This window comes from Dendrobates tinctorius, unplaced genomic scaffold (assembly GCF_039654945.1).
Source record: "Dendrobates tinctorius isolate UK_male_01 unplaced genomic scaffold, ASM3965494v1 ptg000056l, whole genome shotgun sequence".
NCBI classification, from domain to species: Eukaryota; Metazoa; Chordata; class Amphibia; order Anura; family Dendrobatidae; genus Dendrobates; species Dendrobates tinctorius.
In genome coordinates, this window is record NW_027361724.1 from 1,323,935 (window position 1) to 1,396,023 (window position 72,089).

Here is a 72,089-nt window from a genome sequence, read left to right on the forward strand (position 1 = left end):
AATTTAGTATTGTGGATTAGCCTTCAGAAAATCTAATATTAACTAAACTGTGATGTACCATAAACCATGTAATCTTGCCTTTCGGCGACCTCATGACTCCTTTATACCCGTCTTTTATTTTATGTCAAATATTTTTTAATCCCTTATCAATTATCATACCAGTAAGAAAGGCAAAATTGGCAATATCAATCTTTTAAGTTGACTCACTGGAAGTGACATTTCTATAAATTATTTCCCCAGCTAAGCGCATAAATAAAAGATCCCAGGGAAAGACATTGGAAAGTGGATATTGTCACAATGGAATACATCATTACTCCAGAAATTGTCATGCTCAAGCTCTCATATGTTCTGTCTATTTTGATAGCAGATAATGTTCCTGTTCAGAAATTGAGCCTAGCCTCTCTTTCCCAGCTGTGTAACTCTTGAAGCATACACTAGAAGTGATGAAAGCCAATTGGGATAGACTAAAATCATTCTCAATTGTTCCCTATGGACCTTTACAAGCCACATGCATACTGCTATTCATCACATTAATTTTTCCGGTGACAACCTGCAACATTCAGTAGAAGGCCTCTGCTTTGCCTTATGTAGCATATGTACTTACTTAGTGGCCAAGCTTTAAAATGCTATGGTACATCTGATTTTTTTTTCACCTTTTTAAATGGCCACGTTATTGATCTATAAAGCTGTAAATAAATTGTATTTTTGACCTACGTCACCTTATTTGCAAATAGCAATTAGAATGATATTTAGAATTCCCTTTATACAATACTTAATAAATCCAGCTGTTTGCATGATATTTATATTTCATGGGTAGTAGGTAGAGAAAATTTAAAATAGAAAGTCAACTTCCAGCAAAGGGCTGAAATATGTAGTAAGTCATTATAATGTATCTACCTAATATCTAAGAAAATGTGTATATACAGGGTGAAACAAAAGTAGATGGACAACATAGAGAAAAATATGCATAGGGTTTGTGTTAGTTACTGTCCACCTACCTTTGGTTTACCCTGTACTTGTATGTATGTACGTACCGTATTTTGCGGATTGATTATAATTATAAGATGCACTGGATTATAAGACGCACCCCAAATTTTGGAAAAAAGGTAAAAAATCTTAATAAAATGTTGGTGCATCTTGTAATCTGCTTTTATGGTAGGTTACCTGGGGGGCGGTGGCAGTGGAGTAGGGTCCCAGGTGGCTGGGTCGCGGCTCGGTAGCATCCTAGAACCCACAGCATCGCCCTACTCCTGTCGCCACCGCAGCCAGAAGCATCCTGCAGCAGCGACTATGGGCCACTGTTCCACTGCAGTTGGTAAGCTACATTTGGAGTATAAGATACACCCCCCTTTTCCTTCCAAATTTGGATGGAAAAAGTACGTCTTATAATTAAAAAAATACAATTGTTAATTTTTGTTAGTCATCAAAATGAGAAGTGGATGAAATCTAATTCAAATCTTTATTTTTGACGGCCCTTTGTTTTCAAAACGGCAGCAATTCTTCCCCGTACTTGCACACAGTTTTTGAAGGAACTCGGCAGGGAGGTTGTTCCAAAGATCTTGGAGAACTAACCACAGATCTGTGGATATAGACTTCCACACAAATTCTTCTGGCCCTTCATTTAGACAAACTCAGTTATGGAGCCATATCATCACTTCCAGGACTCCTTTTTCTCTACTCTGAAGATTGTTCTCAATGGTATTGTCTGCAGGTTTGGTGTCACTGTCCTGCTACAGAATAAAATTGGAATCAGGTGCCTCTCTAATAGTATTACATAATGAATAAGTATGTGCCTATATTTCTCAGCATTGAGTACACCATTAATCCTGCTCAAATCCCCAACTCCATTTGCAGAAATGCAGCCCCAAACTTGCCAGGAGTCTCCACCATGCTTCACTGTTCCTGCAGATGCTCATTATTGTACTGCTCTCCAGCCCTTCAGCAAATAAACTGACTTCTGTTACAGTGGGGAAAAAAAATATTTAGTCAGCTTTTGTTAATGACCAAATACTTATTTTCCACCATAATTTGAAAAGTAAATCTTGCCAAATCAGACAAGGTGATTTTCTGGATTTTTTTTCTCATTTTAACTTTCATAGTTGTGGTCTACCTATGATGTCAATTACAGGCCTCTCTCATCTTTTTAAGTGGGAGAACTTGCACAATTGGTGGCTGACTAAATAACTTTTTCTCCACTGTATAACCAAATATTTTACATTTTAACTCATTAGTCCAGAGCACCTGCAGCTATTTTTCTGCACCCCAGTTCCTTTTTTTCCATAATAAAGTTGCTTGTCCTTGTTTCCATGTCTAAAGTATGGCTTATTGGCCACAATTCTTCCATATAGACCACTTCTGACCAGACTTCTCCAAACAGCAGATAAATGTACCTCGGTCCCACTGGTTTCGGCCAACTCCTAGCTGATGACACTGCTGGACATCTTCCAGTTTAGAAGACAAGTAAACATGATGTGTGTTTCATCTGCTGCTATACGTTTCCTTGGCTGACCAATGCGTCTACTGTCCTCAGTGTTGCCCATTTTTTGATGCTTCTTCAAAAGAGCTTGATCAGCAGAACATGAAACATCTGTCACCTTTGAAATTGTTGCCTAAGAGAGGCCTAATGGATGTAATACCTTGTGTCTTGTTGCTTTTTTCATCTTGCCATGGTGTATGACTTGTGAAATGCAGCTGTCTTCACCAACCTCACCTTTGTAGAAAAGTTTGGCTGTTCCTCAGAAAGTTTTAAGCCTCCTGCACAGTTGTTTCTGCTTCAGTTAATAACTGTACTTCAATCTACATATGAAAATTATCATTATCACCTGTTTGATGTAATTGGTTACTCATCCATTGCGCTAAAATCCTACACAATCCTGGTCTTTTGTGGTGATTGCAGGTACGCAGGATGCAGTGACGAGTCGCGAGACAGTTAGGTGCTTTCTATATTAACGTTTATAAGACCAGAGGGAACTTTCCTCAGTCCCGGCCTGATCACCAAAAGGGGTAACACGGGTTGTCCTCACAGAGGGTTCTATACAAGCACACACAAACAGGTAGAACACGACTACTTCCGGCAACAGCCAGTCACTATAGGGCCGCGGTATGGCCGACTATGGGTCCTTAATTATAAAGTCAACATTGCCGTCCAGATGCCCCTCGCCATTCGGCTTGGTGATCTTTCGGCGTAGTAGTTGCTGGGCCCAGTTGCTGAGGCGATGACGAAGACTTTGCGCACTCCGGCGCGCTGATGACACTGGAGCCCCACAGGCTCCGGCTTAGTCCTTGGATGGTTGGGCCGCAGCCCCTGTCCTGGGGAAAGCGGCAGCAATGTATGGTGGCGAATGACAGGCCACCTGCGCAGCTAAAGGCTGCGACGGAGAGTCTGCGGTCAGCAGAGGCCCGGCCCCTGCTGCGGACCAGAGCGGGACAGTGGTGGCTGCCGGCAGTACTGTACTTGCTGCGGCCACTGGTGAGAACAAGGCTGCTGCAGGTGGTGGGGAACAGGCCGCAGTCGCGAGCTGGAGAGAGACCGCAGCAGCCGCGGGTGACCGCAGGTAGGCCGCAGCCGCAGGCTGAGGGGAGGCGGCAGCAGCCGCGGGTTGAACAGGGGCCGCAGTGGCCGCGGGCTGGAGTGGGGCGGCAACGGCCGCGAATGACCGTGGGCAGGCCGCAGCCGCGGGCTGGAAGAAGGCGACGGTGGCCGCTGGTCAACGCGGGGCAGCGGTTCTCAGACGGTCGTCTTGGTGCCATCCCACTGATGTCCAGGGGAAGTATCCCTCCTGTCTCTGGCCTCCTTTCTGGCTCTGGTGAGTTGCTCTGGCTCACAGTTGCTCCCACGATCTCCTGCTCCTTCTGTGTCGTTCTGCTGACTCAACAGTCCGTCCCCGAACTCTGTCCCCCGGAAACAGTTTCCCCCGGAACCCAGGTGACGGTCCCCTTGGTTCCGACCTGGACACTCGACGGGGACCCTCTCTCCCACACTCCCCCACCCTGTATGTTCGCCAGTCCTCACAACATATTTCGGTGCACAATACGAGTGAGAGGTGCACCGTCTCTTTCCAATTGTATTTCATACACAGGCCCATCGGGGCTTATCCGGCGCAACACTCGGTACGGGTTCTCCTCCCACCGTGGTTCTAACTTGTTTTGGGGGCGTTGATCTAGTACGAGGACCTGATCCCCAGCCTGGAAGTCAATTGGTGGGGGCAGCTCTCCCCCGGGTGTTCTAGATCCTGGAGCTTTGTATGGACGATTCGGAGGAGGGTCTGCAGCCGGTGCCGGTGGTTTCGGACCCACGAGGATACTCCGGTCCAGGGTAGAGGTTCCTCCGGGTTTAACTCCACTTCCGTGATTCCTTTGCCTTCCTGTCCAAACAGCAATGAGTAGGGGGTGTAGCCAGTCACCCGGTGCACCCGGTTATTATATACCCACACCAGCTCAGGGACGTATTCAGGCCAGCAGGCCTTTCGGTTGTTCTCCAGGGTACGCAGCATTTGGATTAGTGTCCGATTGAATCGTTCGCAAGCTCCGTTTCCCTGCGGGTGGTATGGTGTAGTCCGAGACTTATCGATACAGTAAAGATGGTGTAGTTTTTCCATGACTCTTCTTAGGAAGCACGCTCCTTGGTCTGAATGTATTCGTTGCGGGCAGCCGTATGCTTGGATAAAGATTTTACAAATCGCATAGGCGGCCAACTCCGCTGTCTGGTCTCGAGTGGGGGTGACCACGGTGAACTTGGTGAAATGGTCCACCATAACGAGACAATGTTCATACCCCTGATAGGCAGGACCGATGGTCAGATAGTCCACCGTAAGAAGCTCCAGAGGGGTTGATGTTATGATAGCTTGCACCGGGGCTCATTGCGTGGGGGGTTTAGCGAACTCACACGGGCGGCAGGTTCGACAAACTTCTTCTGCAGCAGCGTACAAGCGTGGGTGGTACACTATCTGCTGCAACCATTGTAAAGTCTTTTGAGCACCAAAATGAGCCCCCTTCTAATGGGCTTCCCGGGCCCGTTGGTTGAGATGGGCTCCAGGCACGATCACCTGCCATATCGTAGCTGACGTGGTTCGTGACATGGCTTTTTGATATAAAAGTCCCTTTTTGATGACTAGTTTTTCCCGCTGGCGCAACATCAGCAACATATCTTGGGTCAAAGTCTGTCTCTGTTAGCCCGTGGGCAATTTACCGGTGGCCACCTATCGGCGTAGGAGTCCAACTTCTGTATCTTCCTGTTGCTGCTGAATCCATTTGTCGCGGGGCTGTTCCAGCATCCCTCCTAGGAGTCCTGGATGAGGTGCTTCTTGCGTGTTGACTGTAAGCGCGGTGGTGGTGAGGGCGAATGGCGTCTCGTCTGCTTCTAATTCGTCGTCTCGACTTCTTCCTGGGGTGGTGTGTCGGATTCTGGAGAGCGCGTCGGCGTGCACGTTTTCAGCTCCCCGTTTGTAGATGATCTTATAGTTGAATTTGGCCATCCGAGCCACCCACCGCTGCTCTAGGGCCCCCTGCTTGGCATTCTCCAAATGGACTAATGGGTTGTTATCGCTCCACACTACTACTTCGGAGCCTGGCAGGTACTCTGCGAATCGCTCCGTCATTGCCCACACTACCGCGAGGAGCTCGAGCTTAAAGGAGCTGTAATTGTCCGAGTTGCGTTCTGAGTCATGCAGCAACCGGCTACTGTAGGCGATCACTTTCTCCCGGCCGTCCTGCACCTGTGACAACACAGCTCCTAATCCCTGGAGGCTCCCGTCGGTATTCAGGATGAACGGTTGCGAGAAATCCGCATATGCCAATACCGGGACGTCCAAGAGAGCAGCTTTGAGATCTTGAAACGCATCCTCTTGCGGTTTCTGCCACTGGATCTTCCGTCCATTCGCCCCAGCGGGAGCCCCCTTCAGCAGGTCTTGCAGAGCTCAATCTCGGCGTGCAAAATTCTTCACGAACCAACGGTAGTAGCCGGCCAACCCCAAGAAGGCCCGCACGTCCTTCACCGTCTCGGGGGTAGGCCTCCCCTGGATGGCAGCGACCTTTTCCAGGGATGGTCGGACACCCTATGCCGAGACGGTATGCCCCAGGTATTCAATCTTGGTGTGGAACAGGTGGCATTTCTGGGGCTTTACCTTCAACCCGTACTTCTTCAGCCGGCCGAGCACCTGCCCCAACCGCTTCAGGTGTTCCTCGAACGTGGCGGAATAGATGATAATATCGTCCAGGTATATCAATGTGGCTTCAAAGTTGACGTCTCCTAGACACCGCTTCATCAACCACTGAAAAGTTCCTGGGGCATTGGCCAGCCCAAACGGCATCCGATTGAACTCGAACAGTCCCATGGGAAGGATGAATGCTGTCTTGGCCCTGTCTTCCTCCGACATTGGAACTTGCCAGTACCCACTGGCCAGATCAAGGGTTGAAAAGTACGTCGCGTTCCCCAGGGCGGACAGAGACTCTTCTATGCGGGGCAGTGGATACGAATCCTTGATAGTGCAGGCGTTCAACTTCCGATAATCCACGCAAAAACGCAAAGTGTCATCTTTTTTCCAAACCAGGACAATAGGGGCCACCCAAGGGCTTTGGCTTTCTCGTATGACCCCCTTCCGGAGCATTTGGGCAACAGTTTTCACTTCCTGGTATAGATGCGGTGGTATTTGCAGATATCGCTCCCGGATGGGGGCCACTCCTGCCATGGGGATCCCATGTGTGATGGCCGTGGTAAATCCGAAGTCGTCCTGGTGGCTGGCAAAGACACTTGTAGAATTGTCCAAGAAGTGTCTCTACTTGGAGAAGCTGGGCTGGCATTAGGCCGAAAAGTTCAGCCCACATTCTATCCAGGATGACTCGACCTTTCTCCTGGGTCAAGGATATGGCAGTCTGTTGGGTTCGTACCGTTACTGCCCAAGGATCTTCAGGCTGCACCTTCAACTGGACCGCGGGGTCCGGCAGCATCTCCTCCAAAGGCCTCACTAGTTTGGCCATTTCGGCCCGGGGCTTCAGGGCGATATCTTGGTCTTCCAGGTTGACACAATGCACCAGGACGGTCCCCTCCTGCACTGTGGCCAGGGAGCGGGCTACCAGTATGCCAGGGTGCAGGCGCTCCGAGTAACATGGTTCCACCTGCACCTCCACGCCCTCCAGTGGCATCGGGGCGTGGATCGGCAGAGCTACCACCATCTGCCCTGGAAGAAGCATGAGCGGGGGTGCCCAGCGCCTCACCCTCCTGGCACTCCTGGAGCACTCGCGCCTCCCGCACCAACCGCTGGAAGAGCTGCCCTTGGGCCGTGCGAGAACCCCAGTGGCTCAGAGTCTCTTGTGTGGGTTAATTGAGGAGGAGGTGGCCGAACTCTCGTAGTATGCTCATACCCAGAATAACCGGATGTTTGCTGTTTGTGTCTCCCTGGGTCAGGACCCCTCCCCGGCGGCCAAGTGATTTGCCGCTTATCGAAATCTGCATCCAGGCTACTCCGACGACAGGGACTGGAAGCTGGTTGGCGGCTACCAACTTTATCACTGTCCCCCACTGAGGTCTCACTGCTTCGGGAAAATGCTGCCGAAAATAAGTCTCTGGCATGGTGGTAACCTGCGATCCCGTGTACACTAGCCATCGCACGGCATGGCCCTCGATCTCTGCCCATACCACTGGGCACCACGCGGCCAGGTCTTCGTGACTTCCTCCACCCCATGTGATGAGCTCCAGCTCCGGGCGGCATCTCCACGGCACAGGGTCCTCTGCTCTTTTTGACCAGCAGGGCAAGTTTCCCCTGGAACGTGGGTACTCTCGGGCGGAGCGTCCCAATTCTCCACAATCGTAACAGGTGAATGGTCATGGGGACTGACTTGGGTGGGGGCCGCGATGGTTCATGCCCCCTTTACCCGGCCCTGGCCAACTCCTTGTGGCCGCTTTCTTGGCTTTGGCCAGTTCACCTTTAATACTCTCTATCTCTCACTTCACCTCTTGTACCCAGTGGGGTTCGCTCAGGGTGCTTATGGATGCTTCGATACTCCAAGCCATCCCCAGGGGGACCGTCACCGCTTGCTCCTGTTCCTGAACCCGTGCCTCCTTCCCTATCCCTGAAAAGGTCAGATGTGGGTCCACTCACACCCGCTCTCGCAAAGCCTGTCTTGTCAGGGTGTCTCGTAACCCAGTCACTAACAGGTCACGTAATGTTACGTCCACAGTCCCCACGCCGACTCCATCCTTCCTTTCAATGGCTAAAAACAGTTCCTGCAAAACATTCATATACTGGGTCACTGTTTCCCCCTCTTTCTGCATACTTCCAAACATCTGGGTTCTCAGTTCCCCCACATCGGTCGGGTCCCCATAGGTCTCTTCTAAGATCTGTAACACCCTGACGAAGGTGTTTTGCTGCCCCCGGGGCCTCAACATTATGGTATCCCGGGCTTCCCCGTCCAACGCCATCAGGGCCACTTCTGCCTCTAAGTCAGGGGTGAGCGGATGCATCCTGAATAACCCACGCATTCGCTCCGTCCAATTCCACAGCATAGTTTTGCTGCCGGACAACCTGGGTACATTGCTTAGCATAGCCCCCACAGAAATGCTGGGCTGGGGGCCCCCGTTATCCGCGCTCAGAGACTGCATCCTGCCGACTACACCAAATGTGGTAGGGGCCGGGATTGGGGGGTGGACCACTGCTTACCCTGTCCGGATGACACAGACACCAGGCGATGTAAGGACGAGGCGGAAACAGATTTCACTAGTAACTGTTCCGGAGTTATTCGTCGTCCTCCTGATGACCACAACCACGCACCGCAGCTTCTTTACAGTTCTCTGTCTCCAGGCCCGGGTACCTGCACCTTTGCTCCAGTCGAAGTAATGTCCCTCGCGGATCTTTCGCTGGGGCTGTCCTAGACCAATCTACTGCCAGCGCTTCACCTGCCCGAGGTCGTCGTCCAATCGGTACCCCCGGGGCCTCGTCTGTCCTGCGGTCCGTCTGGTCAGGGCCACCCCCCTGACTGTCTCTTTGCTGTCCGTCCCCTGGTCGAGCTCTTTTCTCTTCACCGTCTTCTACCGAGCTCCTCCCTGGACTACACTGCCTGGAACCCTATCCTGTTCTATTTATCCCCTCTCTCACTGGGAATTCCCCTCTTGGGTTCCTATCTCCCGCCCCCCATGGCTAAGTGTTTCTCAAGCCATAAGCTGATGTTGAGTCCTAAGCTACTCCCCCTGCCATCTTGTGGTCATTTCTAGGTACTGCACTCTCCTATCCACCTTTCCCAGCTGTTACCCTTCTATCCTGTCAATCTCCGTCTCTAGTGCACAAACCGTCCCCTCCTACTACCAGTCACGTCTGTCCGTCAAGTCACCTTCCCCACATTTTGTGCAAATTTAGCTAGAAGAACTGGGAATCATTTGGCCCGCTGCACTACCATATTAGGGGTGATTGTTCCCCAATATTAGTTCCCATAGTTTATTACGCTTATAGTTTATCTACCTCTATATTTAATGCTCTATGGTTTTCCTTATAATGGCTTTCTGAGATGCAAAATGGAGTAACTGCATTATATATTGTATTTTCTTTATCTATAGCTCTTATTTATAGCCCTTATTTTTGCATCATATACTTACACTTTTTTGTGTGTGGGGAATCCTATGGTCTATGTTACCATTAGATCAAGAGGCTATATACTCTGCTTCCAGGCAAATATCTGCCAAATGGCTGTTTTAATTTTTTTGAATGTCTGATTTTTATTTGCCCTCAATAAAATTTTCAGTTTTTGGATGTCCAGCTATATATATGTGTAAGATTATCTTTTTTGTGATGTCATGATGTCGATAACCTTCCATGCACCTCTGCAGAACCCTCCTGAGCACCATGACACCCGTAAGTCTGGTACAATTCGAGAGGACTGAATATTCCAAAACAAGCAAAAGGGGATTGAAAGATGCGACAAGGACCAGATGGTTGGCAGTGAGTAGCAGAGGGGCCGGGGAGGTGAACATAGGGTGAGAATATTTGTTTTTTTAACATGATGTTTATTATGCTCTGTGTTCTGGAGAGACCCCAGAGCATAACAATAGACATTACATCCTGTCTTAACTTCTCCGCAAATCAAATTTTCCAAGAAAAAATGTATAAACAGGTGAATTCAAATTTTGTCTAATCCACCTATCTCTAAATATTACCACCATTGTAATACTCTCTGACATTCATATGTTGTTTCCAAAGTGCTTTTCTGTTTGCATGCATGCATATTGAAGTTAAGACTGGGTTAAAATTAAAGGGAACCTGTCTTCACATACATGTAGCCCGAGCCACATCCAGTGTGAATCAGAAGTAGGTTACATGATTGCAGTGAGGTGTGTTTTACTCTGAAACGCTATTTCAGAACTTAAGAGAAAATATACATTTAACACCAGGCAGGGAACTATAGCCGCTGCCGATTTTCTCACTGGTCTTGATGTTGGGATGTGGCGGAGTCAGATTGTCTTGATTCATTAAGAGGAGGACCCTTCTTAATGAATCAGGTGTGTGTGACAAGAGCCATGTGTCTCTGTATGCGCCTTGTCAAAAATCTTATTCTAGTCATGGACTGGAGTGAGAAGTCTGGTGTAAGGAATCCCACACAATGAATTAGTGAATTAGGCATCATGCCCACAACACACCCTAGCGCCATCAATTTTGACAGAACTGGGAGGAACTGGTATGAAAACACCAAAGGTTGCAAAATTTTTGCGACACTCCGAGTTGAGTAAAAATTTTGCAACTTTCAAAGCTTTTTATGCTAGTTTTGAGTCGTAAAAGCATAGATGAATCAGGGTTTATCGGTCTTAGATGACTAGTGCAAGGCAGATTCGCAACTGGCTTCTCTGAAATGCTAGTATGTTTTCTAGAGCATCCAGACTCTGATTCAAGATGTCCGTGGTCTCGTGCAACATGTGTCTGATGACAGATTCCTTTTCGTATGGAAGCTTTTATAGATGGCAAAGGGGGTACTATAAATAATTTTCAAGCACTATACGATTGTCATAGATTTCTATCAAATGCTACTTATTAGATGCTTATGGCTATGGTCACACAATCAGTATTTGGTCAGTATTTTACATCAGTATTTGTAAGCCAAAACCAGGAGTGGCCAGTCAGGGGAAAAGTATAATAGAAACACGTCACCACTTCTGAATTTTTGACCCACTCCTGATTTTGGCTTACAAATACTGATGTGAATTACTGACCACATACTGTACTGACAGTGTGACCGCAGCCCCATTTTGGTAACGTGAAATGCCTAATGTCACTTTAAAAGAAAAAATTACATTTTAAACACAAATAAAATCATAAACAACTTATATACAAATATGTTTTAAAAAATGATCAACTTAATGTAGAAATGACCCCGTAAAATATAAAATAGGTTAAATTAAAAGACAATGCCTTAACTGTCTCAGACGTCTCCTTTTAACATTGATATTATTTGGGGCATTATGTCCACATCGGTATTCTAGGAGCAGTGATTTATGACGTTAGCACCTTATTGATTTCTAGTAACAATGTTTTTAGGACACTCTATCATCTTTTACTTGAGCATCCATGGGAATCAATGTTATAATAGTAATCAATTGCACTTTGAGATATGTGGAATGATTTGCTACAACTTAAGTAAATATATTTAACACTTTTTTGGACATAAAGACCACAAATAGGGATACCTGTAATGATAAACAACATTTTTGAAAATTAAACAGAGTAAAAAAAAACTAAGCAGATGAATAAATGAACTGCAAAATAATGAGACTTTATCTATTAACCTTATACAGTATATGTATGAAGATTTTTTTTTTCATTTTGCAAATTAGTGATTGGACATTTCTTTTTAGGTCATGTTCACACGTTCAGTATTTGGTCAGTTTTTTATATCAGTATTTGTAAGCCAAAATCAGGAGTGGAACAATCAGAGGAAAAGTCTAATAGAATCACGCCACCACTTCTGTATTTATCACCCACTCCTGGTTTTGGCTTATAAATACTGATGTAAAATACTGACCAAATGCTGAACATGTGAGCATATCCTAAGTCATTGTTTTGTTTCATATGACGAACTTCATTAAAAGGGTTTTCAACCCAATATATTTTAATGATATTTAAAAAAAAAAAAAAACTTAATCCTCCATATCTCTAGTACCAACACTTTTCATGTCCCCACTGGCTATTACTTCTTGGTCCTTCTTGACGCTCACAAAGTGACTGATTGCAGCGGTGATTGGCTGAGAGGTAATTTCCTTTCTGTAGAGAGGAGCAAGGAAGTAAAAGTTAATGGTCAATTTAGAAGATTTTGAAAAAGGGTTGATGGTGATTCACGCTTACTGTTTTTCCTGTTTTATTTTTACAAAAGAAAATAAGCGGGACAATCCCTTTTATTATCAAGAGCTAAAGTGAAACGAAATAGAAAAAGTATTTTTAATGTGTTTTTGGCTGGGGTTTTTCAGAGTAAATATGCAAAAAAAAAAAACACATTCTTGTACTACAACTCATGTTTTAGTTAAAAAAAAAACAACAGGCTGATTTCCTCTCCAGGAATTTCTACTGAAAATACACTACTACTAAACTCGTTTCTATTATATTATATAGTGTAGTGATTGCTTATCATCCATGTGTTCCATTATCCCTCCGGTGATGTCGCCATTTTTGTGTACATATTTTTAACCTTTATCTGGTTAATAAAATATATTTATTTTGATATCATTTTTCCTTATTTTTAGATTTGCGTTAGCCTTCCTATTGTAAGCATATATTGTTTATTCTTTATGCTTGGCATAGAATATTTATTTTTTATGGATTATATATTATTTTTTAATACCTTTCATGAATTTGCTTTGTTATGTCCTTCTGATGCTGAATTTTTGGTTCATTGATATAAACAGGCTGGAGGACTTCAAGATTCAGTCATTAATGCTGAGCTCATCTTTAGAAGAAAAATTTACACTTATAAGAGATGTTCAGGTTGTACAATCTAAAGAGACATCAGGATGTTACCAGAAGTCGGAGGCAGGCTCGGACTGGCCCATAGGGTAACAGGGGAATCCCCCGGTGGGCCACTGTGCAGATCTGGGCCCCCAACCCCACTGTATGAGAAGTACTTGGCATAATTCAATTGATTCTGTTATGAAAAGGCAACAACTCATCATTCATTAATCAAACTACCCAGTTTATTATTATATAGAGATATAGATACATTTGTGAAGGAGGGTAGTGTAATATTTGCATGCAAGTGGGCCCACAAACTCACTGTTACTGGTGAGCCCTTGGCACCCCAGTCCAACACTGGTTGGAGGCAGCACAAAATTCAAAATCTAGATTAACAAGGGCAGAATTGTTTCTGGTTCACGATCAGCTGGAAATATACATGGTAATAACATATGGCTGGAGATGCAAACTTTGCCCTGAAGTCTACACTGCAGAGAAAGATTTGCTTGGTCACTGTGATGACACTGGCATTTTAGGAATTTGTTGAGAAGATATGGCTGACATTTCTGTCCAGATTTTTTTTGGTCAATAAAAAAATTGGAGATGGTGCAAATCAGAATATTTCCCAGAAGGTCAGGTTTTCGGGACATTTTGGATATAGCACAGAGACCTTTGCATGATTACTGTCTTGCTTCTGGATTCGAACCCATGATTCTGTGGTCAGCCACAACAGATACACTTTTTCCTTGGGTATTTTAGTTCTGTTATCTTAGTTTCTGTCAGTTTTCGGTAACAGGTGTTTTTCATTTACTCTATTTGTCAATCCTATCACCATTCGGGTGCAGCTGTAAATACCTTCTTATTGGAGTTTCATGCTGGTGATAGACTTTGTTGGATTCATTCACTTTGCTGTAGTTTGTGTTGGTTGCAGTTTTTTTTGTATGTGATTACTTTATTCCTTAGGGAACTTCTATTCTAGTGATCCTAGGAGCTGCTAAGGACATTCAGCGTAAGCTGCCGACGAGTGGAGGATTAACTTAGGGTGCCAACCTTGGCAGTCAGGCAGCGACAGACCACAGACAAAAAAGAGCTTTACCTAGTCTGTACAGGGACCTGTCAGGTTCAGGTATTTGTCTCCCTGGATTGTATTTTACCCGCGTGAATGTGATTTGGTAGTCATATCAATATTACCCTAAATAATACTAACACTACTGACCACTGTATCAGCTTTATAGTGGTCCCAATAGTGCTGGTCTCTCTGTAGTCTGCCACAGACTCAGACCTGGTTACTTTTGGCATATGATATGCCAAGTACATTTAAAAGAACATTTGTGGACACTTTTCAACAAGCGTTTCATATAGTCTCGTCTGTTCTGTGGTGGACTGTTGTGACTGATCACATTCTGTACATATCACTGCAGAAGATCTTAGTGCTATATCAATAACAGAAATGCACTACATATATAAACGATCATTGTTCTTTCAATTTGATCTCATTTGATTGATAACAGGCTAAGGCTGGTTTCACATTTGCGTTTTTTAGCGCTGGAAAAAAACGCTAACCTGCGCATGCGTTTTTTCCCCTATATTTAACATGGGTGCGCATACCTGCGCGCTTGTAAGCGCATGTATGCGATTTTCATGCGCTGCGTTTTTTTGGGGTGTGCGATTGGATTTTCCAGACGCATCATGTTGCATTTTTTGGCCCTGCAAAAAAGCGCATGCGCACATATGCGCACATTTTGCGCTAAAAATGGCCATTATAGCCTATGGATGCGCATATGTGCGCACTGGCATGCTCATGTAAGCGTTTTTTTGCATATGCGGTTTTTTTTTTTAACCATGGAATTTAGGGGTTTGAGTTAGAGTTAGGGTTAGTTAAGGGGGTTTAGGGTTAGGTTTAGGGTCAGGGTCAGGGTTAGGGTTGGGTTTTGGGTCAGGGTTAGGGTTTAGTATGGTTTGGTTAAGGGTTAGGGTCAGGGTTAGGGTCAGGATTAGGGTTAAGTATGGTTTTGTTAAGGGTTAGGGTCAGGGTTAGGGTTAGGGTTAGGGTCAGGGTTAGGGTTAGGGTTAGGGTCAGGGTTAGGGTTAGGGTCAGGGTTAGGGTTAAGTATGGTTTTGTTAAGGATTAGGGTCAGGGTTAGGGTCAGGATTAGGGTTAAGTATGGTTTGGTTAAGGGTTAGGGTCAGGGTTAGGGTTAGGGTTAGGGTTAGGGTCAGGGTTAGGGTTAGGGTTAGGGTCAGGGTTAGGGTTAGGGTCAGGGTTAGGGTTAAGTATGGTTTTGTTAAGGATTAGGGTCAGGGTTAGGGTCAGGATTAGGGTTAAGTATGGTTTGGTTAAGGGTTAGGGTCAGGGTTAGGGTTAGGGTTAGGGTCAGGGTTAGGGTTAGGGTTAGGGTCAGGGTTAGGGTTAAGTATGGTTTTGTTAAGGATTAGGGTCAGGGTTAGGGTCAGGATTAGGGTTAAGTATGGTTTGGTTAAGGGTTAGGGTCAGGGTTAGGGTTAGGGTTAGGGTTAGGGTCAGGGTTAGGGTTAGGGTTAGGGTCAGGGTTAGGGTTAGGGTCAGGGTTAGGGTTAAGTATGGTTTTGTTAAGGATTAGGGTCAGGGTTAGGGTCAGGATTAGGGTTAAGTATGATTTGGTTAAGGGTTAGGGTCAGGGTTAGGGTTAGGGTTAGGGTCAGGGTTAGGGTTAGGGTTAGGGTCAGGGTTAGGGTTAGTAAAGTCATGGTTTGGGTAGTGTGAGGGGCCACCTAAAAATGTTGGAAAAAAACGCAAACGCGGTAAAAACGCGCTAAAAACGCATACAAACGCATAAAAACGCTGCGTTTTTTTCATGCATGCTCATAAAAATGCTTGAAAAAAACGCAGCAGTTGTATGCTTATGTATGCGTTTTTTCAATGCGTTTTTTTGCGGGAAAAACGCGCTGCAAAAAAAAGCAAGTGTGAAACTAGCCTAAGTCTCCAAAACATGTCATTAAAAAGTTATGTTGTTACCCCCACGAAAATTCCATTTCAAAATGCCATTCACAGTGTTTCCATTCTGCAAAGTGCTAAAATGTAATGGGATAATACAGTCAATGCTGTGATAGAGTGTAAGGCAGAACAGATGGTTGTGGAATTATTGATATACCATATTATTTCTCTTGGTAATAGCAAAAGCAGGTCCAGCATTGCAATGTGTTACACCTTCTTTTTAAAAAAAAATAATAATTTCATAACAATCTGGTGATTTTTTCATTATTTTTTAGCCACAATGCTTATCAAATTATCCCATCTACATATGTAATACTTTGCATGACTTCATGAACGCTCCTGGGCACCATTTGGGAATTCAGCAGCCTTGGACACCAATACCACTATCACTAATCTCACCAATAGATGTTATTTACTGAACATAACTGTTATGATTGTGTGGAAACTCACTCAGTAAAATAGGTAGCAAACTAAAAACTGCAACTTACCCTGCTAGTTCCTGTACAGACTAGACATCCTGACCAGCTGTTACTAAAGGTTCCTGCATGAGCAGAGATAACGCTAACCACAGAGTAGAAGATGGTAGCTCAGACCTAAAGTACCTGAAAGGCTGCTGAGCGCTTCACATTCAACCTAAAGAACCGGAGGGCAGAGCAGAGAGTAAATTACCTACAAAAGGGAAAGTGTGCCGGAAAAATGAAAGATCCCAGAGTGAGTAAATTTAACCATGAAATACAAAATTATGTATAAAGTACGTACTGTTAGATTATGTGCTGCATACTTCCTAAAAAAAACAAGAGGTAGATGCAAAGTAAAAACAGAAACAGTAAGGAGATAAACCATAGCTGGAATTTCACTGGCTGGTTTTAAGCTGTAGCATAATGGATGGACAACCAAAAGATAATCGCCAACAGGAAGTGCCAGTAGGGGGGCAGATTATATAGCCGCACCTGAAAGGTGATAGGACAGACAAATGAAAACACCTGTATTATGCTAAACAGACTGCAGCCAGAATAAGAGAAATTAAACACCTGGAGAAAAGGTATGTCTGCTGTGGCTCAGCGGACACAGAACCCAACCACAAATCACAGGCTCTAGGGTTTGAACCTAGGAGCATGACAACAACCCAGAAAGGTGAGCCGCTAACCCCAAGGAGAGCATTTGTCACACAATCATCACTGCTTTTTCCTTTGCCTATTGTCTGTCTTCTCATCTTTCAAGCACCTGGTCACTTTTGTATTATAGATTACATTAATGGAGTTGCAGTATAAGGCTGTGTGCACACGTCCGTAATTCCCGCTGATTTTATGCATTTTTGCCGCTTTTTTTCGCTGCAAAAGCGTGGCAAAAACGCTGCAAAAACGCATAAAATAAGCAAGTCATTGTATTCAATGACTTTTCGCATATGCTGTGCTAATGCTGCTTATTTTTCCGCGGCAAAATCGCATCGCGGAAAAATAAGCAACATGCTCATTCTTTGTGCGGAATCGCGGGAATTCCGCACACATAGTAAAGCTTTGTTCCGCTTACTTTCGGCATGTAGCTATGGCCACCATACGCAAAGTAAGCGGAAAATGTGCGGATGGTGCCCAGGGTCTGAAGGAGAGGAGATTCTCCTCCAAGCCCTGGGTACCATAGCCCTGTAAAAAAAGAATTAAAATAAAAAAGTGTTATTCTCATCTTCCGGCGTCCCTCGCAGGGTTCCCGGGCCTCAGCGATGCTCCCGCCAACTCTCGTTCCCAGTGATGCCTTGCAACCATCACCTTTGATGAAGTTGCGGTCTCGCGAGACCGCTACATCATCAAACGTCATTGTCACAAGGCATCACTGGGAATGGGACTTGCCGTGAGCATCGTGAGGATCGGGGACGCTGCGCGTGATGCCGGAAGGTGAGAAAGACACAATTTTTTATTATTTTTAACTTTATATCTTTTCACTACTGATGCCGCATAGGCAGCCTCAATAGTAAAAAGTTGGTCACACTAGACAAACACTATGTTTGACGAGTGTGACCAACCTGTTTTCCAAGCGATGCTACAGGTCGCTTGGAAAACGCTAGCATTCTGCAAGCTAATTATGCTTGCAAAACGCTAGTTAAAATGTGGGAAATATGCGGGAATTACACATGCAGAATTCTAGCGTATTTCCCGAGACAAGGAGTTGCAAAATTCCCACGGAAATTTCTGCGGTAATTTCCGCAACGTGTGCACATAGCCTAAAGCTCTTGTTCCCTTTTCGTTTCTGAGCTACACCTGAAACAAGTGTCTCCTCTCTGTCTAACTTGTTGTGCAGTGCATATTAAGCTTCATTCATCTCTAGCACCTGAGACACAAATGGAGAACAGGAATCAGGGAAGAGTCTTTGTCTCTCTGTTCCAGTTCTCTTAACAGATGGGCATGCTGTTTTGGGCAGTGGCAAGAGCAATGAATAATGGCATAAAAGAGAAAGAAAGTTCCATCTCTTATGGTACTGGAGGAATGCTGATTTAAAAAATGCCCAACCAGAGGAGTGTATGGCAAATTGTGACAGTTTTTGAAGATATTAGACAGGGTAGGACATCCATAATTCTCTACAGGTTTTAGGTAAAATGAAAGGTACACTTTGACAGTATTCTAGATGTGAAACCTAAACTCACCTCAGTATTATTGCAGCAAAACATCTATGGTGGTCTTGCATTTGTTCAGTATAGCCAGGGAGATCCATGTGCTACTTCTGGAATACAGACAGCTATACTTATGTGCAATATGTCTATCTAAATTAAGTACTAAAGCAGCACCTCCTTCAAAAGTTTTCATCCTCTTAATATATTGGAATCATCATATTATATAGCACTGCACTTACAAAATTGCTCATTCTGCCTTTCTAAGCAGCTAATTCTTCTCTTTTCCATTAGGTCTATGACATCACGTGATTAAAAACAGACTACCTAAATCCTTCTAAGCTCTATGTAGAAACAGGAAGTCTCTTTTCCCTTCATGAGTCATCCCCCTCTTCAACTCCAGACCCAGCTACTCCACACCTCCCCCATGCCAGGAATTCTGCAGTGATGTAGAGTTGTAGTTCCGATGATGACTAATATAGGGAAAAGAGTCTTCTTGTTTCTACATAGAGCTTAGGATTCAGCTAGTCTGTTTATAATCCATATCATAGATCTAACGGAAAAAGAGAAGAATTAAATGGGTAGAAAGGCAAAATAAGCAATTGTAAGTACACAGTATGTGATGACTGCAATATATTAAGAGTGTATAAATTTTGATGGAAGGGCTTCTGTAATAAAAAAAAAAAAGGAATTTAGAAATATTGTTCGATTCAGAACTGTGTCCATTTCTAAAGTAGATTAAAAAAAACTGAATGCTCATAGTTAAACATATTTATGAAGCTTCTTTAAAAAAACAGACCCACCAGCCTCCGAGTCTGGATTAACTAGTTGGCTTCAAAGTGATTAAAAGACTCATTACTTTGAAATTTGTGCAACAAACACTTAGACATTTCGAAGTGTTCGGTATGTTTATTACTTAAACAGCTTTGTAAATTTTAAAAGTAAACATAAATTGTTTTTCCTTAGCATCTGCTTAATAACCATCAGCTAAAGTATGCAAGATATATTGCTGTGTTTACAATGTCAGCACAAGGGACCATATGTCTATGAACAAATTAAACTGCTTAAGGGTAAAGCTAATTGCTCATTTTATTTGAGTGTCTAAGTGGAAGACATACATGTGCACTTCTAAATAAAAACAAGGGTACATGGACAGACTGAAGTTTCAGATTCACATCCACGCAGAGCAGGAAGCGGGACAATCCAACAAGTCAACTCGAAAACCAGACACACTGATTTAAAAGTCACAGCCAACTAATGAGATAAATCCAGAGACTGTGTTTGCAGGGAAGGCTTAAAATCTGTTCACTAGTGACTCTATGGGATTTATCACAGGGTTATGATAGTGCTAATAAGGAAATTTTTTAACTAAATAACAATCTTATAGCCTGAAGCAAAATGTTCTTGCATTTCTTTGTCTTCTGTTACCCTCATCTAATGCTCAGCCTTTGGGACAGGAAGCCAACTGACTACAGGTTATCAAATGGGAAAAGACTCAAATTTGCAATTTCAATACATTTTTATGTGACGATCACCAATACCTTAGAGAAAGGAATGCAAAAATCCCTCAGTTGGCCTCCTTAGTTGTTGAACTGAGATCTGTCAAGCTTGCAGGATATGTTTTGGACAAAATATAATGTAAAACAACTTTATCTACACAAATTCAATTTCATGACCTACTGAATGATGAAAAGGCAAATCAAGATGCTGTCTCGAATACCTCCAAAACCAAAGAGCTGGTCATTGAAAGAAGAAAACATATGGCAAGTAAAGCTCAGTGTAGGCTGTCACTGATTTATTTTGGTTAGTGGGAGATAGCAACCCCAGCATGGTAACACTAAAGCTAGTGGGAAATGTGTCACCAAGGGAGGACCTGTCTACCCACATGCAGCAGATGATTGACTGTCCTTCTACGATGGTGTGGACACTTCAGTCCTGTGGAATAATGGACTGAGTAGAAAGTGTGGGATAGGTCAATAAACCCCTTCACCCCCAGCCTGTCTTCACCTTCATGACCAGGCCAATTTTACAATTCTGACAAGTGCAAGTTTATGGTGTAATAACACTGGAATGCTTAAGGGATCCCAGTGATTCTGAGAATGTTTTTTCATGACAAGTTGTACTTTATGTTAGTCATAAACTTAGGACAATATTTTTGGGGTTTATTTGTGAAAATATCAGAATTTTGGTGAAAATTTTGCAATTTTCAAACTTCTAATATTTATGCCCTTAAACCAGGTAGTTATATCACACAAAATGGTTAATAAATCATATTTTCCACAAGTCTACTTTACATCAATATCATTTTTTAAATATATTTTTTTCTGTTAGGTAGTTACAAGGTTTACAAGTTTATCAGCAATTTCTAATTTTTCCAACAAATTTTATGAAACCAATTTTTAGGGACATCACATCACACCTGTAGTGACTTTCAGTTGCCTATGTGAGAGAAAATACCTAAAATTGACAACATTTTAAAAACTGCACCCCTCAAAGTACTCAAAACCACATTCAAGAAGTGTATTAATCCTTTAGGTGCTTCACAGGAATTAAAGAAATGTGGAAGGAAAAAAAATGAAAATTTTACTTTGTCCCTCAAAAATGTTGCTTTAGCCTCAAATTGTTTTTTACAAGGGCAACAGGAGAAAATGGACCATACAAATTTGTTATGCAATTTCTCCTAAGTACACCAATACCCTATTTGTGGTGTATATTCACGTATATTCACTGTTTGGGTGCATGGCAGGGATCAAAAGGGAAGGAGAGTTATTCGAGCGAGATTTGTCAGGAATAGGCTGCAGGTGCCATGTCGCATTTGAAGAGATGCTGCTATGGTGCCTAAAAAGCAGAAACCACCCACAAATGACCCCATTTTGGAAACTACACCTCTTGGGGAATTCGTCTAGGTATGTAGTGAGCATTTTAAACCCACAGATGATTCACAGAAATGTGTAACATTGGGCTGTGGAAATTAAAAATACATTTTTTTTTCCACCAAAAAGTTGATTTAGCCCCAGGTTCTAATTTTCAAAAGGGCTATTAGAAGGAAATGGGCCATATAATTTGTTACACAATTTCTCCTGACATCAGCAATATCCTACATGTGGTTGGAAACTACTTTTCAAGCACAGTGCAAAGTTAAGAAATGAAGGAGCACTATATTGAAATGCAGATTTTGCTGGAGTGGTTTGCTGAGCGTCATGTCACATTGGCAAAGCCCCGCAGATGCCAGAACAGCAGAACCCCTTATAAGCTACCCTATTTTATAAAGTGCAACCATCAGTGAATACATCTGGTGATTCAGTGAGGATATTGACACCACAGGTGTGTCACAGAATTTTATTCCATTCTGTGAAGAACTAATAATTACATTTTTATCACTAAAATACTGTTTTAGCCAGAGATTTTTTTATTTTCACAAAGGGAAATGGCTAAAAAAGGCCTCATCATCTGTTCCACAATTTTTGCTGAACATGGCGAAACCCCATATAAGGCTGTATAGCACTGTTTGGCCACACAGCAGGGCTCGGGAGGAAAGGACTAAATTTTCCTGATGTGCCTAAACAGTAAAAAAAACTCAAGTTACCCCTTATTGGAATTTACACCCCCTATGACACTTTATCTTTGGATGTAGTGACAATTTTTAAGCTCCGAGTTTTTTCTAGAAACAAACATGCAGTGGAGTGAAAATTGTAAATATGCCATTGCAGTGCTCAGTACATTGTATCGCCAAATGCATTGTGCCTAGCTTGTGCTTCTGGAGCCATTCACTTTTAAATTAAGTGGGCTCTCCTCACTACGTTAGTATAAAACATGTGGTTGCTAAATGCATTTTTGGCACATTGTGGAGCGTAGAAGAGAGGGGGCATTTGGATTTAGGATTTCTCTAGATTTCTTTTGGTAACTTGGACAGCCCCTTATATTTTGTTAACAGGTGATGGACCTGAGCAGGGACTTGTATTTTGTGGTTGAGTTGAAGCTTTTATTGGTGACATTTTTGGATAAAGAACATTTAGGAACAGTTCTCATTTATCCCACGCTCTACGCTTAGCACATACATCAGGATTTCCATTTGAATATCTGAAACATGTGATTTAGATGAAACCCCTAAGAATCCATTTACTAATGAGATAGGTGCAATTACTCTTGACTCCGTTTGATGTCTGTTTAGCAATGTCCGGTTTTTCAGACGTACACAAAACTGAGGCCAATCGTGCTTTTGTGCATGTCTAAAAAGACGGACACCGCCAGATAATAGACCAGACAAAGTCAATAATGTCTCCATTACCACTGGGGTTTCCATCTGAATCAGGTATTTCAGAGATTTACATGGAAACCCCGGTGTAAGCGCTCAATGTAGAGAGCAGGATAAATGTAAGTTGAGCCTTACTGTGATCTTTTGGAGGTAGAATATACAAATCAACAGCAGGTCTAGATTTATGTACTTTTTACGCTGTTCATCGTGCAGTAAAAGTGATTAGACAACTTTGGGTCAGTGTGATTACAGCAATACCAGATTTATATAGTTTTTTATGTTTGGCTGCTACTGCACACTAAGAAATGCCTTTTTTAAAAAAAAAAAAAAAAAAAAAGGGTTGTGCATCCCCATATTTTAATAGCTATAATTTTATTTATATTTGAGCCAACAGAGTCAGACAGCATGCTGCTTATCCAGAGCGTTCCTTATTGCCTGTATCCTTGTACACACTGCAATCTGTCTGACTGATGAAGGTCATTATATGAACAAAACATCTTCTTTATTTTTGGATTGTCTGCACATAATGAAATTGCTTTCCTACAACAATTTACCTGATGGGAAAAAAACCCTTTAAAGAGAATCTGTCATCAGGGTTATCTATGTTAAACTAAAGGTATGGGCATAATTATGTTGTTATACTGGTTCACTAGATATCAGTGTAGAAATCTGCAGCCTGGTTTTTGTTAACCCCTTAACCCCCGGAGGTATTCATTTTTCGCTCCCCTTCTTCCCAGAGCCATATCTTTTTTTATTTTTCCATCAATATGGCCATGTGTCGGCTTAGTTTTGCAGGACGAGTTGTACTTTTGAACACCATTGGTTTTAACATGTCATGTACTAGAAAACGGGAAAAAAATTCCAAGTGCGGTGAAATTAAAAAAAAAGTGCAATCCCACACTAGTTTTTTTGTTTGGCTTTTTTACTAGATTCACTAAATGCTAATACTGACCTGCCAATATGATTCTCCAGGTCATTATGAGTTCATAGACTCCAAACATGTCTAGATTCTTTTTTAAGAAACAAGAGGGGATTATGGGGAGAAAAATGGGAAGCGCAAGCTTCTAAGTGTAGTAGTTAGTTTCCAAAGCTATATACTCAGTGTGAATACACTCACCTATTTGGTGTCTTGAAATACTGCATGTAGATCCAATCCCTGGATCACTCCTTTCCTCTTTCCATTCAGGTTGCTGAAATGATCTGGGAACTATTGAGAGCACTGGACAGTGCATTCATAGGCTTTAACACTTGGTGAATGTTTTTCACAGCAATGTGCTCTCCTGAAGGATGATGATGGAACTTGATATTCAAATTCAAGAATGATTTTTATTTTTAATTCAAACTAGAACACAACCGGTTTCAACTTATTAGAGTCTTCGTCAGGTATAATGTCAAGTATATAAACGGATCTGTCTGAACACATTTTATAGCAGAACTCCATGCATGTGGTTTTGGGTGGGGGCTGAAAAGTCTGTTTTTCAGACACACCCAGATACTCAGTTATGTAGGATTTTGACGGCAAGCCGGCAGTGACAACCATAGAGGTCTCCAGGAGACCTCCGGTTGTCATGCCAACCCACCGATGACCCGCGATCACGTGACAGCGGCATTTAATGGATTAATAGCTGTGGGTGGATCGCGATTCCACCCTTGGCTATTCCGGACACATGTCAGCTGTTCAAAACAGCTGACATGTCCTGGGAAAGATGTGGGCTCACCGCAGGAGCCCACATCAAAGGGAGGGAGTCCAACATCAGCGTAAATGTACGCCCGATGTCGGAAAGGGATTAAATCATCATTACAAGTTTCAGGTTACTAAACTTTTCATGCATCAGGGCGGGACTGTGGTTTGGGTCTTAGGCTTTGCCATGGCCCCTCCACCGCCTCTGGTATCTTTATCTTTTTCCTCATTTAAATTTCGCTCTGGTGCCATCCTAACTGTGGGTGACATTTGCGCAGCTGCAGTAATGGTGCATGCCCAGGTCTCCAGTAAAATGTCATCTAAATTTGCACTTTTCTTGTAGCCCACCACCAGATCAATCTGCATAAGCACTGCCCACAGCTGGGACAGTGACAGTGCAAAATTTATACGAGGAAAAATATAAAAACACCAGAAGCAGCTCAGGGGCCGCATCAGAGCCAAAGATCCTACCCACAGTCCCACCCTGATGCACGAAGAGATTAGGAAAGCAAAAATTATAATGATGAATTAGCAAAAACCAGACTGCAGATTTCTACACTGAAAGTATCTATAAATCAGTATGACAGTACCATTATGCCCATACCTTTTTTTATCATGGATAATTCTGACGACTGGTTCTCTTTAAACAAGTTTTCAACCCTTTCAAGGATACCAAGAATTCAAGAATTTGTGCAGCTAAAGGACAGAGATGAATGAATATGATGAAATTCAAATTCTGCAGATTCACACTTAATAAATGCAAGGGTTAAAAAATAAAAAAAATCATAAAATAAATTATAATCACTTTGATTCTGACCTACTCTGGCGCTTTAGTTCCTGGTCCTACTTGCTCCCTCTCTTTGGCTCTAGTCTTCTCTTCCATCTTCACTTTTCGGCACCACCGGCGCTGACTAGACATCAAGCAAAGTTGCTGCAGGGTGAAGCTCGGCTGTTGTTATAATACATCATGATGTTTCTTGTAGCCTAGTCAAGTTGAAGTGTTGAAAAGTGAAGACAGAAGAGAAGGTGGGAACCGGAGGGAGCGATCCAGCGGAAAACCCATTCGAGGAGCTACAACACAAAACCAGGTGATAGGCGAGGTAAGTATAAGATTTTGTTTTTTTTTCAATCCGTCATTGTGCTAAAAGAATCAAGCAAAATTGAGTGATTCAAGCTAACCAGATACCCAAAAATTCAGCTTCTAAATTTTTTGTAAAATTTGAAGCGAATTCCATTTGCCTCGACTTTATTTGCTCAGTTCTCCCAGTGGAACATTGCTTTAAATCAATAAAATATCTTCTTCGTACATCCCATATAAATATTTTAAGACCGCAAGGTGGTTACCATTATAAGACTAATATGGCCAGTAAATAAGGGGTTACTGATTAATTTCCAACATATGGTAATAAAAACAAAAAATGTTAATATCACTTTCCTTAGGGAAACTGCATTCTGCTTAAGCATAAACACATTTCCTATATGGTTCAATGTACAATCAAGAATTTTAAGTAAAGAAGGCTGAAACAAGGCTTGTTATTTTCTGTTTTCAAGAACAGTCTAAAGTTGATTTACATAATATTCCTTGACAACGAGCTTCTGCTCTCTGCACTGGTTTCTTTGTTTAGATCCCTAAGCTCAGAAGGCAATGCATATGTATAATTAAAGAAATCCCGGATTCATTCAGCATTTGTTATATAAACAAAGTGTCATATTAGATGAAACAAGGATAAGATAGCACAAGATCGGCAAAGGATGCAGTTCTCACTTTACAATTGGACTGAGGTGAAGTATAACACCAAACTGATGACCACTTCCAAATAAACCTTTTTCTTTGAAGTTTTGCATAGACTTCTGCTGCTGTATGCATCACATACGAATATTTAAGTATTTCGCTAAAGTTTCCAAAAATAAAGGAAGCAATGACTTAGGAGTTTCTTTATTAAGCACGATAAGACGGATCAATGGTAGCAGGAGTATGACCTTAAAGGGGTTGTCCAGTCAAAATCAATAAGTCTGCAGTCACTCTGTGTGACTGCAGATGTATGAATGCCCACCGCAAATGCACTGTGCACTGTGGGGATTCATCGGTTTTAGACCAGAAAACAGAGGGAGGTATGTATGAGTTATACATACCCCTGGCCAGTGGGCACGGCAACACTCTCCATATACTTGTATGAAGTGAGGCCATGGCCTCTAGTCGGTCACGCCTAGTGGATCGCCGCATTGTAGGGAAGTGGACTGACCTATGGACCTGTCTGAAGAGGAACAGTAAATGTAAGATGTGCAGTAGGTACACTTGACGTGAACTGGTGTATACTGTACATATGGGGAAACAGCTTGAATTAGAAAAAGATGGTGTAGGACCGGGTTTTGGCTACTAAGGGGAGACAAAGAATAGCATGAGAAGGAGACGGTGCAGTACTGAGGTTTGGCCACTAGAGGGAGACAAAAGAAAGCAGGGAAAGGACTTAACAGCAGCTAATGCTTGAGAAACTGCATAGCCATGGTGGGCGGAGTTATGGGGACTCTAGAGGGGAATTCCCAGACAGGGGAATTAAAAGGGAGAGAGAGTTCCAGAAGGAAGCCAGTCCAGGAGGAGGAGTTCATCGTAGGAAGAGATGGAAGAAGAACGAGCTCCGGAAGGGACTGGAAGGAGAGACAGTCAGGCGGTAGCCCTGACAGGATAGCCGCAGGACAGAGGACCTCCGGGGGTACCAGACAGACGGATGCAGCCAGGGGAAGGGCTGTGGTGGTGGGCCTAAGACAGCCACAGTGAAAGAACCGTGAGGGACATCACTTTCAGGGAAAGCAGGAGGTGAAATGTACCCGGGCCTGTGCATAGAAACTGTCGTGTTGCTGTGGTCATCGGGAGGACGGCCAATAAAGAGGAACCTGTTTGAACGCACGTCAGTCTCTGTCTCCAGTCTGTTCGTGGCAAAAAGGGACCACCCCCCAGTCGGTAAACGTACCTACAGCATCACTAGATGGGGTGTGGCCTAAGCACAATACAAGTGTATGGAGAGCAAGGCTGCACCCACTGGCTGGGGGTATGTATAACTCATGCATACCTTCTGTTCTCGGGTCTGAAACCGGCAAATCAGTGTGTGCGCGGGGGGATTCATAAGTCTGCATTCACACAGAATGACTGCAGACTTATCGGTTGTGACCAGACAACCCCTTTAGAGAAAAATTGCAGTCAACACATAATCCTACACTGACAATGCCATAATAGATTACTAATGATAATAAGTATTGTATAATATAATTGTATTTTATACTTTTTATTATTATCTTCCAGGATTCATCATTTCCGACTGTCATTTCCTAAATATTTGGCTAGAGTTATTTCTGGATACAGCCTAATTTTGACATGAGCATGTGCAACCAGAAGGAAAGGGAGGAAACATATAAAGGGACGTTTTGTGCTATAGCTTTAGGAAAAAGATTTCGACCGTACATCCAAATCTGATACATTGATCTGTTGCAGCTAAGTGAAATCTACAAAACTGAACATAACGTGGGAGTACTAGTGCTTGGACTGGATCCATTTTTCATTGTGGACCTTTAAGGTTACATACCTAGGATAACTTTTTGGTAAGTTTTTGACGCTGGGTAAACGCATTGTCTTACAGTTCAATGGAATTTGTAGAAATCTCCTACCCTCTGTGCTTTTGTTTTAGGTTGCGTAAACTGACCTGTGGTGCATGTTTAATGTCCGCAACATGTCAATTTCTCTTGTGGGTATGCTGAGTTTTATGTACAGATTTTCTCCAAAGAATTGTATTAGGTACGGAAAATTTGCAGTTAAATAATGCACAAGCGTTTTTAGTGATTTTCCATGGCGGAAATGCATCAAAAACGCCAGAAAGTATCAAAAATAAATCAGCTTAATTTAAAACATGACATACAAAAGATACAAATACCGCAGTGTCAAAACCGCAACAAAAACACAAGTAAAATAAAGCACTCAAAACACAATAAAGAAAAAAAATAACAGTAGTCTAATTTACTTAATAAGTGCAGAAATGATGCAGAAAATCTGCAATGTCAAAAACTCACCAAATACTTATCATGAGAATGTAATTTTAAGGTAAATTTACGTAAAACTGATTTATTACTTTGATTTCAGGGACTGTAAAGGTTTTGTTTTGGCAAAAAGCACATTTATTTCTTCAAGCTCAATTCAGATGACTATGACAGTCAAAGAAATGGTTGCAATAAGTCTGCTACTTGTGAATATAGTAGCATCACATCTGGGTAGCACAGCGGCTCAGTGGTTAGCACTGCAGCCTTAAAGCGCTGGGAACCTTGGGTTCAAATCCCACCAAGGCCAACATCTGCAAACAGTTTGCATTCTCTCCCCATGTTTGCTGGGCTCTCTGGTTTCTCCCACATTCCAAAAGATAGGGAATTTAGATTGTGAGCCCCATCGGGGACAGCAATGATAATGTCTGTAAAGCACTGCGGAATATGATAGCACTATATAAGATTAAAAAAAGCATAATCACATGACCACTTAAGCCAATCTGAGGGTGCCGTCTCTGCCCCCTTCCTGAAACAAAGCATCATCAGTGACATCCGTTGTCAATTCTGACATGCTCAGTAGGATCTTGGCACTGTGCAATATTCTTTTTAATGCACTGGGACCGTGCGCCCTCCCCCACACCACCGGCTCTGATGAGTGATGAGCCAGTAAGAGAGTGCACTGTCGGTGCGTGTTGTAAGAATAAAATCTGGCTAGAAGGAAAAGCAGAGACAAGTCCCTCCCCCAAAATTGGCATCGGTTTTGGAGGCAAAGCTGGTCTCTACTTTTCCTGCTCAAAGAAGAAGCTGGTACAACTTCGAAACACTTAGTGTTTTTTACCTTTTTATACAATAAACTAATCTCAACTGTTGTGGAGAGCATAATCTTTTACTGGTTTTGTGGTTCAGCATTTTACACTCACCTCCAACTACAGCACTGAAAGCAGATGGATTTTTTGTTTTTGTTTGACATCTAGGTTCCCTACCTGCACAGTAATATTTGCCCATAGTGGATCTGTCGTCCTCAGCTGCTTAAGTGACGCTCTTCACTGTCGCTCCTGTCCAACACCTCTCCAAACATTTTAATAACAGGAAGTGGCGGGTAAGAGGCGTTGTCAGTGTGATCGCACAAGACTTTATTTATCTCATGTGATCTCACTCTGTTTAATGGCTTGCTTTTTTTGCTGGCCAAGCTGTAGTCTTTAACAACACTGTTTTGAGGTACATGTTATATTTTGATCACTTTTTATTGCATTTTTTACATTTTTTGGCATTTTGATGCCTTTTTCTTTACAATGTATATATTGTATGGGTTAAACAATTTTATAAGTTTCACAGATTGGACTTTTACAGAGAATTGACTATGCTATTTCTTTTTTTATAATTATTTTTAACTGGAGAAAAGTAAGCTGATTAGAATTATTACTTTTTTATTTTCTTATTATCTTTAACCCCGTTACCCCCAAGGGTGGTTTGCACCTTAATGACCGGTCCAATTTTTACAAATCTGACCACTGTCCCTTTATGAGGTAATAACTCTGGAACGCTTCCATGGATCCTGGTGATTCTGAAACTGTTTTCTCATGACATATTGTACTTCATGATAGTGGTAAAGTTTTATTCATATAGCTTTCGTTTATTTGTGAAAAAACGGAAATTTGGCGAAAATTTTGAAAATTTCGCAATTTTCCAACTTTGAATTTTTATGCCTTTAAATCACAGAGATATGGCACACAAAAAACTTAATAAGTAACATTTCCCAAATGTTTACTTTACATCAGCACAATTTTGGAACCAAAATTTTTATTTTTTTAGGAAGTTATAAGGATTAAAAGTTGACCAGCGATTTCTCATTTTTACAACATCATTTTTTTAGGGAGCACATAACATTTGAAGTCACTTTGACACCATTCTAAAAACTGCACCCCCTCAAGGTGCTCAAAACAACATTCAATAAGTTTATTAACCCTTCAGGTGCTTCACAGGAATTTTTTTGAATGTTTAAAAAAATGAACATTTAACTTTTTCACAAAAAAATTACTTCAGGTCCAATTTTTTTTATTTTACCAAGGGTAACAGGAGAAATTGGACTGCAAAAGTTATTGTGCAATCTGTCCTGATTACACTGATACCTGATATGTGGGTTGGAACCACTGTTTCTGTGCGTGGCAGAGCTCAGAAGGGAAGGAGCGCCGTTTTACTTTTTCAACGCAAAATTGGCTGGAATTGAGATCAGATGCCATGTCACGTTTGGAGAGCCCCTGATGTGCCTAAATAGTGGAAACTCCCCACAAGTGACCCCATTTTGGAAACTAGACCCCCCAAGGAACTTATCTAGATGTGTGGTGAGCACTTTGACCCCCAAGTGCTTCACAGAAGTTTATAACGTATAGCTATAAAAACAAAAAATCATATTTTCTTTCCACAAAAATTATGTTTTTGCCCCCAATTTTTTTATTTTCCCAAGGGTAACAGGAGAAATTATTCCCCAAAAGTTGTTGTGCAATTTGTCCTGAGTAGGCTGATACCCCATATGTGGGGGTAAACCACTGTTTGGTCGCATGGCAGAGCTTGGAAGGGAAGGAGCACCATTTGACTTTTTGAATGCAGAATTGGCTGGAATTGAGATCAGACGCCATGCTGCATTTGGAGAAACCCCTGATGTGCCTAAACAGTGGAAACCCCCCAATTCTAACTCCAACCCTAACCCCAACACACCCCTAACCACAGCCCTAACCCTAGCCCTAACCCTAACCCAAAACCTAGCCCTAGCCCTAACCCTAACTGTTATGATGAGTCACCGAAGGAGGAAAAAAACAAAATACCAGCTAAGTCCAGAAAAAACAGAGAGGTTGGCAGCTATCGAATTGCAGACCCCTGAACCTATCCACAACAACTAGCAGTAGCCGTGGGGGGTTCCTACGGTGCCCTAGACCCCTCGATCACAGCCGGAGAGCTACATAGCCTAAAGACAGAAAGGGGGAAAACTAAACTGCCCCAGAGCAGGCCCCAAAGCAATAGGCAGCCCCCAACATATAATGACGGTGAAGCAAGATGAAAACACCAACACAGATAGAAAGCTAGGTTGAGCAAATGATGGGGCCCAAGCTAACTACATAGGACAGGATAGGAAAGCTGCTGTCTGCCATCCGCAAAAACCCTATCAAAATGAGCCAACTGACTGATAGGAAAAACAGGCCCTGAAGTCGCTAGGCTTCAAAAGACTATATCAGCACTCAGGTCTATTCTGAAAATGGAATTCAGCTCACCCCCGGCCGGGGATGGCAGAACTCCCAAAAAACAAGGTGAAACAAAAACAAAACTGAAGAGTACAAAGCAGAGCAGAAAAACTTAGCTTTGAGATGCAGGAATCAGACTGGTCTCCAAGAATCCAGCAGGAAAATCACCAGCCAGGAAGAAGGGCGTCGGCAGCCTTATATCCAGTCCTCAATTCCAGCCACCCAGTTATCAACTAGCTGCCCAGGTGTTTGGTAATCAGTCTCACTACCTTCCTTCACCAGAGAAGGGAGTTCATCAGACCTCAATGATGAAGGGAAAAATGAACTCACAACACCTAACCCTAATGGGAAAATGGAAATACATTTTTTTAATTTTATTATTTTTCCATAACGTAGGCTAGTTTCACACTTGCTTTTTTTTGCAGCGCGTTTTTCCCGCAAAAAAACGCATTGAAAAAACGCATACAAATGCATACAAACGCTGCGTTTTTTTTCAAGCATTTTTATGCGCATGCAGGAAAAAAACGCAGCGTTTTTGCGCGTTTGTAAGCGTTTTTTGTGCGTTTGCGTTTTTTTACAGATTTTGGAAAAACCCCACAAAAAAGAAAAAACAACCATTCAACAACACACAAGACCAATGGGACTTCATTGTGGGTGTGGTATGTTAATATATAGACCCTGTCTACAGTATTCTTCACATTTGCTTGATTCTTCTCGTGACCATGGATCTGCGCTGGAAGAGTTTTCACTTCAACTTGGATTTGGACATCGCGATGGCTCAGGCGTATGCAGTTGCTTGCCATGAACAAAGGAAGAGAGAGAGGCAGCGAAGACGGCGGCGTATGTGGATACATCCGATTGTTGAACTCCGGGAGAGCCGTGGGGCATACCACACCCTCTACAGCGAGCTCCAGTCAAACCCGGAGAAATTTACAGATTATAACCGGATGTCCCACGAAAGTTTCATGGATTTGCTTGCTCGTGTCCAACAATCCATCCGGAGACAGGACACACAGCTCCGTCGTGCGATTCCTCCTGAGGAACGGCTACTGGTGACATTACGGTATGTTTTAAAAACCAAGGGGTGCGGTCTGATGTTTTTTTTTTAAATTTAGTATTCAAAACCTTGGGTAATTAGTTTTCGTGAATGTACTAATATTTTATTTTATAGTTTTTTAAAATAATATACATAAATATTAATTTTACTTCTTTGTCTGTTCACAGATTCCTGGCGACTGGAGAAACCCTATCTTCACTACACTTCCAGTACCGTATTGGAATCTCTACCTTGTCTGGAATTGTTGCTGACACCTGCCGGGCTCTCTGGAATGTTCTTTGTCCAGAATTTATGCCCCTGCCCACCGCTGAAAAGTTTATGGAAATTGCTGACAAATTCTGGACAGTATGCAATTTTCCCAACTGTTTGGGAGCTGTTGATGGTAAACACATACGGATCATCAAACCCCAAAGAACGGGATCTGAGTACTATAATTACAAAAAGTACTTTTCAATAGTACTCATTGCGATTGCGGATGCCGGATGTATGTTTGTAGCAGTGGACATTGGAGCATTTGGCCGTGGTAATGACTCACAGGCTTTTAAAAACTCAGACATGGGCCGTAGGTTGTATGGCAACCAATTTAATTTCCCTATGCCACGGCCTCTTCCTCACACCGAAGCTCCGCCACTGCCCTTTGTAATGGTTGGCGATGAGGCTTTTCAAATGTGCGGAAACTTACTGAAACCCTACTCCAGCCGGGACTTGGACCACACCAAAAAAATATTTAATTACAGGCTGACCAGGGCCAGAAGAACTGTCGAGTGTGCTTTTGGGATTCTTGTCTCCAGATGGCGAATTCTGGGCACGGCCATTAATCTTAAACTTGAAACAGTCGATGAGGTGGTGAAGGCCTGTGTGGTTCTACATAACTTTGTGATGGCTAAAGAGCACCCGACCTTTGAACTGGACGATGATGCTCCTAACCCATTGCCTGAATTCACTCAGCACACTCTCAGGTCATCCGTTGAAGTTGGCCAAATGAGGGACCAATTTGCGGCCTACTTTATTTCTGATGTAGGACGGGTGCACTGGCAAGATGAAATGGTGTAATGTTTTTGTTTGTTTATGGTAATAAAAAACCTTATTTGATACCATTACTGAGTGCACTATATTTTTTAAACTCCAATTAAATAAAAAACTTCCCATGTATAACTGAATTTTTTGATGTTCACACACCTGGGCAGGTAAATACACATATGAGTTAAAATGCAGCATTGCTAGTCTGCGTGAAATATATTGGAACGAGCAAAGCTGCAGGCCATGAATCAGGAAACCAATTTTTTTCAAGAGAAAATTGTGCAACTAGTTGAAAACAAAGTATGTGATTTTCTCAAAACACAACCCTCAAAACCCAACCCCAATGAAAGTCCATGGGGAATACAAGTCAGCATTGAGTGGATGAATGTAATCTGCTCCATTCCAACTTACAAGTTATTACACTAGGCCTTGGAATGACTATACTAGGCCGTGGTATTTCAAATATGAGTATAGTAGGCCTTGGGCCTACTAATATAGTCATATGTGAAATACCACGGCCTAGTATAGTCATACCAAGGCCTGCTCGATTTTTGCCAACTAGGATCTTGTTTCACAAAAAACAAACTGGTGAAACTTGACAAGTTTCAACAGTTTGTTTTTCATGAAACCAGATTCTATTTGGTAAAACTAGAGTTATTACACTAGGCCTTGTAATGACTACACTAGGCCGTGGTATTTCAAATATGAGTATAGTAGGCCTTGGGGCTAGTAGTATAGTAATATGTGAAATACCACGGCCTAGTATAGTCATACCAAGGCCTACTGTAATAACTCGATTTTTAACAACTAGCATCTTGTTTCACAAAAAACAAACTGGTGAAACTAGAAAGAAACTTATTTTTTAGACAAGTTTCAACAGTTTGTTTTTCATGAAACCAGATTCTAGTTGGTAAAACTAGAGTTATTACACTAGGCCTTGTAATGACTACACTAGGCCGTGGTATTTCAAATATGAGTATAGTAGGCCTTGGGGCTAGTAGTATAGTAATATGTGAAATACCACGGCCTAGTATAGTCATACCAAGGCCTACTGTAATAACTCGATTTTTAACAACTAGCATCTTGTTTCACAAAAAACAAACTGGTGAAACTAGAAAGAAACTTATTTTTTAGACAAGTTTCAACAGTTTGTTTTTCATGAAACCAGATTCTAGTTGGTAAAACTAGAGTTATTACACTAGGCCTTGTAATGACTACACTAGGCCGTGGTATTTCAAATATGAGTATAGTAGGCCGTGGGGCTAGTAGTATAGTAATATGTGAAATACCACGGCCTAGTATAGTCATACCAAGGCCTACTGTAATAACTCGATTTTTAACAACTAGCATCTTGTTTCACAAAAAACAAACTGGTGAAACTAGAAAGAAACTTATTTTTAAGACAAGTTTCAACAGTTTGTTTTTCATGAAACCAGATCCAAGTTGGTAAAACTCGAGTTATTACACTAGGCCTTGGTATGACTATACTAGTCCGTGTTATTTCACATATGACTATACTAGGCCTTGGGTTGGTTTTTAACATGTATTTAGCCATCAGTGTGTGTGAGCGGCGCAAACAACATTAATGAAACTTTGTAATGGTGAACCACAAATGTAAATTTATTTTTAATCACAAAAATAAACCAAAAAATTATTTTTTCCGGCGTTTGGGGGCAGATGGTTTCAATTTGGGGGTGTGCAGGGAATATGCAACACTTGCAGTTGAAGACGGTGTTTGAGGGGAAGGGGCAACAAAACTTGTGGGGGAAGGTAGTCCAGTTAAGGGAATTAAACTAGGAACACTTGGAGGAGAGGAAATCTGTTCAGGTACATTAGTTGTAATGGCATGTCGCCGTAGGCTTGTGTGCCTGGAACGACTTTGGCCCAATGCCCGCCTTGATAGATTTCGCCTTGAACTAGGGGCAAATATTGAATGTAGGTCCCCCGTCTGCTGGTGTGGCTGCTGCTGCTGCTGAGGTGGCTGCTGCTGCTGCTGAGGTGGCGGCTGCTGCTGAGGTGGCTGCTGCTGCTGCTGAGGTGGCTGCTGCTGCTGCTGAGGTGGTTGCTGCTGCTGCTGAGGTGGCTGCTGCTGCTGCTGAGGTGGCTGCTGCTGCTGCTGAGGTGGCTGCTGCTGAGGTGGCTGCTGCTGCTGAGGTGGCTGCTGCTGCTGCTCTTCGTTGGCAGTGCTCGTCCTTGCAGGAGGACTGGTGGCGGCAGTGATGGTCCAGGTTTGCAGAGTGGTGGTGGCAGGGCTACTACATGTTGTTGTAGCGGCAGGGCTGTTCCATGTTTGCCTAGTGGTGGCTGAGCTCCACGCATGCATGGGAGTGGCGGTGGTGCTCCAGACAGGTGGTGTCGGTGAAGTGACCAGCTGCACTCAGACTTGTGGTGGTGTAACGGTGGGTGTCCTGGCTTTGAATAGAGGTGTCCGTGCAGTGGTATGCAGCACAAGTCGGTAGTGAGGTGAAGCGAGTCAATGGTGGCACAGGTGGAAATGACACCACTGACTGCTGACCGTACCGATTATGCTGCATAGCCTGCAAGAAAGCATTGTTGCAGGCCTGCAGCACATTCAGCTGTTGCTCAGGACTAAGGTGTTCCGCCATGCCCTTTTCAATCTTACTAAAAAAATGGTGTGCTGGTCTGTTGAGGTCGGCCTCCAGACGGTCAAGGCGCTGTTCTACAGAATTGAAGCGGTGTTCAAAGTGGTTAAAACCACGTTCCATGAGTGCAAAACCGCTTTCAACTCTGTCGGACAGTGACTTGAGGCTGGAATTAAAGGCCTCGCTCAAATGCATAAACTCGGGCAAGACATTCCTGTCCAAGGCCCTCTGCCGCTGGCGGGTAGTGCCCGCATAACCAGTGGCAGAGACCTGGGACAGGGGAACACCTGATGGCCCAACTTCCTGGTCACCAGCTGTGTGTGTGGTTGACCTGCAAGGTGCTTCCTGGCTGTCGGATGGCTGGGACGGGTCAGAGGACGTCCGAGGAAGGACCGCTCCAGGGCCAGGTTGCAGGGTGCTGCTCCAGGTGCTGTGGAAGAAAGGAAAATCATTACTACCATGCCTTTACAAGAAGCATCAGCTGTGGATTAGAAAAACACAGATTAATAAAAATAAAAACCCAAAATTTATAATACTTACGATCTCGTGGCAAGGACCGGTCTTAGGAACTGCAACGCGTGATAGTGACGGTATCTAGTTCTGGTCCTTGACGCAGATCCACTGCGAACCTGGCCCTCAGCACGAACATCACTGTTGAAGCGGTCCTTGATCGAACGCCAACGTGTTCGGACTTTGTCCACTGTTGTTAAAAAAAAAACAGTGCCGTCAAGGACAACAGTCACTGCGGCACAATATAGCAATACAATACTCAAAGCAGTCACTGTAGACCCCGATGACACTGTTGGGTTTCCTGCTAGAATACACCTAGCACGAAACCCAACAGTGCCGTCAAGGACAACAGTCACTGCGGCACAATGTAGCAATACAATACTCAAAGCAGTCACTGTAGACCCCGATGACACTGTTGGGTTTCCTGCTAGAATACACCTAGCATGAAACCCAACAGTGCCGTCAAGGACAACAGTCACTGCGGCACAATGTAGCAATACAATACTCAAAGCAGTCACTGTAGACCCCGATGACACTGTTGGGTTTCCTGCTAGAATATGCCTAGCACGAAACCCAACAGTGCCGTCAAGGACAACAGTCACTGCGGCACAATACAGAGCAGGGAAATACTCACTAAACGCCTTTTTGGAGGATGCTGTGGCGCTGTCCCAGCCATCCATCAACGCTGCGGCCACCTCATTCCATAGCCGCCGGGTCACCACAATGTCCTTGTGCAGCCGGTCACGGCTGTCCCACAACGGCGAACGCTCCTGGACCAGGCTGATGAGCTGCTCATTATCCAGGTAGACGTCTTCATCCCGTTGTGGAACCTAGACAAAACACATTCATTAGAATAATCAAATTTAAATTGAATAAAAAGTTACAAAAAAAGAAACATAGAAAAGAGTAAAAATAGAAGATAAAAAATAAAGAACATTAAAAAACATTTGATACATACATTCCGTATCACCACCGGGACTTGGCTTCGCTGCTCCTGCTCTTCGCCCTCACTAGTCCCGTCCGCAGAAGATGATGATGACGATGTCTTAAAAAAGTTGAAAAAAACGTAAGAGATTTGGAGAAGCAGCAGATATACTTACCAGATGCACGAAAATAATCACCTCACGGTCTGCTTGCGCCAATTCCTGCCGCGATGGGGAATACTCGGATTCTGAAGACATACTGCATGTAAAAATAATAAAAATCATTAGTACATACATAATTTAAAAGGACAGGCATATAATGTAATATACTCACATTCTTCGCTGGTAGAAGATGGGTTCCTTGTTGACTGTCTGCTCTCCAATCTGTCAGTGTAGTAGTGGCAGAGTTTTGGCAGGCACCTCCTTTATATAGACTTTTTTTTTTTTACTTTAGAAGATTATAACTAGTACAACAAGTGGACACCACCAAAAAAACGCAGCGCTAAAAAAACGCTTACATGCGCATGCCAGTGCGCACGTATGCGCATCCATAGGCTATAATGGCCAATTTTAGCGCAAAACGTGCGCATACGTGCGCATGCGCTTTTTTGCAGGGCCAAAAAATGCAACATGCTGCGTCTGGAAAATACAAACGCACATCCCAAAAAAACGCAGCGCATGAAAATCGCATACGTGCGCATGCCAGCGCGCAGGTATGCGCACCCATGTTAAATATAGGGGAAAAAACGCATGCGCACGTATGCGTTTTTTTCCAGCGCAAAAAAACGCAAATGTGAAACCAGCCTAAGGGGGTGATAAAGGGGGGTTTGATTTACTATTTTTATATGCTAAAAGATGCTTTTTATTGTAAAAATAGTTTTTGCATCACCACATTTTGAGAACTATAATTTTTCTATATTATGACCCACCGAGTCATGTGAGGTCTTATTTTTTGCGGGACGAGTTGTCGTTTCTATTGGTACCATTTTCGGGCATGTGACATTTTTTGATCACTTTTTATTCCGTTTTTTGGGACGCAGAATTAACAAAAGCAGCATTTCATGAATTTCTTTTGGGGGTGCGTTTACACCGTTCCGCGTTTGTTAAAATTGATAAAGTGGTTTTATTCTTTGGGTCAGAAAGATTACAGCGATACCTCATTTATGTCTTTTTTATGCTTTGGCGCTTTTATGCAATGAATACATTTTATATAAAAAATAATTATTTTTGCATTGCTATATTCTGCGAGCTATAGCTTTTTATTTCTTCGCTGATGACGCTGTATGGTAGCTCATATTTGACGGGACAAGATGACTTTTTCAGCGGTATCATGGTCATTTAAATCCATCTTTTTGATCGCACGTTATTGCACTTTTTGTTCGGCGGTGTGATGATAAAGCATTGTTTTTTATTTTTATATTTTAAGGGGTTCACTAAAGGGGTTGACTAGTGGGACAGTTTTATAGGGTGGGTCATTACCAAATATGTGTACTTTTATTGTTTTTTTATTAACAAAAAATGAATTAGGGAATTTTTTTTAATTTATTTAGGGATTTTTTTATAAGAAAATTTTACAGTTTTTTTTTTACTTTATTTTATTGTCCCAGGGGGGACCTCACTGTCTAGTGTCAGATCACGATCTGACACGCACTGCAGCAGGCTATCTCAGTGCACTGAGAAAGACGCCTCCCTGCAGGCCCCCGCGGCAATATTGGATCCCTCCCTGCCCGATGCTTCCCTGATCCCCCGGTACACTGCAATCATGTTTGATCGCAGTGTGCCAGGGGATAATATACCGGGGGCAGTCCTAGACCACCCCTGACACATAGTGCCGGTGTCAACTGTGATAATCAGCTGACACCCGACCGTGATCAGCGGCGCTCCCCCCAGGGGTGCTGCTGATCTCTTACACGTTCTATCCTGTCACCGGTCATACGGGCCCAGGTACCGTGGACGGGATAGTACGTCTGATGTCAGAAAGGGCTTTTTTTTCAGATTGTGCTTTTTTAAGTCCCCATAAGGCAGCAACGAGGACCTTTAGTAGACGCCAACTGCTATAATAACCAACCATTAACTCCACCATCACATTGGGATGATAGCTGCTCTAATGAGCACTGGTGTAAAAATTGCATAACCTAAATTCCACTCTCAGGGATTGACAACGGGATTTAACTTTTTAGTGACAGATCCAATTTGGTACTTAATGACCAAGTCAATTTTTACAATTCTGACCACTGTCACTTTATGAGGTTAAAGCTTTGGAATGCTTCAATGTATCCCACTGATTTTAAGTTTGTTTTTTCGTGACATGTTGTACTTCAAATCAGTGGTAAAATTTCTTTGATTCAACTTGCATTTATTTATGAAAAAATGGAAATTTGGCAAAAATTTAGAAAATTTAGCAATTTTCAAACTTTTAATTTTTGTACACTTAAATCAGAGAGTGGTGTCACACAAAATAGTTAATCGATAACATTTTCCACATGTCTACTTTACATCAAAACAATTTTGGAAACAATTTTTTTTGTTAGGACATTATAAGGTTTAAAAGTTGAAAAGCCATTTTTTACAAAACCATTTTTTTAGGGACCACCTCACATTTGAAGTGAGTTTGGGGAGTCAATATAACAGAAAATACCCAAAAGTGGCACCATTCCAAAAACTCAAGGTGTTCAAAACCACATTCAAGAAATTTCTTAACCCTTCAGGTGCTTCACGAGAACTAAAGCAATGTGGAAGGAAAAAAATTAACATTTTACTTTTTTCACAAAAAAATTACTTTGGAACCAATTTTTTTATTTTCATTAGGGCATCAAGAGAAAATGGACCACAAAATTTGTGCAATTTCTCCTGAGTATGCAGATATGTGGGGAAAAGCCACTGCTTGGGTGCATGGCAGGGCTCAGAAAGGAAGGAGCTCCATTTGAATTTTTCAATGCAAAATTGGCTGGAATCAATGGTGGCTCCATGTCGCGCTTGGAGACCCACTGATGTACTTAAACAGTGGAAACCTCCCAATTCTAACTCCAACCCTAACCCCAACACACCCCTAACCCTAACCCCAACCCTAACCATAACCCTAACCACAAACCTAACCCTAACACACCCCTAACCCTAATCCCAACCCTAACCCTAATCCCAACCATAACTGTAATTCCAACCCTAGCTCCAACCCTAACCCTAACTTTAGCCCCAACCCTAACTCTTACCCTAATGGGAAAAGGGAAATAAATAGTAATACTTTTTTATTTTATTATTTTTCCCTAACTAATGGGGTGATAAAGAGGGGTTTGATTTAATTTTTTTTTTTTCATTTTGATCACTGTGATAGGGTCTAATGCAGTGACCAAAATGAACCAGTAGGAAAAATCTCCTACTGTTGCTGGGTGTGCATGCGCCCGCCATTTTCTCCCGGAAGAAGATGCCAATGGCCCGGGGGACTTCACAGGGTGATGTAGGGATAGCGGAGGTACCAGCGGGGATTGGGGAAACCCTATTTCTCTCTCCTGTGATATGCGATCACATCAGAGGAGAAATTAAATGGAAAATCTGACTTTTTTTTTTGCTGTCGCAGTCATACCATTAATAATGGAGATCGGAACCCCGAGGTCGGTGAAAACCAACCTGAATCATGTTCTCTGGGGTCTTGGCTACCCGACCCCAGAGAAATTCTGACTCTGGGGGGCGCTATACCCTTATTCCTCAGTGCCGTTAATTAATGGCGCTGTTGTTTAAATACCCTTAACTGCCGCCGATGAAAGGAGTACTGGCGGTCGTTAAGGGATTAAACAGCAGCGCCAATAGCTAGCTCCAATTGCTGCTAAAGGACCTTACTGGGTGTATTACACAGCTGGCACCTGCTCTGCTTTATGATGTAATAGTATGTCATGGAGCAAGGCAGGTGTCAGATGTGTTGTAATATTTCAGCCAACATGTAATAGTACTGTCATGGTTTGAACAGGGTTCTTGCCCTGCACTCACAGGGTTAAGTGTTTGTGGCCTCTTTCTGGATCTGGGAGGGGTATTTATACTCACTCTTTACCAGGGTTCTCTGTCAGCTATACTGTTGTTCTGGTGTGTCTGACCCCTGGTGTGCGTGTATTCTGCGTTGCTTGTTTGATTCCCGTGTATGACCCGGCCTGTTCCCTCACTCTGTACTCCGTCTCTCGCTTTGGTACTACTGTCTTCTCCGGTTCTGACCTCCTGGCTTGGCTATCATTACTCCGTTACAGTTTGTCCCTATTGTACCGTCTATTGCCCGTTCTGGTTTTCTGACCTATTGCTACGTCCTGACTATCCTTTCTGTCTAAACCCCGTGGTTCTGTATTGCTATCTGGTGCTTTGACCCTGGCTTCGTCTGGTTTCTGTCTCTGTCTATGCCCCTTGGTAACATTGCCCCGTAGTTACCTTTCTAGGAGTTTCCCTGCAGCTCCTAGATCTGTGGAGCTTAGGCCACGCCCCCAGCAGTCACGTGCTTCAGGTCCTGATACTCTGAAGCACGCATGGGCTTTCTCTCTCTCTTCCTCTGCTCCTGAACGCATGTCTGTGAATTTGTTCTTTGAGGCTCTGGGGCACATTTATGATGAGCCTGATAGAGTGCGTCTGGCAGAGGATATGGTGATGAGTGTGACACAGGGAAGGAACTCTGCTGAATGGTTCTGCTCTGAGTTCAGACGCTGGGCAGCGGAGGTCTCCTGGGATGACGCTGCCCTCCGGGGTTTGTTCTGTAGAGGCCTGTCCGAACGTTTGAAAGATGCCCTAGCCCTTCATCCTCCACCGGATTCTTTGGAGGACGCTATGATCCAGGCTGTCAGCATGGACCGTAGGCTGCGGGCAAGAGGGGTCATGCTGCAGGAGACCCCTTTATTCTCCAATCTGAGAGACTCTGCATCTAGTCCTGAGCCCATGGAGGTTGGTGCCACGTCATTGGAGGAAAAAGAGAGGAGACACCGAAGAAACAACCAATTGTGCTTTTACTGTGGATCCGCTGGACATTGGAGAAGGAACTGTCCTTCTTGCCCTTCTTCAGTGAAGCCGTCAGGAAAACGACTGAGTCTGGGTAACAATCGAGGAGGTTGCCCAGACTCCCAGGTACCCTTTTACTCGCTTACTAAAATTCTGCTTCCGGTGGAACTGGAACTGGAACTTACAGGCGGCCCGGTTGGGACTACCGCCTTTGCTGACTGTGGTTCTTCTATTAATCTGATCGATGCCAAAGCTGTGACTTTTCATAAGACAGGGACAGTCAGGTTAAAAGATCCTGTTAAAATCGTGGCAATTGATTCTTCTCCTATCACCCAGGAGGGAATTTGTTTCATGACTGATACCGTTTCTCTGAAAGTGGGTTCCACTCACGTGGAAAAATTAAGATGTTTTGTCATAAATAATCTGCCGGCTGGACTGATACTGGGTATGCCTTGGCTTCAACGTCACAATCCTACTATTGACTGGGTCACAGGGGAGATCATTCAGTGGGGTTGTATGGCTAATGGTCTATGTTGTAGCTTGACAACCCTTGTCACCCCAGTAAAATCTGTGTCAGTGTCGTCTGTCGATCTGGAAGGTATTCCGGAGTGCCTGAAAGATTTTCAAGACATATTTTCTGAAAGTGAGACTGAGACGCTACCACCACATAGACCCTTTGATTGTGCCATTAATCTAGTCCCTGGAGCCAAGTTACCCAAGGCTCGCCTGTTCAATTTGTCCGGGCCCGAACGTCTAGCCATGAAGGAGTACATTACTGAGAGTCTCCGCAAAGGGCATATTAGGCCTTCTGTTTCACCTGTGGCAGCGGGCTTCTTTTTTGTTAAGAAAAAAGATGGTGGTTTGCGGCCGTGCCTCGACTTTCGGGAATTAAACAAAATTACTGTGAAAAATACATACCCTCTCCCCCTAATTCCTGATTTATGTAACCAACTCACCGGGGCCAAGTGGTTCTCTAAACTGGATTTACGTGGGGCATATAACCTTATAAGAGTCCGTGAAGGGGACGAATGGAAAACAGCATTCCTGACGACTGAAGGGCTGTTCGAAAACTTGGTTATGCCCTTTGGTCTCACCAACGCTCCTGCTGTTTTTCAGAATTTTATTAATGTAATTTTCTCTGATTTAATCGGTCGTTTTGTGGTTATCTATTTGGATGACATTCTGGTGTACTCGGTGGACAGTCAATCTCACTTGCACCATTTGCGGATGGTTCTCATGAGACTGAGGGAGAATCATTTGTATGCCAAGCTGGAAAAATGCTCATTTTTCATGCAAGAAGTATCCTTTCTGGGGTTGATTGTGTCAGGAGAGGGGTTCCGCATGGATCCTAAGAAAGTCCAGGCTGTTACGGAGTGGGTGCAACCTCATGACTTGAAAGGGTTGCAACGATTTTTGGGCTTTGCCAACTTTTATAGGAAATTTATTAAGGGCTTTTCGCAGGTGGTAAAGCCTCTAACGGACCTCACTCTCAAGGGAGCTGATGTAAAAAATTGGTCTGTAGCTGCAAAAAACTCTTTCATGACATTAAAAAAGTGCTTTTCTTCAGCCCCTGTATTGGTACAACCCGACCCGTCAAGATCTTTTGTCGTGGAGGTTGACGCCTCGGAAGTGGGGGTGGGGGCAGTTTTGTCTCAGGGCCCTCCTACCCTTACTAACCTGAGGCCTTGCGCCTTCTTCTCTAAAAAATTTTCCTCTGCTGAGAGAAATTACGATGTCAGCAATAGAGAGTTGTTGGCGGTAAAGTTGGCTTTTGAAGAATGGAGGCACTTCCTGGAGGGGTCTGTTCATCCAATTACAGTCATCACTGATCACAAAAATTTGGCCTATATCGAGTCTGCCAAGAGATTGACCCCCAGACAGGCTCGGTGGGCACTTTTTTTTTCTCATTTTCAGTTTACCATCACATTCCGCCCGGGATCTAAAAACATCAAGGCTGATGCCTTATCCCGAAGCTTTGATTCGGTGTCCCCTCCAGAACCTCCCTCCTCCATTCTTCAGCCAGGAGTAGTGGTGGCCGAAATCTCATCTGAGTTACAGAGAGGGATTTTGGAGGCCCAGGCTCGGGCTCCAGGTGGTAAACCCCCGGGTAAATTGTTTGTACCGGAACGTTTCCGTCTCGGACTTATGCAGGAATTTCATGATTCTGTGTTGAGTGCTCATCCTGGGATTGCAGCTACCCGGGGGGCAATTGCGAGGGATTTCTGGTGACCCTCTATGGTAACAGATATTAAAAAGTTTGTGACTGCATGTGGGGTGTGCGCTCGTTCTAAAAGTTCTCAGGTCCGGCCGGCCGGGGAATTGGTGCCTTTGCCAATTCCGGATAGACCATGGACACATTTGTCCATGGATTTTATCACAAATCTTCCCCCTTCCAGGGGCAACTCGGTGATATGGGTGGTGGTGGATAGGTTTTCAAAACAAGCTCACTTTGTACCTCTTCCCGCTTTACCATCTGCTGAAACCCTGGCCTGCTTATTTATGCAGCATATAATTAGGTTACATGGAGTGCCTATGAATGTGGTGTCAGACAGAGGGGTACAGTTTGTAGCCAGGTTCTGGAGGGCTTTTTGCAAAAAGCTGGGGATTTCGTTGTCCTTCTCCTCTGCCTACCACCCAGAGTCTAATGGACAGACGGAGCGCACGAACCAATCGTTGGAGCAGATTCTGAGATGCTTGGCCTCTTCCAGGCAGGAGGACTGGTGTGAGGTATTGCCCATGGCAGAGTTTGCATTCAACGGTCGTGTGAGTCAGTCTACTGGGAAGTCTCCTTTTCAGGTCAACTATGGCTTTAACCCACATTTTGGAGAGTTTTCCCGTATGGATTCAGGTTGTCCTGGTGCTGAGGATGTGACACAATGTCTTAGAATTCTTTGGAGGGAGGTTCAGAGGAATATTTCCAAGGCCCAGGAAAACTATAAGCGGTTTGCTGACAGGAGGAGGGGGCCAGGTCCAGCATTTGCAGTAGGGGAGAAGGTGTGGCTATCCACCCGCAATATCAAGCTTAAGATACCTTCTATAAAGCTGGGCCCCAAGTTTATTGGCCCATACAAAGTTGTGGAGGTTGTTAACCCAGTAGCCTACCGACTGCAGCTGCCCACCTCCTTTAAAATTTCTAATGTCTTCCACAGGTCCCTGTTAAAGCCTGTGGGGACGGTGAGAGAGGATCCTTCATCAAATGCTCCGCCAGTGCTGGTAGAGGGGCAGCTGGAGTATGAAGTAGGGCGCATTGTTGACTCCCGGTTGGTGCGCCGGAGACTCCAGTATCTGATACACTGGAAGGGGTACTCTCTGGAGGATCGGTCATGGGTTCCGGCCAGTTCGGTGCATGCCGATCGTCTGGTGCGGGCTTTCCACGCCAGATACCCAGACAAGCCTGGGGGTCCAGTGGCCCCCCATTAAGAGGGGGGTACTGTCATGGTTTGAACAGGGTTCTTGCCCTGCACTCACAGGGTTAAGTGTTTGTGGCCTCTTTCTGGATCTGGGAGGGGTATTTATACTCACTCTTTACCAGGGTTCTCTGTCAGCTATACTGTTGTTCTGGTGTGTCTGACCCCTGGTGTGCATGTATTCTGCGTTGCTTGTTTGATTCCCGTGTATGACCCGGCCTGTTCCCTCACTCTGTACTCCGTCTCTCGCTTTGGTACTACTGTCTTCTCCGGTTCTGACCTCCTGGCTTGGCTATCGTTACTCCATTACAGTTTGTCCCTATTGTACCGTCTATTGCCCTTTCTGGTTTTCTGACCTATTGCTACGTCCTGACTATCCTTTCTGTCTAAACCCCGTGGTACTGTATTGGTATCTGGTGCTTTGACCCTGGCTTCGTCTGGTTTCTGTCTCTGTCTATGCCCCTTGGTAACATTGCCCCGTAGTTACCTTTCTAGGAGTTTCCCTGCAGCTCCTAGATCTGTGGAGCTTAGGCCACGCCCCCAGCAGTCACGTGCTTCAGGTCCTGATACTCTGAAGCACGCATCGTCACCGCTGCTGCCCTGCTCCACAGGTATCTGTGAGTACTGTCTTTGTACTCAGGACACCCGCACTGGCACAGTGAGCAAGTGCAGTGCGGTGTTCCTGACATGTACATTATGGAGTTAGAAGGGGTTAAATTAACATTCTGTATGATTTCACCTGTGTCTTATAGGAAGGTCTCACTGTCCTTGTTGCTAAACCTTTGTGCTTTTTTATCACTATTGTACACCGTATTTTTGATGCACAGTATATGCAGTATTAGATGCCTATACAAGATTAATAGATTTGTTTCACTTCTTGTGCTTGTAGGAAACAAATAATTATGAGCAGTTGTATTGTTGTTTTTATTTGTTTTTCTTGGAGCCAATTAAATTTTGCACAAACACAAACTCATCACATCCACATTATATCTTAATCTAATGCAGAAAGAGCAACATCTGAAGATATCACGTTCAATTAGCACGATTGTATCTTAATCAGAATCCGTAATCAATTTACCCGAATTTCACGGTCCTGTGTTTATTTTATATATCGTGTTATTCCTGCCAATCCACAACTATGCAACATTTATCAGGGTTTCAAAAAGTCTAAAGGGCCTGTCACACTAAGCGATATCGCTAGCAATATCGCTATAACGTCACTGGTTTTTGTGACGATATAGCGATATTGCTAGCGATATCGCTATGTGTGATACTTACCTCCGACCGGCTCCCCCGCTGGTTATCACTGATCGCGCGAGAACGTCCTGGACTGTTTCTCGTCATCAGCTTCCTGCTGGGCTTCCTGTGGCGCCGACGAGCGACGCGTGGACGCGGGCTGGAGGACGTCAGGATCACCTCGTCTGACAGGTAAATAACGACCCCCGACCGCTGCGATGTCGCTGGTGAGATCTGCCTGTGTGGCAGCTCACTAGCGACCACTTAGCAATGCACCAGCGATCCTGACCGTGTCATATCACTGGTCAGGATCGCTGGTGCATCGCTAAGTGTGACAGAACCTTTAGGCTCTGATCACATGAACAGTTTTTATCCTGTTGTAAGGGATCCAGTGTTTAAAAAAAAAAATGAGATACAAAATGGAACAAAAAGATATACAAAATAGAAACTATCAGTTATGTTTAATTTCCCTTAGATTACAATGTTAAAAAATATAGGATCCAGTTGCTATTCTGTTTTTTTTTTGTCAAGGAGGCAAAAAGAAGACACTTTATGACACTTCTGTTCCCATTCAAACTGTTCTCTGAATTTTATTTCTGTTTTTATTATCCCAAAACAGATCATAGTGAAAGTTTTTTTTCTTCTGACCCCCTGTATATATTTGGGTTTCTGCCACATGGAACTATTTTAAAAGATAAAAATAAAATGGATTTTATGGCCAAGTAGGAAGCATCCGCTGGAATTATTTGCTGGTTTTTGTTTCTATTGCAACATGGGTGTGCCTCTCCCATTACAACTCCGTGCGGCTTCCTGGCAGTGAGCAGAACCACTAAGGACGTCTAACTGGGTGAGCTGGCTATAATTTTTCTTGTTTGATAGTGAAAGTTTGTAATTACTAAAAATGATAGAATCTGCCAAGATTCTAATTCGCGAAATGGTGCCAATTTTTCTAGGAATTTTTTGCCATGAATAGAATGTTCCTTGTTATGCTTTGAGGTGTCTCTAGACCCTTGAGTACAATAAATTTAGGATATTAAAGAATATTAGTAATGCTCACCTCACTGCTCAGCTGTCCCTCCACCCCTACAACCCAAAGTCTGGCTCTTCCTTTTGCCTTCCCCAGTCACGAGCTTCTATTTTGTCTTGTTTCACACATGGCCTGGACTTCTGGTTCGACGAGGTCTCTGATGTCAGTACACACCATGCTGTCAGTAGAGCGACACGAGCTGTATTATCGCAACGGCACAACGCGCAGTCACTTCAAGACCTAGTTGAGTCGGAAGACATGGCATGGAACAAGGAAGTTGAAGAGCATTTGCATGAAGCACAAAAGGGAAAAGAAGAGGAGTGAAGGACTGGATGACAGGCTGCAGGGGCGACGGGACAGGTGAGGTGTGAGGTGAGTCTTAGTATTTTTTGTAACCTTATGCTGGCCCTCTAAGATTCAGGAAAATGACATCCAAATTTCTGAATTCGCAGGGCGCAAAATGAAAAAAAATCTGTATTCCGGAGAATACTAATTTTTGTCAAATTCAAGGAGTATTCCATTCAACTTATATAAATTTGATTATCTCTGATCATTACTTATTCTATAAGATATCTATTGTATTTCAAATATTGCACATACAGTATATACTCTACTTGTGTATTAAACATATACTTTTTCTAGTCTTATATTATACTTTTCACTGGCGGACATAGAGAGAAAAGGGCCCCAGTGCAAGAACAATATAAGGGCCCTTTGCACCCCAAGAGCTCTTAAAAATGCAAAATTTCACATGCCATGCTTTGGTGGTAGAAATGGGCCCCCTTACCTCTTGGGCCCCTGTTTGACCACACAGGTTGCACTAATGATATGTCCACCCCTGATACTTTTCTATATTCTTTGTATATAAGGTGGGTTTATTATATTGGTTTAAACACTTTAATAAATTGTATGCAAAAATTATAGTTTATCATACAGGTTTATTTCATAAGACAGATGCTCCTTATACATATTATATTTTTTAGGCTGATAAATGAAAGAATTTTTAGTAAATATTTACACTTTTGGGTTTTTATATTTGCAACTGAAACAGACTAAACATTGAAAAGGATCAGCCTCATCCCGTCCAAGCACACAACCCATTAGACAGGTGTATTATTTTGTGGCGGCCGGGTGAACTGGCTGCATCTAATCTCTGAAATCTTTCCAAGGCTGATATGCTTTTGCTTTATATCCCTCTAAAATATTTTACATCCCTGTTCATATTAATAGCATCCAAGAATCTCTTTCTTTATATCAATATCGTACAAGAGCAGAAATGCATTATGCACGTGCCGTTTATGTATTCCCCCTATCACGCACCTTTTTACATGTCTTAGAGGGAAAAAGCAATACATATTAGATGGAGAATAATATTGAACACAATTCACAATAACAGACTCTCATTTACTTTAACTGGGACATTTTATTGTGCCGGCTTTATATAGCCAGGTCTTTTATAAAATCGCTTTTCATTCCATAATAACACTAGCCGTTTGGCATTCATCATGGAGATGGCGAATTCATATTTCATTACTATTGCCTTAGAATAATATATTCCAGAAGTTTATGAACAGGGAAAGTCAAATCTGTCCCTGTATGAAAATGTCTTTGTTGCAGATGAAGTTTTACTTTTCTGCTGTTTTGATTGTTAAGTTTCCATTTACATGCCTTTTTATCCCTGTGATTTCTGCATAAAGTATTTTGTGTCCTCGATGTATAATCTAGTCTCAGTGAACATTTTGACACAAATTTTTATCAAATCATAAAGTTATTTTGTAGGACCTAAATCAAATAGGAAAACAGCCAAACCAAAGAAACACCACCAAACCTAATATTACATATCAAATTATCCAAAATACAGACTTAAAGGCATTGTCCAGTGAAGATTAAGGATCACTTATACACAGAATAGGTGATATCTGATATATTGCTGAGGGTTAAACCAATTGGCTTGGTGATGTGCTTTCCTAATCATCACTTTCTTCCTTCTATATGTGGCTGCTGGAAAAAGCCGAAAGCAGTATTTGGCAGCCCCATAGGGAATAAATGAAACGCCGACCGGTCATGCAAACCTCTGCTATATACTAAAAGTTCCTTGTCAGGGATAAAAGTGTCCCTATTCTGGCAATCAGCGAGAGACTTAGTTGTTGAACGCACCAATCTATAAATTATTACTTATCTGGTGGTTGGGTGATAAATTATCTTCAGTAGTTAACCTCTTTGTATCGCACATGATTGGGGTACCATTGTGCCACGGTCCGGGGAGAGCCTGGAGGGTCGTAACTGCGCAACCACCTGGTTCTTCCTTAGAGCCCCTGATGGTAAGGTTATACTTGAACCCAAATGGACACCAAGTGCTACTCCAGGATAAACCCCGGAGCCAGAGAAGATGACTTCCATATGGCAGGGAATCAGGACTGGCTAGGAACTAGTTAACTGAAGGACGTACAGCTGGTTAGACAGAGGAGGTTCAGTATTGTACTGCATGGCTTGTAGCGGAATAGGTTCTGGATCAGGAAAGGACAGGATAGGTCCAGGAACACAGAGCAGACTTGGGTGCAGGATCACAGGTGCTGGTTTAGACTGGACAGGGGAGGGTAACAGTACAGGTGCAGATCAGGCTCAGGACTTGATAGAGGCAGGATAGGTTCAGTAACAGATTACAGCAGGATGGACAAGATCAAGTTCAGACAGCACGGGCAGGATCACTTACAGACAGGATGAACAAGATTAGATTCAGGGGGCACAGATACAAGGACCTTACAATGACATAGCAGGAATACACACTGATAGCTAATTTTACTAAGGCACCTCCCAATAGGGGAGGGTGCCTTAAATATGAGATGTCTCCCAGCTATTGACTGGGGACATTTTCAGATGTGCGTGCCCATCCCATTTAAGAGTCAGGAAGCGCACACACCCTAAGCTCACTCCCAGGAGACATGCGTGCTGTGCGAAGGTCCTGGGAGCAAGCAGACGCTATGGGGACTGGAGCAGCGTGGGGCAGTAAGTGAACATGCCAGCATCCCTGCTGAGAGGAGGAAGTGGACTCATGCAGGGGCACCGATGCTGTTCTAACAGTACCCCCTTATACACCCTCTTCTTCAAGCCCACAAGAAATTTCTATAGAAGAAATGGAGCATGAATATTTTCATTGGGTTCCCAAGACCTTTCATCAGGTCCCAATTCTTTCCAATCAACTAAGAAAAAAGTTTTTCCTTTCACTTTTTTCAAGGCTAAGATATTCTCCACTTCAAAGACATCTTTGGAGTTAGTGGGAGCAGGCGTAGCACCAGACTCCTTGAAGAAGGGACTCAAGATGACCGGCTTAAAGAGGGACAGACACAGGATTCTTTTATTTCTTAGATAGTATCGTGAAGATCAATTAATGTTACAATTGCATTCTTAGAGAACACAGATGCAAAATAGAAATTTAAAAGTTCTGCCTTCTCAACATCATTTTTGACCACTTCACCCTTTTCATCCTGTAAAAATTCTATAGCATCTTTGACTTTGTTTATTTTGACATACCACCACAATCATTTTTTATTGCTTTTCGTCTACCTTGGAAGCCTCACTTTATTACTGGCTTTACCTCTTCTAACTCTTGCCCTGCATTCAATGCAGACAGCATTATATTTTTCTTTAGATATGCCCCCTTCTTTCCATTTAATATACATTTATTAAGTGTTTATGGTCTGTGTTCATCCACCCTGGTCTTCTTAAATGCTTCCAACTTTTCTTTCTTTTTGGGATTGTTACGGATTATGCAGTGAGAAATTCATTTAGCAAAATCTCCCGTCCTTCTTGGACATTTCTGTCCTTTAGAACATCCAGCCATTGGACCTTTCCTACCCTTACTTGGCCATGGTCCAGCAGCGTCCCCTGCCTCATTCATTTGAGGCACAGACTCATGACAATGACATCATACGCCGGCGATGTGTGTGTCGACATCACCTGCCAGCATGTGATTGGCTCGCGGCTGTTAGTTATTGCTGTGCAGGAAGTTGGAGGCCAATATATTTGGTTCTTTGGCTCGCAATTTTCAACTGAATGTGCATTTGAGGACACAAATTCAGTTGAAAATTGTGAGCCAAGGCGCAGCTTGTTGAGAGTTCAGACAACCGCCTGCTATTTTAACAAGCGGTTTGTGGGGATTCGACTCGCTTAGGTGCAGCAGGAGACAAACATGAGGCACGTTCCTTTAAAAGTTCACAGGGTTTATTGCTTCATAAACCACAGACAGCACATAAACAGTCCTTAGCTGGGCTGTGTTCCCTCCGGTCCTGTGCACACAGGCCAGGGCAATGTCCAGAGCAGCGCTCTATCTGCAGCCGCAGACACCGGAAGGCTTCTCCTTCCTTGGAACCCAGACCACTTTCGGTAGTGTCCCAGCTGGACACATGGAAGTCTGTCCACACTCTGACAGACTCCCTCTCACTCTCTCACATGTGCCAAACACCTCAATTACATAGCCCTGTAACCACACCCACAGGTGATCACATGGCTATGACATCACTAAAGGTTCTATTGCACAGACACACAGGCTTCCTGGACACAGTGTAACAGAAATATCAGCAGTACCTCTGCTGATCAATACACCCTGGAGCCTGCATCCCAAGGCCACCCACCTTGAGACCCATAATGGTCACTTAGGACCCTGCTCCTGTTACCACACCGAATGTGCCTGTATACCCATCCTGGGACACCCACACAGCGCCCCCTAGCGGACACAGTGGTCACTACACCACATACCTCCCCCCTCTGTTCAAACTTGTGGGGTTGAACACATGACATCACCCAGGGATCTTGAGACCGGTCACACGTCACCCTGTCCTACAAGTCGAGAGGACCATCTCCGTCTGTTTCGGTAGTCATACTGCATCATATTTACATTAGGCCTCCCCTGCCCCCAGCGGTCAGTATCTCGGCCTTGGGCTTTGGCCTTCCCGTCAACGTCCGTCAGTGTGACCAGACACTCTTTAGTCTCCACCTGTCTGCCGTGCGCTCCGTCACCCGACCTTTCTCTCACTGGCCAGCTCTCACAGTTCGTACGGTCATGAGTCCCACGTCCAGTTGGGCTAACTGGCTGGTCTGAGTCTGACCCTCTGTCGCTATGTCCACCACCGGGTCTTGTGCCTATGTCACTAATATTAGAACGGCCACTTGCGGACTCTCGACGTTCTTGCCTTCGACTACCTGTCCTTTCATTCCTTGGAGAATCTCTTCGGGTCCTTACACCTTGGATTGGAGGTGGACGCCACCTGATGTTCTGTATCTGCTTATTCATCTGCAGTCGATCCTGTCTTAGCTGCTCAATCTCCTTCAGGTACGCTATCCGATATTCCAGGAGCATGCGAAGCTTCCCAATGCTTTCCACCGAACCAACCACAATGACAGGAACCATGTAATCTTCAACAGCGCCTTGGATTTCACCAGCAGGTGGGATCCTCACTCTCTTCACACTGGATCGATTCACCATCTCCTGCATCACCTTTCCAAGTCTGCCAACGACTTTCCCCACCAGACTTCTGGGTACCGGAATTATGTCTTCCACCAAGCCCAGCCGACTTTGAGCTTCCTTTGCAAGCTCCAGACGTCGAGCGGCTTTCCTATTACGCTTCACGAGCATCTGTTTCGTGCGGAGACATTGTAGGTGCATCTCCTTCAGGACAGCCACCCTTCTCTCTGTGTCTTCCGTTTCTGCCAGTATCACCAACTGGTTTGTTTCTGGTGCCCAGCTCACACTATAGGCCTTTACTGCCTTTTTAAAGGTCTCATGCACACCTTCGCTGGCACACACTTCTCGCACGTCTTCGGGTACCTCCATCACACACTTGAAGGCCATGGACTTGCTCTCATCCTGGACAGATGTCTCTGGGTTCCCCACAGACACTTCCTTCAAGGTATCTGCCAAGACCAGGTGACTGTCTTGTGCAGCTCTTGGCTCACCATCTTCCTGAGATTTACAGTCTTCAGGACCCTTTTCTAAGATGGCTACGGGCAATTCTGTCTTATTCTCACTCGCGCTCACCTGCGGTAAGTCTTCGTCCAATTTCTCCCGCAGAAGACTGTTAACTACTCCTCGGAGATCCTCCATCTCTTCCTTGAGGTTCTTGTTCACACTTTGCCAGGTGGACAGGTGACCTCTGAGCTCCAAGACTTCTTTCTCGAGCTCCTCGACCCTGTGCTCGGCCGTTTGTCTCAGTACGCTTTCTCGTTTGACGTGTTCATCCACCTCTTCTCTGAGGACCTGATTCAGTCCTTGCCACGTTACCATGTGACCTTTGAGCTCAGAGACTTCTTTCTCTAGCTCCTCTAGTCTGTGCTCCCTGTCTCTCTCAGAGCCACAGTCACCCCCAGAGTCTGAGTCACCCCAACCTGCCGAGTACTTCTTCCAGCTACCCATTAACCGTGCGACTACTTCAGCCGTCTTATCCACCATGTCAGCGTCAGTTTTGTCACGAGATGTCTGGTCTATCCGTTGGGCTGACGTACCCCTTTTCCCGGTCACTTTCACCTCTGACCTTTCCACGTCAGGAGCCGTCACCGTCTTCGTATTGGTTAGCCCAACAGTAGGAACATCTCCACCCTCCTGGCCTATATCATCAAACCTGACAAAGTCCCGGCCCCACTCCAAGGCATACACTAAGTCTGATGGTATACTGCCCCCTTGGCCCTAACTGCCTCCAAGCCCCTCAAACACCACTCTGTCTAGCACATAGTTCACCGTGACCCCATGTTTACAGCAAACCTGAGCCATTTTCTCAGTCAGACAGAAAGTGAGAGGAGTTCCTACCAGAGTCACCTGACTCTTGGAGTCCAACCGTCCTGATATCCCTTCCCAGTGTAGCATCACGGTACACACTTGCGGCCAGTCATCACTCGGAAAGAATATCCCACATTCTGGAAATGACATACATGAACACTGCAGTTTCCCAGACATACCCACTGAGCCAACCAGTGCTGCCATTTCTTCACACTCGGCCCCTTTCTTGACCACCACTTCTTTTTTGGTTACCACCCCAATTTGGGACTCCACCCCCTTTTGGGCTACCACCCCGATTTCGGTCGCCGCCCCCTTTCGGGATCTCCCCATGTCCGTTATACCGGTCTTCTCAGACCACAGTTCACACAGTACAGGTTTTTCCTTCAGGCTGGTACTGGCCCTTTAAGCACAACACCACACCAATTCCTTCTGGCACTGACACAGCTCCTGCTTTCACAAACCACCGACACCTCCGGCTGCTGTTCACACACACACAGTGGCTGGTGTCACTGCAGCTCCTGCTGCGCCATCTTCGTGGACCCGCCGGTCCACCGGAAGCCGCTTGTCCCCTTCGTAACCCCGCCGGGTTACTGGAAGCTGCTTGTCACCCTCAAAGATAAAAAAAACCACAAAAGCGCGCCCATAGGGCCTTACCAGTGCAGGTATAATGGGTTATGAAGCAATAATACAGGGTACTCACCCTTAATAGTTGTGTAAAGCCACAACTACTGTATCCGCTTAGTTACACTCAATAAAGCTGCAGCAGGATGGTGTAGACAGCGTCTGCTACCAATGCTCCCAGGGCAGATCCCAAAAAGAAAACACCAGGTCCTTGTGCTGCGAGACCTTCGTGACCCCCACTGAGCCACAGCAAGCACCTTCAGGTTTTGCAGAGGAAAAGAGAAAAAAAAACACATGCACAAAAAACTCCAAAAAAAACTCACGTGTCCTGTCTGTGTGCTATTCAGGACGCTCCTGTCTCCACCTGAGACCGTCCAACACACAGGGCGCACCGGGTGCGATTCAGGGAGCGACCCTCCTCCCAGGGTCTCCCCACACACCGGCCTCACCGGTCCAGGGGCTCGGCGGGTGCTCTTCAGGACATCGGTCTCCGCCTGAGACTGCCCAATACTCGCGCCTCACCAGGTCCAAGGTCACACCACGTGCTCCTGGGATCCGACTCTGCTCCCAGGGCTGACCCTCCAGGACCTTTCCTCACTGAACCTTCCAGGAACACTGGCTTCGTCACTGACCCAGGTCAGTACCACACGAACACCTGTCCGATACCTGTGTCGGCCACACGGGTCACCGTTTTACTCCTTGACCCAGGTCAGTACCACACGAACACCAGTCCGTCTCTCCTGTGTTGCCCACCCAAGTCCTTGGACACCTCTTCTCCTCAGAGGTATCCCACCAATATTCATACAGTCACTTTCTCTGACCTCGGTCAGTATTACTCACGGTTGTCAGACCGTCTGCTCTCCTGGCTCAGAATCGCCAGCACTGCCACACGTGCTTCTGGGAATCGCTGCCCGCGTTCTCTGCCAATTGTGGGGATTCGACTCTCTTAGGTGCAGCAGGAGACAAACATGAGGCACGTTCCTTTAAAAGTTCACAGGGTTTATTGCTTCATAAACCTCAGACAGCACATAAACAGTCCTTAGCTGGGCTGTGTTCCCTCCGGTCCTGTGCACACAGGCAATGGCAATGTCCAGAGCAGCGCTCTATCTGCAGCCGCAGACACAGGAAGGCTTCTCCTTCCTTGGAACCCAGACCACTTTCGGTAGTGTCCCAGCTGGACACATGGAAGTCTGTCCACACTCTGACAGACTCCCTCTCACTCTCTCACATGTGCCAAACACCTCAATTACATAGCCCTGTAACCACACCCACAGGTGATCACATGGCTATGACATCACTAAAGGTTCTATTGCACAGACACACACAGGCTTCCCTGACACAGTGTAACAGAAATATCAGCAGTACCTCTGCTGATCAATACACCCTGGAGCCTGCATCCCAAGGCCACCCACCTTGAGACCCATAATGGTCACTTAGGACCCTGCTCCTGTTACCACACTGAATGTGCCTGTACACCCGTCCTGGGACACCCACACAGCGCCCCCTAGCGGACACAGTGGTCACTACACCACAGGTTCCACTGATTTGGGGAGAGCCCCCTGAGTCCCACCACTGCAGCTAGAGTCTTATGTATAACCTTCTCACCTGTCTCTCGTGTCTCTTGCCGCTCTGTTGTGTTTTCTCTCTCTCTTCTCATTTCTTCCATCTTTTCTCTTTCCCACTTTTTTTTAATCTTTCCTTCTGCCTCCTTCTCCCTGGTTTTCTGTGGCTCAACCTGCTGGAGAGAAGGGATAAGGTGCTCAGCTCCTGGCTCCACTGTTGACTGCAGGCACTGGGGGACGAGTATTGTCACAGCGTGCATGACTGCGCGTCACTGCTCCACTGCAGCTGGGAATTCTCTGCACAGCCTGCGCACAACACCTGTGCTCTGCTCCTAACTATGCAGAAAGTAAAGGAGCAGAGAACGAGTGCACACGGCTGTGCCAATACCCAGCATTCCAGCACATTGGCTTAGTACCAGCAGAAGCAAAAAGTGAGGTGCCCGCTTATTGGACCCAAGTAAGGGAAATATTGCAATGATTGTGGCCCTACACTCAAGAATAACAGTGCAGCCTTTGCACTTGTCTTTAAAGTGGTTGTCCAGGACTTTTTTCTTTGATGCTATGGGCCTAAAAACTAACAATCAGAAAGGTGCTAACATAGGCGATTACCTCCCTGTTCTACCTGTACAGATCAGTCACCGACTGTTTCTGCCAGTGATTTAACAGAGCAGCTCTTCTCCTTTCCAGCTGCTCTGTCGACATAACATGACTGCCGGCATCATGCTAATTGACAGCAGCGCGGATCCAACATGATGTTGGCAAGTTACACCCCGTCTACAGAGCAAAGCGGAAGAGTAGCTACTGTCACCGCTCTTTGCCAGCAGAGATCAGCGCTGGGCATAACGAGCAGGTAGGAAGCAACCGTTAGTTAGCTAGGAAGCATATTATCTATTGGGCACATTGTAAAAAAGAAATAGTCCCAGATAACCCTTTTAATTATGGTCACGTTTTGAAGTCTATATTATGGCTTTATCTTTCAGATCACATATGGACCTACTAAAACAAACTAGTTGAACATTAGGTATTGTGTGTTTAAGAATTACTTGACCTATCGTAGTTTACTATTATTTAGGAAATACACACTTCACACTTATCATTATTGACCTTACGGCTGTGTGCACACGCTGCGGATTTTGCTGCGGTTCCGCAGCGGTTTTGGCCGCTGCGGACCCGCAGCAGTTTCTGCTGCGGTGTACAGTACAATGATTCCCTATGGGAATCAAAAACCGCAGTGCAGACGGTGCGGAATTTTCCGCGCGGATTATCTGCGGTTTTCAATCCGCAGAAAGAATTGACATGTCAATTCTTTCTGCGGATTCTCCTGCGGTTTGCCATCTCCTCCATTGAGGAGATGAAAAACCGCAGGGCAAAACCGCAGAGCAATCCGCAGGTAAAACCGCAGGTCTTTTGACCTGCGGTTTCACCTGCGGATTGTACAAAATCCGCGCGGATGAATCCGCACCTTTTCCGCAGCGTGTGCACACAGCCTACATGTAAGCTTGGATTATTTTCCCTATACATCCACCTTTTCTATTTAAGTAATCAATATACATTGGTTCAGATATTTATTTTTCTGATTATCTCGAAAACCATCTTGATCTCGACCTTCTCCCTTTAAACCCTTATGTAGGACGGACGATGCTCTGTCCTATGACGCCTATGTGCCGTGTGGTGTTTAAAATTAAAAGCATGTCCTTGTCCTTATATTTATATAGTGAGGAGTGCTATAAAGGGACAAGTGCATCTTACTGGGTCATGACATTTGTTTAATAGCCTATCTACTGACCATAGACCTGCTCCGGTTTACCATATATAAAGGTCATAAAATTATTTAGCACAGCTCATTACATAAATAAAATAACTTCAGCCATGAAAGGCCAATTTATATGCAGATCGCATGGGGAAGATGTACAAAGTAACTGCCATGTAATCTATATCATATAAACAATATTGATTATTTGTCATTTAATATGCTTCTCTGCATTTTTTTAGAAAGACGAACGTAGATATAAATGCTAAACAATATGCAATAGGTTAAAGGTGTGAATAAGGCGCTTCACTAAACCTACTTTAAATGCATATCAATTTCACTGTACGGTAATAGCAATGTCCATCATGATAATATAATGTCTATTATATATATAGTTAGGAAAAGACAGGATAAATTAGATATTCCATTTATTAGACTATTCTTCCACTGTTCTTACAATGAAAGATTAAATGGTTTCATATTCAGTTTGGTATAAAATTATTAGATAAATGTCTATGTTGGTAAATAGGACTTTAAATTCTACCAATAATAGAAACGTGTCTTAAAAAGTATCTTATTTAATTGCATACTAATTAGAGATAAGTAAATCAAGTAAAGTGGAAAGAAATATGCCTAAAATTTTACAAAAAATGCAAGAAACCAACGATCAGCAACCATTCTGGTGGACTAAATAGGGATAGAAAGGGATTAAAAAAAAATAAATATATATATATATATATATATATTTGCTTGCAGTGACTACTAGGACTCACACAACATGGTACATTACCATTCAATGTTGTAAGGGGACCCAACAGTGCTGAAGGTGCCACTAAAGAATGAACAGAAGAAGATGACCAGATCTGAACTGAGCATATTTTTTTTATTTATTTTACTATGCTTATTATGCACTGGGGTATGGAGATACCTCTGAGCATGCATATCTAATTTTCAGCATATTCGCTCATCCTTAATTGTAATATATACTGTATATTTTAGAAGTACTCCCATCAAAGTTTTTATCCTCTTCATATATTGCAGTCATCATATTATAACATTGCAAAAAAAAGGAGCTGAAGGCTCACCAAGTATAATCCTAGAATTGTTTTATTTCAAATTGATTTCAATAAAATTATGTTAAAATACAGAGTCCGCTAAGCAAAGTGCGGGGAGTAGAAAGACTGGCAAGCTAAAGTGTATAGTGCAGAAAATAATGCCTAACTGTTACAAATAATGGCAATGGACAAATAAGTTGAATCCTCACAATTGGTGTACAAAGTAATCACATCACTGTCCGGCCTACAATAAAGTGGCTGGTTAAATGCCAAGTCCTAACGTGGACAAAATTAGAGATGCTTCTAAGCTAATTCTGAAATAAACGTATGAGGAAACATTGCGTTCTGATCTTGGACGATTTATACAGTTGTCTGACTGCAAAACTGATTTGTATTTTTGTGATTATACCGATCAGTCCATCAAAGTGCTTGAATAGCAACAAGCAATCCCCCAGTATTTATTTACTTGCTCTTCATCTCATGCATTCTCTACCTAGACCCAAACACCTAATGTAAGACTCATTTTTGCATATTTTTTATTTTTCCACCATTCACTGCCCAATGTTTGTTTTGTTTGTTTTCTACCTCTTATTATTTTAGTTTCTCATTTTAAAATACAGCTTTTCTTTTCTCCTCTTCCTGTAAGCAGGCTCGGACTGGCCAAAAGGGTAGAAGGGCAATCTTCCGGTGGGCCCCTGTGAAGATCTGGCTGCCAACCCCCCCAGTATGGCAGAATTTAACATAATTCACTTGATTCACTCTGTACAGAAAAAAGCAACATCTCATAATTCAATAACCAAACTACCCAGTTTATTATTATATAAAGATATAGGTAGATTTCTGAACAAGGGTAGTGTAATATTTGTATGCAGGTGAAAAGTGGGCCCCTCAAAGTCAATGTTACTTGCGGGCCCTTGGCATCCCGGTCTGACACTGCTTATAAGGGTATGTTCACATGAGTAGATAAGAAATCGTTCAGTTTCATCCAGAAGTGGGATGATTTTTTTCTCATTTCCCATCAGTGTACAATCCTTTTTTTAGGGCAGCTATTAATCATTTAAAAGGCCATTTAGTTTTGTAAGTTACAGAATTCCAAAATAGCCATAGAAAATATATTATCCTGTGGCTCTTTATGACATCCAATTTTTGGTGGGCACGCATAGACTTGAATGGGTGACTCATCTGGTTAATGGAAGAAACTAGTGCATGCTGTGATTTTTTTCAAATGCAGATTCAGTCAGTGAAAAAAATGTTTATTTTCACTGCACCATTGAATAACATTGGTCCAAGTACGATTCGTTTCTTTAACGGACTGCACACGGACCAAAATATAATTGTGTGGACGAGCCCTAAGGCTTGTGTTCCGATGTCGTAATTTTAATATTGGGACTGACCATTATATTTTGAGTATTCTATGTGAAGAAACTGTCAGCTTGAGACCTCTCTGACATTTGTTTCTAAAAATGTTCCCATCCAATCCCACAAAAATATATAAAAATAAATAATAAAATATATCTCACTCTAAAGTGGTATCAATGAAAAATTTTAATTTGTCCTTCAAAAAAATGAAAAAAAAATTAAAACTGTAAAAATATTTTCATTTAGCACTAATTTTTATGGTCTCTACCAAGGGGAAATGTTTCACGAGATATCTTATTGATTACAGGTCAAAGTTACATTGTGCATTATTAGAAGATAGAAGTTTTTCCGCTATACAAGTCAGTAGTGCAGCCACACATAGGTACTGTCTACAATTTTGATCTCCGGTGTATAAGAAGGACGGGTGAAGAGAAGAGCGACCAAGGTTATTAAGGGAACGGGTAGACCACGACACCATGCGCGGCTGTGTCACATCTGGGCATGTGTTTGGCATGTTCCCTTCTCTCTGTGTCAGGAATAAATATGTCACGCACCACTCTGGTGTCTATTGCGCATGCGTCCCCTGTTCCCGCCGTGCTGGCCAGCCGCCGAGCCAATGGGTGATGGGCACCTGATCATGTGGGGCCCCATGTGTTTCCGGTGTCACGGCCCGGGTGGCATGGATATCGACTGGCATGGCCGTTGCTTGGGTAATGCACTGCAATTTTCGGGTCTTACGCACTTTTCATTTCCAGACAGCAGCCTTTTTAAACTCACCATGTAGTAATAACACTGTGCCCCCTGACGAAGGTGTTCCGAAACACGTGTTGGGGCTGGCACACGGATCATCTGAGCCACTGAGTTAGGCATATCTTCAGGAGATGGTACTTGTATAATTGATCTTATATGATATATATTTTTTATAATGGATAGTATTTTGGGTCTATATTGCCAAGATCAGGGAAGGCTTGGATGATTTTTTTTTTCTAAAATATAATATTACAGTGTATAGGTGCTAGATTTCTTCACATGGGATGTTGATCCAGGCAACTAGTTTGATTTCCATATTTTGAAATAATTTTTCCGATAATATGGGGTAATTAGTATCTGCCTCACTGAGTTTTTGCTTTTCTCTGCATCAAAACATTAAGGTTACAGATTGAGTTGGATTTCATTTTGCCTTTTTTCAACTTTAACAACAACTATTAAAGCAAAAAGTCTAAAAAAAAACCCCTATACTGTAAATGTGTAGTCCATCTGGCAGTCAATTCCCACCGATCAAAAGACTCTTTATGTAATTAATTGTACATTTTACACCAGACTCAACGATGTCGAATAAATTAGCTTGTGGCAATATGCATTTGGCTATATAAACTAGTAAAAGCTGCGCGCCTAAAAAAAAAAACGATTCAATGGGAAAAACAAATCGTTTATGTGTTTATCCTTATACTAAATTGAACGGCGAGCTCAATGTCTGGTTGGTGTGAATTCAGCCAATACTGAGGTATAAGTGTTAAGGGGTTCATAATTATAATGTATAAGGTCTTACAAGAAGAGATTTGAGTTAAATAGTTCAGTTGTGTTGCTAATTCAGGATTATGTCCCAAATGTTGATATTTTATATGGAAAACTAATGCAGAAATTAAAATTATTTCTTTGAAAGTATCTATTTATTCAGAAAAATTTATAATATCTTTGAAAGTATCCATAAACCTATCTTCTAAGTTTCTCAAATTTGCAGTAATACGTTATTGACATTTTATTTTTCGCATTCGCTCCAGAAGTAGAAAGTTATTTGTCCATGTTGCCAAGTCAAATACAATATATAAAACTAAGATTTGATCTCTTTAAAAAAACAGAACTAAGTTTTTCAAAAAGAGATTACTATAAAACAGTTTTATGTGAAAATAACCCAAAATTTACCACTTGATTCTTTCATTCTAGTTTTTTAGCGTCCCCTTTACGTACAAGGATTCTTTTTACTTTAAGTAAAATTAATAGCAAATTATATTAAATAGTTACGATATACTGAATAAATATTATCACTCGTATACGGAATATTTCTATTTATCTTTCTTGCTTTCATACTAGTTAAACCAAACCAACATTTTTTTTTTTTCATGAACAGCTGCATTTTTGACCACTTACTTAAAGATCTAAGTCCAAACTCCGGCATCTATATGAGTAATCACAGCAAACTCTAAGCTTCAACGGGAAATACATCATCTGCAGTGTTGTAAATCAAAGCCTCAAAGAGCATCATTTAGCTAGAGGCGAAAAATTGCTTGTTTATCAGATAGAGCCTAGTTTAAAGCAGAACAGCCTCTTGTAAATCTCAGACATCTTTTAAGGCATCCACTTATACGGATGTATTAAGTCTGGTGAGGTTCTCACTATGGTTTAATGACTCCAGGCAGCTAAAATGCACAGAGGTTAATGCCAAATAAAATGCTCACACATCCTGTTGATACATTTTTAATAGAGGAATATTTCTGCATTTATAAAAAAAAAATTTAGAAGCTAGAATTACACTACACACCTCATATTAATTAGAAAAGTTGACTACTTGTATATTTATAATAAATTTTGGCTCACTAAATGCATTTGCAAGTAAGGTCGTCATACAGTTGTATAGGGTGCAAGTGTACATGCTTGAACACTGCCCTATTGAACTCCACCTCACTGCAGACATTCTGGTAAGTAGGAATGAAGAACCTGGCAATTTTGTATAGTAGAGGTCCCAAGTGTAGGGGTCTCCATAACCCATCAGTTATCACATATGTTGGGCTTGGGGAACACCACCATTCATCTTGCTGACTATTGACTGTAGCAGTCAGGTGGCTTGTGAACAGGATGTTATTTCAATGCAGTGATGTTCTGACTACTGCATCTAATCAGTGGTTGGTGGGAAAAAGTGTCATAATTTACAGTTCGGAGGGAGGCCACCAGAGCGTAGGAGCTACAATAATACACCCATAAAATATTGAGCCATACAGAAAATAGTTGAGAACCCACAATGCATATAGAGGGCACATACAACACTAGGATATGACCATACTATAAATGGTCAAATAGTATTACCCCCTATAGAAAACTGTACACCTGAGTCTGTGCTACATTTTTGGTCTTTATTTTTCCAGGTAATTCCACCAGGTTATTAAGGTCACAGGTCTTCCTGGGCCTTATTATAGACTCAGAGAAACAGGAATGCCTTCTCCCGGAGGAGAACGAAGAAAAAATTGTAAACCTCATCTCGTCAGCAGTGATAAATCCAGTAATGTCTCTCAGAAAGGCAATGTCCCTGCTGAGTTCTCTGATCACCTGTATCCCAGCGGTCAAGTAGGCCCAGTTTCATACATGGGAAGTGCAGTGATGTGTCCTGGAAAATGAGGTAGCTTTGCAGGGATAGTTGGAGGGTAAGCTGACTCTTCCTGGGACAGTGGCCCACTCTCTCTTTTGGTGGATAAGAATAAAATCTGCACAAAGAGGGGTACCCTGGGTAAACAATGTGTCCACGGTGGATACTATGGATGCCAGCCCAGGAGATGGGGAGCCCACCTAGATGATCGTTTAGTGCAAAGAACTTGGTCGGAAGTAGATATATACAGTCATATGTAAAAGTTTGGGCACCCCTATTAATGTTAACCTTTTTTCTTAATAGCAATTTTGGTTTTCGCAACAGGTATTTCAGTTTCATATATCTAATAACTGATGGACTCAGTTATATTTCTGGATTCATATGAGGTTTATTGTACTAACAGAAAATGTGCAATCTGCATTTAAACAAAATTTGACCGGTGCAAAAGTATGGGCACCCTTATCATTTTCTTGATTTGAACACTCCTAACTACTTTTTACTGACTTCCTGAAGCACTAAATTGGTTTTGTAACCTCATTGAGCTTTGAACTTCATAGCCAGGTGTATCAAATCATGAGAAAAGGTATTTAAAGTGGCCACTTGAAAGTAGTTCTCCTATTTGATTCTCCTATGAAAAATGGCATCATGGGCTCCTCAAAACAACTCTCAAATGATCTGAAAACAAAGATTATTCAACATAGCTTTTCAGGGGAAGGATACAAAAAGTTGTCTCAGAGATTTAACCTGTCAGTTTCCACTGTGAGGAACATAGTAAGGAAATGGAAGAACACAGGTACAGTTCTTGTTAAGCCCAGACGTGGCAGGCCAAGAAAAATATCAGAAAGGCAGAGAAGAAGAATGCTGAGAACAGTCAAGGACAATCCACAGACCACCTCCAAAGACCTGCAGCATCATCTTGCTGCAGATGGTGTCACTGTGCATCGGTCAACAATACAGCGCACTTTGCACAAGGAGAAGCTGTATGGGAGAGTGATGCGAAAGAAGCCGTTTCTGCAAGCACGCCACAAACAGAGTCGCCTGAGGTATGCAAAAGCACATTAGAACAAGCCAGTTACATTTTGGAAGAAGGTCCTGTGGACTGATGAAACAAAGATTGAGTTGTTTGGTCATACAAAAAGGCGTTATGCATGCGCTGTATTGTTGACTGATGCACAGTGACACCATCTGCAGCAAGATGATGCTGCAGGTCTTTGGAGGTGGTCTGTGGATTGTCCTTGACTGTTCTCACCATTCTTCTTCTCTGCCTTTCTGATATTTTTCTTGGCCTGCCACTTCTGGGCTTAACAAGAACTGTACCTGTGTTCTTCCATTTCCTTACTATGTTCCTCACAGTGGAAACTGACAGGTTAAATCTCTGAGACAACTTTTTGTATCCTTCCCCTGAAAAGCTATGTTGAATAATCTTTGTTTTCAGATCATTTGAGAGTTGTTTTGAGGAGCCCATGATGCCACTCTTCATAGGAGAATCAAATAGGAGAACTACTTGCAAGTGGCCACTTTAAATACCTTTTCTCATGATTTGATACACCTGGCTATGAAGTTCAAAGCTCAATGAGGTTACAAAACCAATTTAGTGCTTCAGGAAGTCAGTAAAAAGTAGTTAGGAGTGTTCAAATCAAGAAAATGATAAGGGTGCCCATACTTTTACACCAGTCAAATTTTGTTTAAATGCAGATTGCACATTTTCTGTTAGTACAATAAACCTCATATGAATCCAGAAATATAACTGAGTCCATCAGTTATTAGATATATGAAACTGAAATAGCTGTTGCAAAAACCAAAATTGTTATAAAGAAAAAAGGTTAACATTAATAGGGGTGCCCAAACTTTTACATATGACTGTACCTTCCTCAAATAGCTGGAGCTGGCATTAAACAAACTGTTACCTTTTCTACGGGGTTACCATGTGAGGGTGCTCTCCGACCACTGCGTTACAGTAGTCTACGTAAACCACCAAGGGGGTACTCGCTCTCAACCACTAATGTTGATAGCAAATCAGATATTTATAACAGCAGCAGAGCACTTCCTGTCATTATTGCCCCTGAATATCAGAGGAAAGGAAAATTGCAAAGCAGACTCCTTAAGCCACAGGCAGTTAGGTCAGGGAAAGTGGTCACTAAAGAAAGCAGTGTTCAGATTCTAGACATGTGGGGTCTCCAACAGATAGATCTTTTTGCTTGAAGGGGGAACAAGAAGGTCCAGAAATTCTGCTCTCTAAACCCACAAGAGAACCCTCACATGGTGGATGCCTTCAGAATGAAATGGACCTTCGGGCTACTCTATGCGATTCCCCCAGTGTGACTCATCCCGTCAGTCCTAAAGAAAATTAGGGAAGACAAAGCAAGGGTTATCCTCATAACATCCTTTTGGCCAAAGAGACCGTGGTTCTTTTGGCTGAGAGTGATGTCAGTCTCGGATCCGTAGGTTCTCCCAGAAGACCCAAATATTCTGACCCCAAGGCCCTTTCATCACCCCCCAGGTGTCCAAGCTACATTTAACAGCCTGAAACTTGAAAAGGTGTTTTCCTCTAGATTATTTTCTACCCTACTGGGCAGTAGAAAAACAGTAACTACAAGAATCTAAGGGAGAACCTGGAGAAAGTTCTTGTCCTCTACAGGGGTGGATCCAGATGGGGAGATACCTTTAACATCTATCTTGTAGTTCATTCAGAAGGGTCTAGAGCTTGGACTTTCAGTCAGCACCCTTAAGGTTCAAGTCTCAGCCCTGGGGTCACTGTACAGTTATATCCTAGTAGTTAATAAGTGGGTCTCTATATTTATCAAGGCCTTTAGCAGATCTAGATCAATCCATTTCTGTAGCACCCGTCCCTGGGACTTGAATCTAGTCTTAACAGCATTGACAGAAAGCCCCTTTGAACATTTGCATTCCTCCTCAGACTAGATAGTATCACTAAAAACATCACTGCTAGTATACCTAACATCCCTAACATCAGCCCGCAGAGTAAGTGACATCCAGACTTTGTCAGCAGATCCTCCGTTCACACAGGTTCTGGAAGATAGCATAGTTTTGAAGTTAGACCCAGGTTATCTCCCTAAAGTAGTTTCAAAATTCCATAGGTCACAGGAGATTGTATTACTATCATTCTTTTCTAACCCTACAAACCATAAGGAAGAAAGGTTACATACCTTAGACATCAGGAGATGTTTGCTGCAGTATTTAGCAGTCACAGAACCATGGAGGAAACAAAGGGCCCTCTTTGTATCATTCCAGGGGTATAGAAATGGCCTTAAGATGTCCAAGAGAAGCTTAGTGAGGTGGGTCAGCGAGGCTCTTAATATAGCTTATGTCTGTGCATGTAGGGCTGTCCCGGAAGGTCTGAAAGTCCATTCCGCAAGAGCTATCATGGCATCCTGGGCAAAAAAGGCGGATGTCTCTATCAACCAGATCTGTTAGGAGGGCACGTGGTTCTCTCCGGCCACTTTTTATAGGCACTAAAGACTGAATCTATCTGCTTCCTCTGACCTCACGTTTAAGAGAAGGGTTCTGCGGGCTGTGGTCACTCCCTATAATATGAGTAATTCTCTGTAATATTCTTGTGGTGCTGTCATCGGTGACTGAAAAACACGTATATTACTTACCGGTAGTGTGTTTTTTTGTAACCCATGATGGCACCCTTATATTCCCTCTCATTAACTGAATTGAATTGATCACTTTCTGGTCAGTGGGTGGATCTTTATTCTATTCACCCCTTTTGATGTTAGTGGAAGTTAAGAATGAATAGGAATATAGATGTATATGTATATATAGGGTGTGTACACTAACCTGGAAGTTCCTCTTGTGCTCTGTAAACCAACTGATGTGGATCCCCTCTCTCGTGGTGCCGTCATGGGTTATGAAAAAACACATTATCTGTAAGTAATATACATATTTTTTTGCTATGCAGAGGGCATTGAAGATTTACATAAAGCATACTAGAATGCTGTAAAAGAGGGCTTAAAGGTTATGGCTGTGATTTACATTGGGAAAACCTGGTGACAGGTTCCCTTTAGTCCAAAATGATAAATTCTAGAGTCAAGCTTTGAATAAATTAAAGTGATTATGCAACTTCTTCAATAATGGCCTTATAAGTTGATCCTAACAAGAGTAAGGAAACAAGATGTACTTTAACTTTTAAATTCTGCTGTGACCCCACACCATTAATGCTGTAGTCCTTTGTTTTTACTTGTATAGTATGATGACATGTCAAGGATAGTCCATCATTCTTGCTACAATGGTAGACATACACAAACTAGACCAAATGAATGGACTTGAGCTGTAGTGCCAAGCAGATATATAGGTTCAGATATATAGGTTGAGAGGGAATGTTTTGCCTATACAAAATCACTGGATTGGTTAGGTTTTTTCATTCTGGTAATCAACAAAGGTTCCTGGGGTCAGACCCACTCCTATCTAAAAATGCTTGCCAATCCAAAAGGATAATCCATCAATGTTTTACACCTTAAATTAATAATTTCATAATAGTTCTACATTAGAAGAACTATTAAAAATACTGAATAGTAGATAAACAAAGGTAAAATAGCAAAGCAAAAGTTTCCAGGTAATAATGGCACAAACTACTAAATTGGAACAATAAGTATTGTATTAAGTAATTGGAAATCTGTTTGAACCCATTAATCATGTAGTTAATTAACAACCAATCTAAAGGAAAATTGCTGTGAAAACATTTTAGATATTTTAAGAAGGCAACTCTCCAATAGTTGTTTGCAGAGTTAACCTTTTTTTGTTCAATTTAGCACTTTGTTTCAAATACAAAATAGAAATATATAGATTATGACTGTCTAAGTAGGGGCACAAAGGGATAACATCCTCAAGAAGATTCCCACTGGTTTATGAAACAGAAGCATCTAGTGGAGTCATGAGTAGCTTATTGACTTTTCTTTTCACGCTAGGGAAAATATTCTTAATCAATTTCCTACACTTGCAGAAGATGCAGAGATACCAATAATGAGAATCACTAACTACACAATGTCTAGCTCTCCGTCACAAAGTGCTCATAGAAGTAAGTACACATACTTGGAATTCTGCAAGCGCAAATTTAATAAGATGCTATAGACAAAACAAAATGTAACAAAGAACTCAAAATGTTGTTATCATAGAATGTTAGAGTTGAAAGGGACCTCAAGGGTCATTGTGTCCAACTCCCTCCTCAAAGCAGGATTCACTCAACCATCACAGACAAATGACTGTCAGCCTGTGTTTGAAGACTTCCAGTGAAGGACAACTCGCCATTTCACGTGGCAGCCTGTTCTACTCATTGATCACCCTCACTGTCAAAAAGTTTTTTCTAATATCTAATCTATATCTTCTGTTAGGAGTGGCGGAAGACACTAAATAAAAATAAATAAAGTGCCTTTGCCACTCGGGGTCCACCCTGCGGTGGATGGAAAAACCGCTGCTAAGGCTACTTTTACACTTGCTTTGTTTTGCATCGCGTTTTTCCCGCAAAAAAACGCATAGAAAAAATGCATACCAATGCATACAAATGCTGCGTTTTTTTCAAGCATTTTTATGAGCATGCATGAAAAAAACGCAGCGTTATTATGCGTTTGTATTCGTTTTTAGTGCGTTTTTACCACGTTTGCGTTTTTTTCCAACATTAGTTGGCCCCTCACACTAACCCAAACCATGACTTTACTAACCCTAACCCTAACCCTGACCCTAACCCTAACCCTAACCCTTAACCAAACCATACCCTAACCCTAACCCTGACCCTAACCCTAACCCTGACCCTGACCCTAACCCTTAACCAAACCATACTAACCCTAACCCTAACCCTAATCCTTAACCAAACCCTACCCAAACCCTAACCCTAAACCCTAACTAACCCTAAACCCTAACCCTTAACCAAGCCATACTAACCCTAACCCAAATCCTAACCCTAACCCCCCTTAACTAACCCTAACTCTAACCCAAACCCCTAAATTCCATTGTCTAACTAATGGTCAACAAAAAACGCATGCGCAAAAAACTGCATACATGAGCATGCCAATGCACACATATGCGCACCCATAGACTTATAATGGGTGTCTTGCTGTAAAAAAAACCGCATTGCGCGCGCATGCGTTTTTTTGAGGCAAGTCGGACGCCCAAAAAATGCAAGAGGATGCATTTTGTGCGCCCGAGCGCACACCACAAAAAAACGCATGCGCGGAAAAACGCATACAAACGCATGTGTATGCACACATAAGCGCATCCCATGCAAAATATAGGAAAAAAAGCATGCGTTTTTTAGCGCTAAAATACAGCGCAAAAAAACGCAAGTGTGAAACCAGCCTAAAAGAGGCAGAGCACTATGGCGGTAATGTGCACAGGGTTTTAACTGCACTGTGTTTGAAGACTTCCAGTGAAGGACAACTCGCCATTTCATGTGGCAGCCTGTTCTACTCATTGATCACCCTCACTGTCAAAAAGTTTTTTCTAATATCTAATCTATATCTTCTGTTAGGAGTGGCGGAAGACACTAAATAAAAATAAATAAAGTGCCTTTGCCACTCGGGGTCCACCCTGCGGTGGATGGAAAAACCGCTGCTAAGGCTACTTTCACACTTGCTTTGTTTTGCAGCGTGTTTTTCCCGCAAAAAAACGCATAGAAAAAATGCATACAAACGCATACAAATGCTGCGTTTTTTTCAAGCATTTTTATGAGCAGCATGAAAAAACCGCAGCGTTATTATGCGTTTGTATGCGTTTTTAGTGCGTTTTTACCACGTTCGCGCTTTTTTCCAACATTAGTTGGCCCCTCACACTAACCCAAACCATGACTTTACTAACCCTAACCCTAACCCTGACCCTAAGCCTAACCCTAACCCTAACCCTTAACCAAACCATACCCTAACCCTAACCCTGACCCTAACCCTAACCCTAACCCTGACCCTGACCCTATCCCTAACCCTTAACCAAACCATACTAACCCTAACCCTAACCCTTAACCAAACCCTACCCAAACCCTAACCCTAAACCCTAACTAACCCTAAACCCTAACCCTTAACCAAACCATACTAACCCTAACCCAAACCCTAACCTTAAACCCCCTTAACTGACCCTAACTCTAACCCAAACCCCTAAATTCCATTGTTTAACTAATGGCCAACAAAAAAACGCATGCACAAAAAACTGCATACATGAGCATGCCAATGC